The sequence below is a fragment of the Dendropsophus ebraccatus genome, chromosome 13 (genome assembly GCF_027789765.1).
Source record: "Dendropsophus ebraccatus isolate aDenEbr1 chromosome 13, aDenEbr1.pat, whole genome shotgun sequence".
NCBI classification, from domain to species: Eukaryota; Metazoa; Chordata; class Amphibia; order Anura; family Hylidae; genus Dendropsophus; species Dendropsophus ebraccatus.
In genome coordinates, this window is record NC_091466.1 from 36,718,200 (window position 1) to 36,778,786 (window position 60,587).

The following is a 60,587-nucleotide window of genomic DNA, read 5'->3' on the forward strand; positions in this document are numbered from 1 at the left end:
CACCACAAAAAGCATGGCATTTTTCATAAAAGCACTGTATGTAACAAGAAGTCTTACTGATCAGAGCATTATCACAGCTCTGCAACTGTTCTGTGTAAACAGGAAGAATTATTTCTGGAGAGGGTTACAACACAATATGTAAAAAGAAGTTAATATGAATGTGGCTGCTAAAAAAAACAAACTAAAAAACATCTGATTATTCTTCAAAACTGCGAACCTCAGCTGTGCTGGGTGCCGATTCCATGACGTAAGTGACAAGGGCCGTGCCGCTCGTGTTCACATCTCTGTCAGCTTCTTGACATCACCTTATATTGTGGCTAACAATTTCCTGCCACTCAGAATATACCAGCAATGAGCAGGAATGCAGAATGAGCAGTCAGTTGGGCTTTAACCTACTTCATTACTGATTGTCTATACAGAGGCAAGGATGGAATACGACTACCACGAAGGTATGTGCCAATTTTTTTGCAATCTTTCTCTAGACTGTGATGTTTCCATGTGGCAAATTTGTTGCAGAAATTTTTGCAACTTTTCAGTGTATCTGATAAGAGCTGCAGAAAGCTGTGTGCTTGCCACAAACTACTCCGAAGAATAGAAATTATTTTTAGAGACAGAAATGTCAGCAATAAATCTGCCACATATGAAAGTTGAAAAAGTGAAGGCGATATCAGGGAATGACCATCCAATAAAATGCTCCACAAAATTTTTGTAAAGTGCCTTGGATTCCAGAGCACTGTACATATGATAAGGGGTTGATATACAGGGTTATCGTAGGTTGTAGCCTAATCTGAGATGGGTCCTCAAGTTTCAAAAGTGGGATGGTGAGAGTCAGATATGTTGGCTCTCTCTTGTCAGAAATGTATGAAGGGATGGGTTGTGGATGGCCTTGTATGTTATGATTAACAATTTTAAATGAATTAGTTGGGCATTGGGTAGCCAGTGAAGAGACTTTCAGAGGGGAAAGGCAGAGGACAAGCAAGGGGAGAGGTGGATTAGTCGGGCAGCAGATTGAATATGTGCCCTCAAACATCTGCGTATGTACCAGGGTAGCTTACATTGCAGCTGCTATGTGGTCCAACATCTAAGACATTTTCACTCAAACAATAGGTGAGCTAATCAGCTAACAATTTAAAGCAGCATGGGTAATTGAATGGACCCCTTTCAAAATTGAAACACCAGGTTACTCTTTTTATGTCTTCTCTGCCATATCCCTTTTTTTATTCTTTATTTAAAGAACAAAAATGTCATAAAGGATGGGTTTGAACCCATAAAGCAATATTGCATACATTACAGTCAGAGTACTGTAAAATACAAAAAAAAAAAAACACAAAAAACAGCAGGGGCGGCAGTTATGTCCAGGGGTTGGATATAAAAAAGTGAGGGCTTCTTACCTGACGTGGTTGTTTTTCAGACACAGTACCATCAGTTGCTTTTAAATAGACACCAATGCAGTCTCCACCTTGCCGGGTCACCCGTGATAATCTCTTAACGACTGTTGATATGCCTCTGTACGGTGGCCCAGCGGTCAGTGGATATAGTGTGGGCTTGGGAACTGACAATTAACATGCAGCTGACACTTGTCTGCAAATATCAGGAATGGACTTTAATCTGATCTGAGCTCTGACAGGTACCGAACCTGTCAGGGGTCCGATCAGGCAGACAATCAGCAGAGCACCGATCTGACAGATCAATGCTATGCAGAAGCACAGCATTGATCAGTATATGCAATCTAATTATTGCATATTATAGTTCCCTAGGAGACTTAGGCTGCGTTCACACTACGTATATTTCAGTCAGTATTGTAACCAAAACCAGGAATGGATTAAAACACAGACAGGCTCTGTCCACACAATGTTGAAATTGAGTGGATGGCCGCCATATAACAGTAAATAACTGCCATTATTTCAATAAAACAGCTGTTGTTTTAAAATAACAGCAAATATTTGCCATTAAATGGCGGCCATCCACTCAATTTCAACATTGTGTGAACAGATCCTTTCTGTGTTTTTAATCAACTCCTGGTTTTGGTTGCAATACTGACTGAAATATACTGACTGAAATATACATATACTGAGTGAAATATACGTAGTGTGAACGCAGCCTTAATAAGTGTGAAAAAAAAGTTTTTAAAAGTACAAAGAAAAATCTTAATTCTTTCACTCCCTTCCCCCATTTTTTAATAAAAAAAATAAACAAAACAAATAAACAAAACTTTTTTTTATATTGCTGCGTGCTGAATTGTCTGAATTATTAAAATAAACCATAATTTTTCTTGAACAGTGAACGGTGTAAACAAACACCAAGCACCAAAATTACAGATTTTTGCTGATATAATCTATTAGATAAAATGGAATAAAAAGCAGATAAAATGTCCCAAGTACCACTAAAAACTACAGATCATAGCACCAAAAATATGCCCTCATATGTCTTCGTAGACAAAAAAAATGACGAGGTCAGAATATGGCAATTTAAAACCATGTTTTTTTTCTAAAAAGTTTAAATTTTTTAAAGTTGGTAAAATAAGCGCAAGAAGTATTCCAACTGCCTATCCTGTAATCGTACTGCGTTGGTGACAGGGTAAATATAGGTGTTCATAATTTAAAGTAGAATAATCTAAAGATTAGAAAGATGAGAGCGCTTTCACAGTTTGGCTTACTGTGGTGAGTATACTGCGTAAGAAAAACAGTCCTGATGTGTATGTCTCACAGCAATCCTTCCAGAATACCACAAAAAATCCAGTGCTGGCAGATGAGTCCATGTAAAGCTATGCTCACTAGATGATTCTTCCTGTCAGAGCAGGACTTACATAGTTACATATAGTTACTACGTTAATACAGTTGAAAAAAGACACATGTCCATCAAGTTCAACCAAGGAGGGGATGGATAAAGGGAAGGGGGAGGGGGACTTCAGCATGGACTGTCCTTGAGTAGAGTCCATAGTGACACATGAAAAGTTGTTAGGACTCGGGCCGTGCGTTCGGCTCCTGGCGTTGCCGATGCGCGCCGACTGTGGATGGTGTGATACATTGCCTGACGAGACCTTAGAGTTCCTATTGGCTGCTATATCTCAGCTATTTGCATAAGTGCTGTGATTGGCTGTTAGCGGTTAGAGTGTGGCCATTATTTGCAATGGGCCATTATTTTCTATGGGAAATTTGGGGTCTTTAAACGTAAATTTCTTAAAAACGACAAATCTGATCTAAACGAAAAAAGGGTCCCAGGTCGCACTTAAAGGGACCCAGCTCACTCTTAAAGGGACACATTTCGCTCTTAAAGGGACCCAGGTTCCTTTTAAAGGGACCCATTTCGCTCTTAAAGGGACCTATTTTGCTCTTAAAGGGGCCCAGGTCGCTCTTAAAGGGACCCATTTTGCTATTAAAGGGACCCAGGTTGCACATAAAGGGACCCATTTCGCTCTTAAAGGGACCCATTTCAGTCTTACAGGGACGCAGATCGCTCTTAAAGGGACCCAGGTCGCTCTTAAAGGGACCCAGGTTGCTCTTAAATGGACCCATTTTGCTCTTAAAGGGACATATTTCGCTCTTAAAGGGACCAAGGTAGCTCTTAAAGGGACCCAGGTCGCTCTTAAAGGGACCCAGGTCGCTCTTAAAGGGACATATTTCGCTCTTGAAGGGACATATTTCGCTCTTAAAAGGACCCAGGTCGCTCTTAAAGGGACCTAGGTCGCTCATAAAGGGACCCAGGTCGCTCTTAAAGGGACCCGGGTCGCTCTTAAAGGGACCCAGGTCGCTCTAGCGACATGGGTCTCTTTAAGAGCGACATGGGTCCCATACCTTTTGGAGTGACTTGGGTCCCTTTTAAGAGCAACATGCGTCCCGTCCGTTTAAGAGAAACTTGGGTCCCGTCCCTTTAAAGCAACTTGGATCCCTTTAAGAGCTACATAGGACCCTTTAAGAGCGACTTGGGTCCCGTCCCTTTAAGAGCGACTTGAGTCCCGCCCCTTTAAGAGCGACTTGGGTACCTTTAAGAACGACTTGGGTCCATTTAAGAGCGACATGGCTCCCGTCCCTTTAAGAGCGACTGGGGTCCCTTTAAGAGCGACCTGAGTTCGTTTAAGAGCGATCTGGGTACTTATAATGGTAAAGATCATTGCTCGGATACCATGACAATCTCATGTCAGTGAGACAAAATCGTTAAGGACCTTCCATATATTACATCTTCTATTGGCCAATAGTGGACATGTGACTGTGGATGGTGTGATACATTGCCTGACGAGACCGTAGAGTTCCTATTGGCTGCTATATATCAGCTATTTGCATATGTGCTGTGATTGGCTGTCAGCGGTTAGAGTGTGGCCATTATTTGCAATGGGCCATTATTTTCTATGGGAAATTTGGGGTCTTTAAACGTAAATTTCTTAAAAACGACAAATCTGATCTAAACAAAAAAGAGACTCAGGTTGCACTTAAAGGGACCCAGCTCGCTCTTAAAGGGACCTATTTTGCTCTTAAAGGGACCCAGGTGGCTCTTAAATGGACCCAGGTCGCTCTTAAAGGGACCCATTTCGCTATTAGAGGGACCCAGGTTGCACATAAAGGGACCCATTTTGCTCTTAAAGGGACCCATTTAACTCTTACAGGGACGCAGATCGCTCTTAAAGGGACCAAGGTAGCTCTTAAAGGGACCCAGGTCGCTCTTAAAGGGACCCAGGTCGCTATTAAAGGGACCAATTTCACGCTTAAGGGGACCCAGGTCGCTCTTAAAGGGACCCAGGTCGCTCTTAAAGGGACCCATTTTGCTCTTAAAGGGACATATTTCGTTCTTAAAGGGACCCAGGTCGCTCTTAAAGGGACCCAGGTCGCTCTTAAGGGGACCCAGGTAGCTCTTAAAGGGACCCAGGTCGATCTTAAAGGGACCCAGATCGCAGTTAAAGGGACCCAGTTCGCTCTTAAAGGGACCCAGATCGCTCTTAAAAAGAACCCAGATCGCTCTTAAAGGGACTTAGGTCGCTCTTACAGGGACATATTTGGCTCTTAAAGGGACCCATTTCACTCTTAAAGGGACCCAGGTCGCTCTTAAAGGGACCCAGGTCGCTCTTAAAGGGACCCAGGTCGCTCTTAAAGGGACCAATTTCACTCTTAAAGGGACCCATTTCGCTCTTAAAGGGACCCAGGTCGCTCTTAAAAGGACCCATTTTGCTCTTAAAGGGACATATTTCGCTCTTAAAGGGACATATTTTGCTCTTAAAGGGACCCATTTCGCTTTTAAAAGGAACCATTTAGCTCTTAAAGGGACCCATTTCGCTCTTAAAGGGACCCAGTTCGCTCTTAAAGGGAACCATTTCACTCTTAAAGGGACCCATTTCACTCTTAAAGGAACCCAGATCGCTCTTAAAGGGACCAAGGTTGCTATTAAAGGGACCTAGGTCGCTCATAAAGGGACCCAGGTCGCTCTTAAAGGAACCCGGGTCGCTCTTAAAGGGACTCGGGTCACTCTAGTGACATGGGTCTCTTTAAGAGCGACATGGGTCCCATAACTTTTGGAGCTACATGGGACCCTTTAAGAGTGACTTGGGTCCCTTCCCTTTAAGAGCGACTTGGGTCCCGTCCCTTTAAGAGCGACTCGGGTACCTTTAAGAACAACTTGGGTCCATTTAAGAGCGACATGGCTCCCGTCCCTTTAAGAGCGACTTGGGTCCCTTTAGGAGCTACCTGGGTTCCTTTAAGAGCGATCTGGGTACTTATAATGGTAAAGATCATTGCTCGGTTACCATGACAATCTTACTCATGTCAGTGAGACAAAATCGTAAAGGACCTTCCATATATTACATCTTCTATTGGCCAATAGTGGACATGTGACTGTGGATGGTGTGAAACATTGCCTGACGAGATCTTAGAGTTCCTATTCGCTGCTATATCTCAGCTATTTGCATATGTGCTGTGATTGGCTGTTAGCGGTTAGAGTGTGGCCATTATTTGCAATGGGCCATTATTTTCTATGGGAAATTTGGGGTCTTTAAACGTAAATTTCTTAAAAACGACAAATCTGATCTAAACGAAAAAAGGGTCCCAGGTCGCACTTAAAGGGACCCAGCTCACTCTTAAAGGGACCCATTTCGCTCTTAAAGGGACCCAGGTTCCTTTTAAAGGGACCCATTTCGCTCTTAAAGGGACCTATTTTGCTCTTAAAGGGGCCCAGGTCGCTCTTAAAGGGACCCATTTCGCTATTAAAGGGACCCAGGTTGCACATAAAGGGACCCATTTCGCTCTTAAAGGGACCCATTTCACTCTTACAGGGACGCAGATCGCTCTTAAAGGGACCCAGGTCGCTCTTAAAGGGACCCAGGTTGCTCTTAAATGGACCTATTTTGCTCTTAAAGGGACATATTTCAGGAGCCTCTGCACACAGTGATTTATTAAATCAACTCAGAAACTACAACTCCCAGCATACCCTGAGAGCTGTATAAGTGGAGGGTATTCTGAGAGTTTTAGTTCAACTGAAAATGTTATTCCCAAGGGATTTGTCACAGATACAGATAAATCCAGGAAAGGAGATGGTCAGCGTGTTGTGTCTCACTGGTTCTATATAGGTGGGCCCCAAGGATCATTTCCTCTGGTGGGCCCCAGGTATCCCAGTCCGACACTGGACAGAAGTGGTCCCCGAACTAAGACGTCTCGGCCACCTTCCTTCCTCCATCACGTCTGTTTGAGAAGAGCGGGCAACAAGTAGAGCGGCACCCAAGTGCCATGCATGTAACTCGGGGGAAGGGGGGGGGGGGCTCAGCATGCAAAGTGCCTAGGGCAGCATGAACAGGCCTGAGCGTGAATAGAACATGTGCAAAGTAGATCTGAAAACCATTCTTAAGAGATAACTTTTAACAGCTTCAGCAAAGAATCTCATTCTAAAAATAAATCATCTTGGCAAGAAAAACAATTTGCAACCTAAATTCAACATCCTGTCTGTTACTATATAGAGTCAAAGGAAATGCTGTTATGACACCTTATCAACCTAACAGATATGATCTTTTTTCACTAGTTGAAGACCAGATCTTAACCTCTGATAATGATCTTAGGAGGTAGCTAGAGGTACAGCAGACAGACAGCAATACCCCTTCTAGTGTGGAAACAAGCAGGTATCCGATTAACCAAGTGGTTATTTTTCCCTTGAACTACATGACAAAGCTGTCTGTATGTGTCAATATTTCCAGTGAAATGTGTGAAGTGAGCTATCTGGTCAGTGACTGTAACTGGGTGTCTCAGTGATGCCGTTCTCATTCTAATTGTTATGACAGTAAATAGAAGGAAAATCCCGGGGCAGGAGTACTGGATTAGGACTGTGCTGAAAAAGGTAACAGCTTGGCAGCTATCATGCTATGTCATTGTTAAAGGGAATGTGTCATCACAAAATTGCCTATTATTTAAATCAAGTTTTAATGTTAAATATATTTTTGATAATTTTTGTTCATGTTTTTTTCAAAATTTTTTGTTATTGGACTGTCCTAAACTACTTAAATGATCTACTCTTTGTATCCCAGCCACGTTGATGACACTGTTTCCTAAGGGTGCTTTTACAGATATCTGACAGATTTTTGCTGCCTTCAGGGTGCGTTCACACGTACAGGATCTGCAGGAGATTTGATGGCGCAGATTTGAATCTGCAGCAGAGCCGCAGCAGACTTGAAGTTGCAGATTCAATGCTCTGGGCCATCAAATCTGCTGCGAACTGCTGCAGATCCTGTACGTGTGAACGCACCCTCAGCAGTAGCGGATTATAATAGGTCCTTTTCGGGCGGTAGCCTGGGGCCATGAGCTCTTGGGGGCCCATGGCCACCCAAACAGACTTATTGTTTCAGAGGAGTATTGTCCCTGGCTATAGTTCTGCCATGATTTGCAAAAAATAGATGCTTTTTACTGCAATTTTGCTACGCTAGTGCTACCATATATACAGTAGGGTGGAGGGGGGCCCAGACTTGGTGAACAGCCCGGAGCCTATGGTGAAGTTAATCCGCCCCTGACCCTCAGGGTAGCTTCACACGTACCATATCGCAGTGGATTTTCTGCTGCGGATCCGCAGCAGACTTTACTAAATGAATGAACAGAGCATCAAATCCGCACTGTAAAATCCACTGCGATACGGTACGTGTGAAGCTACCTGAAGGGTGCGTTCACACATACAGAATATGCATCAGATCTGCAGTGGATTTGATGGCGCAGATTTGAAGCTGCAGATTCAAAGCAAATCAATTCTGGGCCATTAAATCCGCTGCAGATCGGCAGATTCAGATCTGCGCCATCAAATCTGCTGCAGATCCTGTACGTGTGAACGCACCTTTAGGCCCTACTACACGAAGCGATTATCGGCCGTATTCGTTCGATACCGACCGTTATGGGCGATAATCAGTTCATGTAATAGAAGACAATGATCAGCCGACATGCACAATGCTCATCATGTTGAAAAATACACGATCAGGATAGCAGTGATATGCTGCTGTCGCCCTGAGCAACAGGAGCGGCGGCAGCAGACCGCCGCTATCCTCTATGGGCTGCCCAGACGATCTAGCGATCACCTGGGCAGCCGGCGGAGCATCCCACAGCCCCAACCCCCCCCCTTCCCCGTCCCGTCTCTTACTCACTCTCTGCCGGCGCGTGTAAACCCCCTCGTCCCTATAAACAGAGAACAGGTCATAAAAGACTGAGATTTCTCCTCTTTTCAAATCCATTCCTGGCTTTGGCTTCAAGAATCTGTCAGACATCTGTGTGTGTAAAAGGACCCTTAGTTACATTATAATTGTTTATATATTGTATACTTCCCTTTTCAGTTCTGTCTTGTGCTTATATGGTTGAAATTTCAAAGCATAAAAGAAAAAAGACAAAAAAAAAAATCCAGGTGATACATTCACTTTACATCCTTTGAAAACTTTATATTGTTAATTTTTGTAATATTCTTTTTCATAGATTTCCAATCCATCGCCTTTAGTACTTTTAAACCAATTACACTAAACAAGGATGTACCCTGCATCACCAAATCATGCCACGAAGAGCCCAGTCAGCCCAAAGAGGTGGCTGCAGAGGCCAAGAACAAGGTTAGAACTGAATCTGTATAGAAATGTCACATTCACATCTCTCTTCTTTGCTACTGATTTTCTCCACATGTATTTCAATGTTATACCATTAAGAATTTAAAGGGGTTTTGTTGGCAAAATAGGCTGCTGAATTATGCAGACATTGGGAATCCCTATTCAGTGTTGAGCAGACCTGTAAAACTGTTTAGGTTCGGGAATGGTTTTCAAATCTGAACACTCAAATTTGGAAATATTTAAGTATACGGTCCCTGCATTGCGGATGTGTGTCTAAGCACTATGGCGCACAAGCAGTTTTGTAACTGGTGGGGATGGTCAAGTTCTAAACCATCATTTAATTTTTGTTGCTTAGAATACTGATGGCTCATCTGCTGTCTCTGTGCACAAAAAGACATCAAGAAGCACTGGTGCAAATCTGAAAGACCAAACATACCAATGGTTTGAAAAGACTCAGAGGATGAAGCTACTGAAGAATGGGCGGTTTGCAGACTGGTTCCATGGATTTATTACACGAAAGTGAGTGATGGGGACCAATGCTGCTATGAATGGGATGCTTATATTATCCTTTTTAACTATTAAAGAAAATCTTTTTCCTTCAAATCAACTGATATCATGAAGTTATATAGATTTGTAATTTACTTCTTTTAAAAAATCTCAAGTCCCTATGTGTAGCACGACTTTGTTGTCTCGCTGTTAGGCTACGTTCACACAGAGCAAAAGGGGCGGATTACGCGAGGAAATATTTCCGCCTGAAATCAACTGATGCTGAATTCCGAGCATAATGTAAGCAGAATGTAAGCAGAATCCCTGCGTATTCCGCTAGGAAATTGTTCAGCTCGTAATCAGCTCTTGACAAATTCAGCGCGGAATACTCGAGGAATCCGCGCTGAATCCGCATGCATTCAGCGCTGAAATTCAGCGAGTATTTGGCGAGTAAACTAGACTATACCAGAATATATACTAGAATCCTCCCCCCCCCCTTTTTTCCCCATTTCCGTGCTGATTCAGCGCGTAATTTCCGCTTGTATTCCGCACTGAATACGCTCGTATTCCGCGCTGAAACAGTAAATCAGAGCCCCATTGGTTTGTATAGGCTTCCGCTAGCGGAAAAATGAACATGTTCATTCTTCTGGCGGAAAGCGGATTAGTTCAGTGCGGAAATTCCACCGTGTGAACTGCAGAGCAGAATTTCCATTCAACACAATGGAAATTAGCTCTGCACCTATTTTAACGGCTGAAATTTCAGCGCTGATTCAGCGCAGAAATTCAGCTGCTTTTGCTCTGTGTGAACGAGCCCTTAATGGTTTCCATACTGCCTGATAGTAGTTACTGCTATAGTACTACTGTTCTGTATTGCCAGTCTTACCTTGATTGGAGATTAGTAGTGGTTATTATCCTCATCCCGTGTTTAGGATGAGTTGTGTATGCTCCTGTGGATGCTAATATTTTGTATATACTGTATGTAAGTGATACACTACATGCAGGGCCGATTCTAGCTTTTCTGCTGCCTGAGGCAAAAATTAAAATGGCGCCCCCCCCCCCCCCCCCCAACACACACGCCCAGGCTTCCTGGGTCAGAGTACAGGGCTGTAGACCCCGCTATGCAGACCATGCCCCTCCTCCACTCCTCCTCCCACCCAGTACAGGGAGCTCTTACACAAAAGCAATGCTCTTACACCAAGTTACTATTTTGAAAAACTGTGAGCTCTTACACCAAAACGCTCTTAAACCAAGTTACTCTTAAACCAAGGTACCACTGTATATATATATATATATATATATATATTAGCAGTAAATATACCATATGCATAACCACACCACAGCAGTGAATATACCGCACAGATACATATACACCAGCTATGAATATACTTCTGCACACGTTCGTATATACTATCAGTGAGTATTCCCAATGCATTACCATATACCAGTAGTGTATTCTGTACAGATACATACATAACAGCAGTGAATATACCAAATGTATGCATATAACTATATACTAGCAGTGAATATACAAAAGCATCCATACATATCGGCAATGAATCTACCGCACATATATATATATATATATATATATATATATATATATATATAAATATCAACAGTAAATATACGAAATGCATAACAATATACTAGCAATAATTATACCTAATGCATAACCATATACCGGCAGTGAATATACAAAATGCATAACCATATACAGCAGTGTACACCACACAGATACATATATACCAGCAGTGAATATACCACAAGCATACATATATAACAGCAACAAATGCATTCATATATACCAGTGATGAATATATTGTATGCATTGATATATACCACAGCAGTGAATACAACCATGTGGTACATGGTTATATTCACCAGGTGCGAATTTGTTGCACTGGCTACAGGGCACAGCTCTATGAGGTTTGCTGTACTTCTGCTGAATGCCTCAACCAAAGAGCAGAAGGTGGCACCAGATTTTGACACACAACCTGGATTGTCTGCCAAAATCTACTGGTGTTGCAAATCGTCACATTTGTCCATTTACACAGAAAGATTATCTGACAGATTATCTACCAAAGATTTGAAGCCAAAGCCAGGAATGGATTTGAAAAGAGGAAAAATCTCAGTCTTTCCTTTATGACCTGATCTCTGTTTATAGTCTGTTTCTGGCTTTGGCTTCAAATCTTTGGCAGATAATCTTTCTGTATATATGGACCCTTAGGGACTGAAAAAGGTGGTCCAAGGGCAGGTAAGTATCATTTTATTTTGTTTATATTTTTTTAAACTTTCATTCTGGACTACTTCATATAGAAGATTCTTACTTTTAATAATAGGGTCAACGAGAGTTCTTGGGGTATTTTATTTCAATAAAGAGCTTTGTTAAATTGTTTTTCTTCTTACTTATTTTTGGCTTAGTAGTGGAAGCTGCCTAATAGATGGCATCCATTAGTAAGCTAGGGCTTTGTGTTAGCTATTATAAGTGCTGACACTAACCCCCATGCTTATTACCCCGGTACCTACTGTCACCAGGGGTACTGGGAAGAATCAGATACTGTCTGGCCTGGAACGCCAGAAAATGATGATCCAGGACTAGGCAGCAACAGGCTGGCGTTATCAAGCTGGCAATGACCAAAATAAATGGTGCTTGTCTCTCTGATAGTGTCAGGCTGCTGCTGCTTGGTTTTGTATCTGTCTGGTTATGGAAAATAGGGGAGACCCCATCCATTAGTTTATTAAATAAATAAAATGCTTCGGGTCCCCCTCATTTTCCATAACCAGCCAGATACAGCCAAGCTGCAGCAGCCTGACAGGAAGGCAGGGGCCATTTATTTTTGGACACTGCTACCCTGATAGTGTCAGGATGCTGTTGGCTGGTTCTGTATCTGACTGGTTATGGAAAAGGAAGGGGCGAAAGCATGCATTAGTTTATTAAATAAATAAAAAAAATACATAGGGTCCCCCTCATTTTCCATAACCAGCCAGATAGAAAATCAAGCAGCAGCAACCTGACGCTACCAGGGTGGCAGGGGCCATTTATTTTGGCCATTGTCACCATGATAGTGTCAGGCTACTGTTGCTTGGTTCTGTATCTGACTGGTTATAGAAAATAAGGGGGCCCATGCATTAGTTTATTAAATAAATAAATGAAAAAAAATGTGTGGGGTCCCCCTCATTTTCCATAACCAGCCAGATACAAAACCAAGCAACAGCAGCCTGACGCTACCAGCCGCCCAGTCCAGGAGCGCCATTTTCTGGTGCTCCAGGCCTGACGGTATCTGGCTCTTCCCGGTACCCCTGGTGGTGGTGGGTACCGGGGTAATAAGCGTGGGGAGTTAGTGTTAGCCCTTCTACAGGCTAACACTAAGCCCGGCTTAATAATGGATACCATCTATTAGATGGCTTCCACTACCAAGCCAAAAATAGGTAAGAAAAAAAACACCAATTTTAAAAGATTCTTTATTGAAATAAAACTCCCCCGAGACCCCTCATTGACCCTTTTATTAAATCAAAAATGTAAAAATCTTTTTTCCGAAGTAGTCCTGTCTCTACCTGTAAAAAAAAAAAAAAAGTGAATGAGCTGCAAACAAAGACCCTGGCTGCATTAAGTCTGTTGTCATTATGAGGAGGTCTCTGCAGAGGCCCTGACCCCTGAATGCAGAGACTCCCTAATAATGAAAATAGACTGCCAACCCGGAAAAAAAAACTAACAGGTCCCCCCACCGCCGCAACCCGCACCTCCGCAAGCCGCCCGCCACCCATCCAACCCCCCTACCACCCCAGGAACTTACCACAGCACAGGGAAACCGCTCTTCCTCAGATGAAGACCGGAACTGCACTTCTACTTCCTGGACAGGTGACGTGACCTCAGTGCGTAGCGCCGCGGCGGACGGCCGTGGCGCACGCACGCACGCATGTACGCACCCAACCAATCAGGAAGAAGGCTGGGTGACGTCAGATGCAGGGACGCCGGTGAGCGTGGGTGGCGCGAGCCGCGCAACGAGTGGTGAGGCCGTGGCTGCGGCTGTCATTTTAGCCAAGTTAAACTTAGCTATAATGACAGCGGCGGGGGAAATCTTGCCGCCCCCTGAAGGGGCGCACAATCTGCCGCCTGAGGCGGAATACTCATTCCGCCTCATGGCAGAAGCGGCCCTGACTACATGCTAATAAAACTGAGTTAAAAAAAAATCTCAAGTCTTTCCATACTTATCTGCTGCTGTATGTCTGGCAGCAAATGTTGTTTTATTTTCAGTCTCACATAGTGCTCTCTGCTTACATTTCTGGCCGAGACAGGAACTCAATTTTCTATGAATCCCCATAGAAAACCTCTCCTGCCAGAGATGTCAGCAGAGAACACTGTGTCAGACTGAAAATAAAACATTTCCTGCATGACATATAGCAGCTAATAAGTATGGGAAGACTTGAGATTTTTTAATAGAATTAAATCACAAATCTATATAACTTTCTGACACCAGTTGATATGAAAGAAAAGATTTTCACTGGATAACCCCTTTAAAGTATGGTGAATATAGCAGTAGTGCAATTTAAATTGATATTCCGGCCATGTAAATATTTTAAAATAGTGCTGGGGCTGCATAGAAAATACTAGACATTCTATTGTCACCTAACCACGCTCTCCTGGGGTCCTCCTGTGGTCCACTACTGAATGCTCCAGCCACTAAATCCAAGATGGACTCATCTCAGCAGTGACAGCACATCCAGCTAATCACTGACTGAAGTGCAATCAGTGAGCTGAGCGGGCTGCCACTGCTAAGATTGGTCATAGCTTTGCAGCTTTTTTTTTTTTTTTTTGGGGGGGGGGGGGGGGGGGGGGCAAAGACATGACAGGAGGACTCCAAGGAAGCGTTTTAGGTGAGAATAGGATGTTTATTATTTTTTATGCAGACCTAGCACTATATGTAAAAAGAGTATCATTTTAAAGCGAATCTGTCATTACGAAAACATAAGTCATCAGGATTCTGGACACAATTTTTATATCCATAGTCTTTTCCAGCACTGAGATAAATCTTTTTGTTAATGCATAAATAAAGCTTGAAAGTGGGGAAACGGGAAGAGTGGGGAAAAAAGCAGCTGGGAAAATGGTTCCCATGATAAATATCTCACCATATGGGCCCCCTGGATCACCTTTTATAAGAACTACCTGGCCTCTTCTCATTCCCCCGCCACATAGGCATTGCCATAATCTTACTACTACCAATCATCTAATACTTCGATATATCTCCTCTTTTTATTTATACAGTGCTAGTTCGAACCGTCTCTCCTTTGTTTTGATTCTACCGTTATATTATGGTTTTACTGTCAATAAGTTGTTTTTGGCACAGTTCCTTACTTTCTCTGTGCAATAGGTCTTTTTAGCAGTCTTCTGCATAAAATTTTATAAAAAATGTTTGTTTCTTGAGAGCACTATGTATGAATATACAGTATGTTTTTGCAAGGTCCTGCGTGGTCTTTCATTTATGTATTGACTTGCTGTATATTACTCTGTTTAATAAAAACTTGATTGAAAAATAAAGAAGCTTGAAAGTGCAGGAGGCATTCTCTAACATGGTAAAAGCCCAGTTATGTCTAGCCCATGTCCTCTTATTTACCATCTATGTACCAACTTGCATCTACTTACCCCATTTGACATACAGCAACTAAACAAAGAGGCCATGGGCTGGACTTATCTGGGCTCTTACCATGCTGGAGAATACCCCCAGGGCTTTTAAGCCTCATTTGAATATAATCAACCCTAGAAAGGGCTATGGAGACTAAAAAAAAAGGTAGTCCAGAATCCTAAAGCATTTTCTAGCCCTGTGCTTTAAAATATATTCACTGATGACAAAGTAACACTGCAACCTTCAACTTCTTGTATCCATTGATGCCATATATATATATATATATATATATATATATATATATATATTTTTTAGATACATATATTCATCACTGCCGTGGTCATAAAGCTTCTTCTTTTACACAATTCCCACATTTATGAATAACAAGTTTATCATCACACACCAGTCCATTCTGTACTAAATTGGGAAGTGCTATCCCTTAAAAGGTGGTAAGGGAGCTGCCATGATGTTTCCTTCAGAGTATTTTAAAAAATACAGTATTTGTTGTTGTTATAGAGTTAAAGCAACTCTGTATCACCCAAACACCGACCCCAAAGCCTTTGTACCGTTCATTAGCTCTTCTGAGTCCATGCCTGCTCCAGGGGTCTATCTGTCTCCTGGGGCCTGTGTTAAAAAAGCACAGCACAGCGCCATGTCAAAGGGGCAGGGCTTAGGCCTACAGCACCTCTCTCAGGTCCTTGGCTGGATCTTCATGTTCTGCAGACCTAGGGCATGGATGCTCTAGGCCCCACCCATTTGACACGGCGCTATACCGCCTAAAATAACAAATGTTTTATATATATATATATATATATATATATATATATATATATAAATAAAATATATATTTTTTTCTTAACATAATCACAATGCATGCATTGTACATATTTTTACATAGAGGGCAGGAAAAAGCTGATCACTAGTGTTTCTTACCACATAACTTGACTCATAAAGGCTTTTTGACATAGCTTGGTCTCCATGCTGTTACTAAGGCTTGGAAAGAGTTACATAGTTACATAGTTAATACAGTTGAAAAAAGACACATGTCCATCAAGTTCAACCAAGGAGGGGATGGATACAGGGAAGGGGGAGGGATGATAAGTTCTATACATATGCATTTATATTATTTTGGTCTAAGAACTTGTCTAGGCCGGTTTTGAAGCCCTCTACTGTTTTTGCTGTGACCAGATCCTGTGGTAGACTGTTCCACAGATTCACCGTTCTTATGGTAAAGAAGGCTTGTCGCCTCCGGAGGTTGAACCTTTTTTTCTCCAGGCGGAGTTAAAGTTGACATAGTCAAAGTTGTATTTATTTTTCTCCCCAAATCGAAACTCAGGTAATTTGCATATTTTTGGTCAGTTGTGAGAGGGCAACACCATCATGATACCTATTTTACTCAGAATACAAAGACAAACTTCCTCAGGATGTCAATGTGGCTTTCAGAGAGTTCTAAAAAAAAAATTTGGTGATGAATTCAGCATTTTCAGACACATCTCTGTAGCAATTGTCCACGGTTATGTTCTTCTAACAGCTTCTCAAAAGTTTGTAAAGAAATTCTGCTAAACTCAATATACAGTAGTTTATCATACAAAAGCCTTGTTCAAAAGCTGTGGTTTTAACCTTGAGAATAAGTTTGCCAGTGAATTCCCTTTAGGGTACTTGAGATCACAGCATTAGCTGGTAGACTGAATAGAAGAATACTTTAGGTTTTGTTAAGTCTTTTAGAAGATATTTTGGGTAGACTGAGTTGTAGCTGGGGTAGACTGAGTTGTAGCAGGGGGACTACCTAGAGGGGACCTGTCCAATATGCCAGGCACTCTACTGTAGGAGGTTCTCAAAACCTTGGATCATGTTGCGATTTCTTATATAATCGGGAGGATAAGCCGTAGTTACAGTCTGACGAAATCTGTCAATGCTGGGCGACTACACAGGGTGGCAAGTCCAGAAGCAAGGGTCCCAGGCTTGAAAAACTAGGCTGAGCTCTCAACTTAAGCTGAGAAAGTTGAGCAAAATGCAGTGGGGCACATTGGCGTAAAGCAAGCTTCTCCAACTGCAGTCTTGTCTTTGGTAGTACCTCTGCAGTCTTGCAGGAAAAATGATTGGAAAAAAAACCCCTCAGCATGCTTTAGAAGGTCATAGCCTGACAGACAGGATCTCTGGAACAAAAATAGAACAGCATACACATCCTCACTACTCCATACTCCTTAAGACTGAACTCTGGACTAATCCAAAACTGAGCATATGGCTCTCACCACCCTTTCTTATACACGTCTAGGTGGCTTCCTTATCGCACAACACAGTATTGGACAGGAGAATGAGGAGACTTTAGGCAGGGCTGTGATAGGCCCAGAGGCAGGAAGGTGGCTTGCAAGCCACATACAGTTAACTGCTAAACATCCTGCAGCATGTGCTTGGTTTCACTGAATCACTAAGGGCCCTATTACATGGAGTGATAATCTACCAAATCAGGCCATTTCGGCATATTATCACTCCGTCTTATAAAAACAACGATCAGCTGATGAAACGATCATCAACAGATCCTTGTCGATAATTATAACCTAAAAATCATTGTCCGCTGGTTGCAAATTGCTACGTGTAATAGCGATGTGTGGCTGACAGCTGATGAATGTGTAAAAAAATAATAAAGTTTATACACACCTCTCCAAGCTCCTAGTGTTCTCCTCGCTTCTATCCTCTGCCCGCAGCCACCGGCGGCACTGAAGTTGCAGCGGTGGCTGTGGACGGCAGGCAGGTGAACACTGGGAGCACAGAGAGGTATGTATAAACTTTATTATTTTGCACTTCTAAAGCATGGGCTGCACGGACATGGCTAACAATTATCTAGCCATGTAATAATAGGTTCAGTAAACGAGCACCGATCTAGCAGTTTGGTGATTATTTACATTATTGTACAGTACAGATAAATGCAATCTACATACTCCATCCTCAGATTAACTACAGTGTGTGGTCACATTGTGGTGGGTCAACCATAGAATGGGTGCACTGAAAGGGCCTATCTACAGTGTCATGGCACAAAATAGGTCTAACTTTAGTTTGGGAACGCTATTACTGTGTTGGGCATTACCATCATTTTGGTCACTATGATGAGGAGTTTGTGTAGAAGTGTGGCAAGTGCAGAAAAAGTAGGCCTAAGATCCCTAAAAGAAAGCCTAAGATGGTTTCCAGTACTTTTATTGCCTACAGAGTGTCTGTGTAGAGCTGGTATCTACCACTATATGGTCATTGTAACATAAGGAGTAGTTGGGGCTTATAGTTTAAAAGCAGGTTAAGAAGCCTAGCACTAGCATTGTACATCCAATGTATAAATGGTTTATTTTTAGTTATCATAAAAAGGTTCAAAATAAAAACATAAATAACAAAAATAAATAAATAAATAAATAATAAGGTTATTATTAAAGTTAAATAGTAAGGTTTGGCGAGGCCTTTGCCAGAAATCAAGAGCTACCGCTATCACTATTTCTGAGGTAATATTGCCTCCAAATAGTCATGCTCACTATTTGCCCCAGTGCACACCAAAATATTAATATCCACAGTCAACATTACATTTAAAAGGAAATGTAACCCCCTATAAAATCTGAATGTACTCTCATCTATTAAAAGCACCCTGAGTTTATTGTAAATGACATATGACATCATCAGATTATTAAGCCTGTATAACCCCTGTCACACACAGCCGAGCAGAAGAAATATTACACGATAAACCCCTGGGATGTTTTCTTATCCGATTTTGTGAAAGTCGAGTTGGATTTGTCCTGTCTTACAGGTAAGATGTTCTCTTTGTTTAGCATTTTTCATATTGAGCCACCTAGATTGTGCCATAAAAATTCAGGTTAAACTGACAGAAAACATGTATAGCACACAATTAATAATTTAGGAGCCCAAGCTGGCTATATCCCCAGCATGGCTCCCAAACAGTGGCATAGCTACCATGAAGGCAAACCAAGCAACTGCTAAGGGGCCTGTGCAGTAAAGGGGCCCAGCGAAATGTGGTCTGCATTCATGGTACACCACTGACAGCAGCACCCTCCCCCTTGCTGGACTGCAGCTCACACCAACAGTCCCTCTTTCACCCATGCATAAAGTCTCACAACACTAAGATGAGTGTGAGTGTGTGTGTGTGTGTGGGGGGGGGGGGGGTTACAGTATCCATGGTGCCCCGTACAGTTTTTTTTGCCATGGAGGCCCATGGAGGTCCTAGCTACGCTCCTACTCCTAAACTCAATTTCTGTTCCCTAGCATGGCTTTCACTCTTATTCTTGGTCCCAGTATGACTCCTAGTTCCCATCATGGTTCCCCATCTTAGCTTGATCTCCAGAGTGCATCTTCTCCTATTTTCTTCACTCTCCCTGCTCACCTTTCCACCATTTGAACAGGATGTTCAGTAAAGCATGATGTGGGCTTTGCTTTCTACTATGAAGGTACAGTGACACACCGGGCGGGTGGTTGTGGGTAGGGATAAGATGTCAGCGGTTACGTGGGGTGTGTGTGTGTGTGTAGGGGGCTCTGTTCCAGCACATACAGCTTTTGGGGGTTTGGGTAAGGTTCTATGACACCTAAAGGGGGGGGGGGGGGGGGAGGGCACTGTGATCTCTCTTTTTCACAGATTCCATGGATGTGGCATCCATGAAAAACACGGATCCCACAGAGTGCTGTGGCATCATGATAAAAGCAACTGTATTCTAGGGCAACCTAAATGTTATGAGTTATTAAATGGGCACCGTCGTTATAACTTTCAAAATCTAAATCATGGGGATGTGACATGAAGCAAGTTTTCAAATTACATTATTATTTGTTTGTTTATTTATCATGCTTTAAAACAATACTATACTTACTTGAAGTATCTAGATCCAGTCTCATCAAGGCAGCTTTTTAGTCTTGTGCTGGTTGAAAAAGGGAGACCAAATGCTGGAAGTCCTGGTTATCTGCACACAGAGACGGCATCAATCATTTCAGTGATGGACACATTGAGCTGTGACTCTTTGTACTGTCTGATACTTACTGCGTTTAGTCTCTTCTTTTTTTCAACCAGCACAAGACAAAAAAGCTGCCTTCAGGAGACTGGACCTGAATAAGTAAGTATAGTTTTGTTTTACTGCATGTTAGAAAAAAAAATTATTATAATGTAAATTGCAAGCTTGCTTTACATCACCTCTACTGTTGATTTAGCAGTGGCGCCGCAATGATGAGGCGACCTGAGTCGTCTGCCTCAGGCGGCGCCACCAGCTGTCATCGTGGAGCGGCATTCAGTGGCAGATTATAATATGGGCGGTTCGGGCGGCCGCCCACATTATAATCCGCCACTGATTGTACCATGTACCGGAGTCCCCCGGCGCCCGGACAGCATCTGTAATTAGATGCTGGGAGTGGGGGAGACTGTATTCATAAGCTCCGCGCTGTAATGAATCAGCCGCACGGTGCTATTACTACAGCGCGGAGCTTATGAATACAGTCTCCCCCGCTCCCAGCATCTAATTACAGATGCTGTCCGGGCGCGGGGGTCTTCGGTACCGGCATTCCACGTCCGTGATCCGTCAGGATCACGGAACGTGGGAATGCAGCCCCCCGGGTGATGCGCGGCTGCCGGAGGTGTCCCATCCTGTCCCCGGCAGCGCGCGCATCAGAGAGCTCCCCGTGCGCCGGAAGTCACAGCCACAGGCGCACGGGGAGCTCTCTGATGCGCGTGCTGCCGAGGACAGGACGGGACACCCCGGGCAGCCGCACATCAGCCGGGACCAGACCAGAGAGGTTCGACGGGGGAACGGAGGGTAGGTGAGTTATGTGCTGTTTTTTGTTCTTGTTTTATCTGCTGCGCAGGGAGGGGGGAGAGGGGGACCATCTATAAGGGGGGGGGGGGGGCAGAGGGGGACCATCTATAAGGGAGGGGGGGAGAGGGGGACCATCTATAAGGGGGGGGAGAGGGGGACCATCTATAAGGGGGGGGGAAAGAGGGGGACCATCTATAAGGGGGGGAGAGGGGGACCATCTATAAGGGAGGGGGGCAGAGGGGGACCATCTATAATGGAGGGGGGGGGGAGAGGGGGACCATCTATAAGGGGGGGGCAGAGGGGGACCATCTATAAGGGAGGGGGGCAGAGGGGGACCATCTATAAGGGAGGGGGGGGAGGGGGACCATCTATAAGGGGGGGGGAAAGAGGGGGACCATCTATAAGGGAGGGGGGCAGAGGGGGACCATCTATAAGGGAGGGGGGCAGAGGGGGACCATCTATAAGGGGGGGGAGAGGGGGACCATCTATAAGGGGGGGGAAAGAGGGGGACCATCTATAAGGGCGGGGGGAGAGGGGGACCATCTATAAGGGGGGGGGAGAGAGGGGGACCATCTATAAGGGGGGAGGGGGACCATCTATAAGGGAGGGGGGAGAGGGGGACCATCTATAAGGGGGAAAGAGGGGGACCATCTATAAGGGAGGGGGGAGAGGGGGACCATCTATAAGGGGGAAAGAGGGGGACCATCTATAAGGGAGGGGGGAGAGGGGGACCATCTATAAGGGGGGGGAGAGGGAAGAGGTGGACCATGTATAAGGGGGGGGGAGAGGGGGACCATCTATAGGGGGGGGAGAGGGGGACCATCTATAAGGGAGGGGGGAAAGAGGGGGACCATCTATAAGGGGGGAAGAGGGGGACCATCCATAAGGGAGGGGAAAGAGGGGGACCATCCATAGGGGAGGGGGGAGAGGGGGACCATCTATAAGGGAGGGGGGAGAGGGGGACAATCTATAAGGGAGGGGGGACCATCTATAAGGGGGGAAGAGGGGGACTATCTATAATGGGGGAAGAGGGGGACCATCTCCTAAAAGATCAGCACCCTTCTCTCCTGACATCCTCTGTGCTGCTGGGACTTCTCCTATAGGATTAGCACCCTCCTCTCCTGACATCCTCTGTGCTGCTGGGACCTCTCCTATAGGATTAGCACCCTCCTCTCCTGACCTCCTTTGTTCTGCTGTGACCTCCCCTATAGGATCAGCCCCCTCCTCTCCTGACATCCTCTGTGCTGCTGGGACCTCTCCTATAGGATCAGCCCCCTCCTCTCCTGACATCCTCTGTGCAGCAAGGGACTAAACATTATGTTTATTGAGGACAGCAGTGGGGGGGGGGGGGGGGCAGTAGTGGAAATATAATGTGGGCGGATTGACGGGGGGGGGGGGGGGTTGTCATCCTATAGTTCGCCTCGGGCAGCAGAGAGGCTAGAATCACCCCTGTGATTTAGATTTTGAAGGTCATAAAGACAGTGACACTTTGAATAGACTTTGTCAGCAGGTTTGTGCTGTCCTATCTAAAGGTAGCTAGAGACAAGTGACAGAGAAACTGAATAGGATAATGTATCACTTGCAGCTGATCCAGAGATATCCATATAAATAAGGGTATGTTCACACTGAGCAAATGTGGTGAAATTCCATGGAGGAGAGCTGAGGCACACAAGTCTTCCCATAGAGAAACTGTGTCACACTGAGGCAGGCAGGATTCTGTGGCAGAGAATTCTGACACATTTGCAAAGTGTGAACATACCTTAACTTAAACAATAAGTAGTCCTCTCCATTTTAAGCATGAGCCCAGTAGTACTGATTATTCAAGAGAAGCAGAAAACTCCACCCACCAGCTGCTTATTGGCAGTTATCTATGCATGCTGTGTATAGGTAGTCAACTGTCAATCAGCAGGTGGAGGGCGGGCAGAGGGGGTGTGGCAAGAATCCTATTCTCCTGCATATTAGGAGAACGGCTCAGCAAAATGATTTAAAGTGACACTGTCACCCCCTTTGTGCATTCTGACATCTCTACACAGGTGTAAAGGGTAAATTTTGCGGTTTTCATACCTTATTTCATATCATACGTCATGGTGCTTGTTCAAGTAAAAAGTGTCCTTTTATCAACTACAGATTGTGTTAAGTGGGCGTGACCTCGCGGCATTAGCGCCACTTAGCCCCGCCCCCTTGACACCCATTGGATGGCCGACGTAAAGGGGGTGGGGTCTAGACCTTTCGGCCAGCCTGTTCCAATGGCATGCGAGGGGGTGGGGCCAACTGTGGCATTGTGGGTGGAGCTAAGTGGCACTAATGCAGTGAGGCCCCGCCCACTTAACACAATCTGCAGATGACTTTTTACTTGAACAAGCACCATCACGTATAATATAAAATAAGGTAAGGTATAAAAACCGCTAAATTTACCCTTTGCACCTGTGTAGAGATGTCAGAATGCAAAAAGGAGGTGACAGTGTCACTTTAAGTAATACACCGATGTGTTCAGCATTGTTGCCACTAGTTTATACTGCCCTCATTTAAGGTAGCATAAGCCTAGTGACAGATTTCCTTTCAGCTGCGTTCACACAACGTATATTTCAGTCAGTATATTTCAGTCAGTATTGCAACCAAAACCAGGAGTAGATTAAAAACACAGAAAGGATCTGTTCACACAATGTTGAAATGGAGTGGATGGCCGCCATATAACAGTAAATAACGGCCATTATTTCAATACAACAGCCGTTGTTTTAAAATAACAGCAAATATTTGCCATTAAATGGCAGCCATCCACTCAATTACAACATTATGTGAACAGAGCCTTTCTGTGTTTTTAATCCACTCCTGGTTTTGGTTGCAATACTGACTGAAATATACTGACTGAAATATACGTAGTGTGAACGCAGCCTCAAGGTGTACATAGAAAACTGCCAATTCATTTTGCTGCAACATTTTTACTACTCTCAATTTACAAAGCAGGAAAGTGACACTTCCAACGTATAGCATCAACTTGCCGTGGGTCCACTTAGTGTACAGCTTAGTGATGTTGCCATGGTGGGACAATCTCATTCACATATGCATCTTGTACCTGTGTGTAACTGTTTGTATTTTGGATGTAACACTTGGAATCCAACAGTTCTACTAAACCAGATTTTCAGCACTATAGCCGCCAGTCAGATGGGGTTTATGTTATCCAAAATATGGATAAACGGGGTACAATATGCCTGTCTGAATAAGGCCCAATTGTGGGCGTGTAATAAGGTATAATATCAATAAAAATGTCATCTTATGGCTGGGTAAGCTACACTATTTGCATTACTTCATCCTGCACCCCTATTTGGGATAAACCCATAACAACCATAAATCCCAGCTATAAAGTATAACTTTTATGGTGTCTTTGCAGGGGCACAGAGCGCTGCCGCCACTTTATGCTCAATCACTTTGAAGATGAGCGATATGTGATAGAAGGAGAAAAGAGCACCCATCCAAGTTTGGAAGATCTAGTTAACCACTACTGTAGGTTTCCCATGGAGCCTTACAAAGAGATGCTGACAACGGCCTGTCCTATGGTATACACTGGAAATAATTATAGCTTACAATGATATATTAAAGTGTACCTCACGTGATTTGTTATAGGGCAGCATGGTCGATTTTCTAAGAGACACCAGTTTTGAATTCGGTACCCGTCTATGTTTCCAAGCAGACGTTTTCACTGCTCCCCACTGCATATAACTATGCATTAGAAAACATAACTTCATGATTTGTCTCTATATCTCCCTTCTCAAGCTTGAGAACCAGTGTGTCCATCCCCTTTAAGCTGGAATTACTTTACTTTTACGGATCCTCCACGTACCTTTGTCATTGACGACCATGAACGTTGGCTCTTCATCAGTCTTTACTACAGACCATCCTCTCTGTCCCCGTGATAACTCACCCTCACTACTAGCACTTTTCTGGCCCTGCACTCCTCTTCCCCTCCTTACTGGAGCAGACATCCCCTGGCTGCCCGAGGCAGTGTCTTACTACTGCAGTAGGCCACTTTTCTCTGTGGTAAATGTATGATGCTTAATTTTCCCTGTGGAGGCACTGTAGAGAAATTAAACAGTTGTTGGAGGAAAGGGGCCATATTTTCTAAGCCTGGATAACATGATTTGATTAATAATGATCACTTGTGATAGGAAGTTTGCTCACCTTTTATGGCTCAAAAGCATAGATTTCCTGGGCATTTATACATACAGAATATACTCATTCACATGTTTTCTGATTTACAGAACCCTTATAAACCTGTTTCCAGCCTATCACAACACAACTTGCAAGATGCAGTCACTGAGGCACAAAGTTATGGGAGAATCAATAAACAGAACAAGCTGCCATCAGGTGCCTCCCTTCCATTAGCTACCTCTCCCAAGGAAAGGAACAGAGTATTCTGTGAAGGAAAAATAACGGTAACATTATTTATGTAACAATACTTTATAGACCTACAGTATTTATCCTGGGTTACAGAAAAAGGATGCCCTTTGGCCCTAAAGGGGTATTACCATTACTTAAACTTTTGTTACGTAATAGGAAATGCAAAAAAAAAAAGTATTTTGCATATGCCCCTTCGTGTCCCTGTACAGCTTGTTGCCTTGGTTCCCGACCACCCAGTGGCGTAGCTACCATGAAGGCAGGAAAGGCAATTGCTATGGGGCCACGCTGCAGGGGCCCCGGGCCCCGCCTGGCCTGTCTCCCCTGTCTTCATGGTAGCTACGCCACTGACAGTAAAGCACAGAAGGGAGCCTCTGCAATATCCTCTCAAGCACCTCCGCACCTCCCCCTGACTCAGACCGTCCTGCACCAGTGTCCCCCTCTCCACAAGTGGCAACAGTCCTGGGTAGGTTCCGCTAAGCCCTGCCCCCAGCGCCCACTGGCAGAGTGCAGTGTCATGGCAGAGTGCACAGACCCGAGGAGGAGAGACACAGCAGGAAGGAAGGTAACTATCACTGCCAGCTGGAAGTCACCAGCTTCCCTAGCATCCTGTATAATGGGGTCACTCAGCTTCCCTGGCATCCTGTATAATGGGGTCACCCAGCTTCCCTGGCATCCTGTATAATGTAGTCACTCAGCCTCCCTAGTATCCTGTATAATGGGTTCACTCAGCTTCCCTAGCATCCTGTATAATGGGGTCACCCAGCTTCCCAGGCATCCTGTATAATGGGGTCACTCAGCCTCCCTAGCATCCTGTATAATGGGGTCACTCAGCTTCCCTGGCATCCTGTATAATGGGGTCACTCAGCTTCCCTGGCATCCTGTATAATGGGGTCAACCAGCTTCCCTGACATCTTGTATAATGGGGTCACTCAGCTTCCCTAGCATCCTGTTTAATGGGGTCACTCAGCCTCCCTGGCATCCTGTATATTGGGGTCACTCAGCTTCCCTGTCATCCTGAATAATGGAGTCAATCGGCTTCCCTGGCATCCTGTATAATGGGGTCACTCAGCCTTCCTAGCATCCTGTATAATGAAGTCACCCAGCTTCCCTGGCATCCTGTATAATAGGGTCACTCAGCTTCCCTGTCATCCTGTATAATGGAGTCACTCAGCTTCCCTGGCATCCTGTATAATGGGGTCACTCAGCTTCCCTGGCATCCTGTATAATGGGGTCACTCAGCTTCCCCGGCATCCTGTATAATGGGGTCACTCAGCTTCCCTGGCATCTTGTATAAAGGGGTCACTCAGTCTATCTGGCATCCTGTATAATGGGGTCACTCAACTTTCCTGGCATCCTGTATAATGGGGTCACTCAGCTTCCCTAGCATCCTGTATAATGGGGGACACTCAGCTTCCCTAGCATCCTGTATACTGGGGTCACCCAGCATCCTGTATAATGGGGTCACTCAACCTCCCTTGCATCCTGTACAATGGGGTCACTCAGCTTTCTCAGCGTCCTGTATAATGGGGTCACTCAGCTTCCCTAGCATCTTAAATAATGGGGTCACTGAGCTTCCCTAGCATCTTGTATAGTAGTCAGTATAATGGAGGTCACCCAGCTTTCCCAGCATCTTGTATAATGGGGCCATCCAGCTTCCCTAGCATCTTGTATAATGGGGCCATCCATCTTCCCCAGCATCCTGTATAATGGGGTCACTCAACCTCCCTTGCATCCTGTATAGTGGGGTCACCTAGCTTCCCTGACATCCTGTATAATGGAGTCACCCAGCTTCCCTGGCATCCTGTATAATAGGGTCACCAAGCTTCCCTGGCATCCTGTATATTGGGGTCACTCATCCTCCCTGTCATCCTGTATCATGGGGTCACTCAGCTTCCCTGGCATCCTGTATAATGGTGTCACTCAACTTCCCTAGCATGCTGTATACTGGGGTCACCCAGCTTTCCCAGCATCCTGTATAATGGGGTCACTTAGCCTCCCTGGCATCCTATATAGTGGGGTCACCCAGCTTCCCTAGCATCTTAAATAATGGGGTCACTGAGCTTCCCTAGCATCTTGTATAGTAGTCAGTATAATGGAGGTCACCCAGCTTTCCCAGCATCTTGTATAATGGGGCCATCCAGCTTCCCTAGCATCTTGTATAATGGGGCCATCCATCTTCCCCAGCATCCTGTATAATGGGGTCACTCAACCTCCCTTGCATCCTGTATAGTGGGGTCACCTAGCTTCCCTGACATCCTGGATAATGGAGTCACCCAGCTTCCCTGGCATCCTGTATAATAGGGTCACCAAGCTTCCCTGGCATCCTGTATATTGGGGTCACTCATCCTCCCTAGCATGCTGTATACTGGGGTCACCCAGCTTTCCCAGCATCCTGTATAATGGGGTCACTCAGCCTCCCTGGCATCCTGTATAGTGGGGTCACCCAGCTTCCCTGGCATCCTGTATAATGGGGTCACTAAGCTTTCCCAGCGTCCTGTATAATGGGGTCACTCAGCTTCCCTAGCATCTTAAATAATGGGGTCACTGAGCTTCCCTAGCATCTTGTATAGTAGTCAGTATAATGGAGGTCACCCAGCTTTCCCAGCATCTTGTATAATGGGGCCATCCAGCTTCCCTAGCATCTTGTATAATGGGGCCATCCAGCTTCCCTAGCATTTTGTATAGTAGTCAGTATAATAGAGGTCACTCCCCTACCCACCCCCCTGGACTCAGAGGACCCCCCAGACCTGCAGGGACTCAGAGCGGCCCCTAAACCCCCCCCCCCCCCCAAACACACACACTGTCTTAAAGCAGCCAGCACCCTGCAGGTGACTCTGAGCGGCCTGCTACCCCTCACCCCCCCCCCCCCCACCCCAGGGCAGAGTGTCTCAGAGCTGCCGAAGGCGGGGGGACAGCTCCATATCGCCGGGACAGGTAATATGTTCGGGGGGCCCCATACACTTTTTTGCTATAGGCCCCCATAAATCCCTGCGACCACCGCTCTCCAATATGAGAGTGGTGGCCCGGGCTGTGATGTCACTCAGGTGGCCAGGATCCTTGGGAGCAGCAAGTATAGATTTTTACACCCTCATTCCCTCCCACTGTCTCCTTCTAAGGTCACTTATGTCTCCAGGGCTTGGATTGTCCCTTAAGACGTGTAACCTCAATTTGAGGCACAGAGATGCCGAACTGATTCAGCCCAGCACCACAGCGTTTCATTGTCGCTCCCCAGAAAGTGAGAGAGGACACAGAAGCGTTGAACAAAATGATCGGCAGATGGGGAAACCCCTTTAAAGTGACACTGTCACCCCCTTTCTACACAGGTATAAAGGGTAAATTTTGCGTTTTTCATACCTTAATTCATATCATACGTCATGGTGTTTGTTCAAGTAAAAAGTGTCCTTTTATCAACTGATTGTATTGAGTGGGCGTGGCCTCTCGACATTAGCGCCACTTAGCCCCGCCCACAACTGCACCGTTGGCCGCCGTAAAGGGGGTGGGGTCTAGACCTTTCGGACAGCCTCTTCCAATGGCCGGTGAGGGGGCGAGGTCAACTGTGGTGTTGTGGGCGGGGCTAAGTGGTGCTAAAGCCACTTAACACAATCTGCAGTTGATAAAAGATGACTTTTTACTTGAACAAGCACCATGACGTATGATATAAAATAAGGTATGAAAACCGCTAAATTTACCCTTTATACCTGTGTAAAGATGTCAGAATGCAAAAAAGGAGGTGACAGTGTCACTTTAAGTGGCCTTTTCAACCCTTAATGTCAATGTGTCACCTAAATTTGTTTATACCGCCAGATACTGTTCTTTTTTTCTAATTGGTTTGTTTTTTCTGATAGTAATGTTTTTTTTTATGTATATATATTATGGGGCAAACTATCTTTTCTGAGCTGTACTAACAACATTTAGAGATGTTTATAGTAATCCCCTAGGCAACAATGGAGCTGACCCATTGACATAAATAGGAGATGTTTTGAGGCATGCTCTGTGCCCTCTGAAAAGATCATTCTACAGGGAGAGAATAATGAGCTTTGAAATTAAGATATTGTGAACGATGATAGATCCTGTGCTATCTACACACCATTTACTGTAATCTCATCTGTGATGATAAGAAGGAAACTGATCTGCACAAATCAGGAAGTCTCATTTTTCTTTTAGGCTTCTTTTTCACCAACATAAAGGCATGTTTTTTGTGTGTGGAATAAGCGGTATTTCAAAATGGCACCATTTAATGTACAAAGATTACAAAGTGAGCTACTGTGCCAGATTGTAAGAGTTGCAACATATTTTTTTTCTTTTTATATTAAAAAAAAGTTATTACATTTTTAGTCCCCCTGGGGTACCTGAATATGTGGTTCCTTGATGGAGAGTGCCCCCCCCCCTCCCTTTATCTAACTCTTAAGAAGCTGCTGTGGCTATAGACCACACTATTGTATGACAGGTGCCAAGGGATTAAAGGATATTCTAAGGAAAAAAATGGTTTCAAATCTTATCAACAGGTGCCAGAAAGTTATACAGATTTGTAAATAATTTGTTTAATTTTTTTTAAAGGCTTCCAATATTCATAGCTGCTGTATGTTTTACAGGAAGTGGTTTATTCTTTGCAGTCTGACATGTTTGTTCTTGTTGCCACTGCTGTCCATGACAGGAACTGTCCAGAGCAGTAGCAAATACCCATAGAAAACCTCTCCTGCTCTGGGCAGTTCATGACATGGACAGAGGTGGCAGCAGAGAGCACTGTGTCAGACTGGAGAGAATACACCACTTCCTGCAGGACTTATAGCAGGAAGTACTGGAAGAATTGAGTATTAGAAATAGAAGCAATTTACAAATCTGTAAAACTTCCTGGCACCAGATGATTTTTTCCCTCCGGAGTACCCCTTTAGTGATCTAAAGCCCCACACAGTGATGTCATTATGACTATTTACTTAGCTTTCAATCATTGGTTTTTAACGCAAATGATAATGAACCAAAATTGCTCCTGTAAAAAAAATAAAAATTATTTCACATGTCACAGGAACATGTCAAAAGTTTTGATCAGTCAGATCTTAAAGGAGAAGTTTTTTTTTTTTATTAAAGGAGAAGTCTGGCGAAAAATTTTAAGAAAGTATAGTATTGCCCCCCAAAGGTTATACAAATTACCAATATACACTTATTACAGAAATGCTTATAAAGTGCTCTTTTTCCTGCACTTACTACTGAATCAAGGCTTCACTTCCTGAATAAAATGGTGATGTCACAACCCGACTCCCAGAGCTGTGCGGGCTGTGGCTGCTGGAGAGGATGATGGCAGGGGGATGCTCAGTGTCCCTCCAGTGCCCTGTGTCCCTCAGTGTCCCCCTGCCATCATCCTCCCCAGCAGCCACAGCCTGCACAGCTCAGAGAGTCGGGTCGTGACATCACCATTTTATCCAGGAAGTGAAGCCTAGATGCAGTAGAAAGTGCAGGGAAAAAAACACTTTATGTACCTTTACCATAATAAGTGTATATTGGTGATTTGTATAACTTTTGGGGAGCAGTACAATACTTAAAAAAATTGTTTTGAGACCATCACCAATCAGGAGAATGGGCCAGGTGAAGCATATAGGAGTGTGCTTATTTCCCCAGCTCTCTGTGACCTTTGTCCAGGCTGCTCCATTATAAGTCTGTTGGGCTGGCTGGATGGAGGTGATTGACAGCAGGGACAAGCTGATCATCTCAATGGTCTGCTCAGACCCTATACGATCTAAACATTTGACATGCCTTTGACATTAGGGAAGGAGATCTGGCGGAAATTGTGGAGCCTTTAAGCTGTTATTAAATCATCAAGAGAATAAATGCAGCATTTGGATCTGTGTCGAGCATCTTAGGTGTCATTACGAAAACAAATAAGCAACGTTTTATTCTATATACACACATTATTTAGGTACTGGTGTTTCTTTCTATGGACTTGATGTATGGTCATTTTACAGAATACAATTGTATTCTTCCGGCCCATGTTTTTTTCCACTGCCGGTTGATGATGTCACTTGGTTGTTCTCTATAGGTTTGTACTTTTTGTCACACCATATAAGTATAGTGTATGCACTCTCATTGGTTGAAATAATGCATGTATGCTCTAAATAATTTCAAAAAAGATCGAAGACCGCAAAATAGTTGGATGCTGTTGGATCTCCTTCCATAATGCACCATTAGTGTTGGTCCAACAGTGTTCACCTTAATGTCCTTGAAGACTGTGAGATCTAAAGTGCTGTTGGAAGAAAATGCCATGAATATTTTCCTGCTACATGTAAACCTTTTTTTTTTTTTTTTTTTTTTTTTTTACAGTTAGGCTTTTAGATTAATGTCAATGAGTATACAATGTTTGTTTTGTTTCCCTTTAGGCAGAAAATATTTTTCCCAGGAAAGAATCCATACAAAGTCTACCAAACCCTGAGCCACCTTTCGTCTATGCACCAGTTAAGAAACCTTCAGGAAATCTTAACAGTGATGTGGAAGCATCTTGTTCAGCAACAACACCTGTATACAACCCTTCAGAAGAGATCCATACATACACAGAGCCATCCCTATGGGATGGACCGAGAGCAAAGGGCAGCAATAATGTCAGTGAGCCCATAGCCTTTTATGCTGTAGGCCGTGGATCTTGTAATTTGGAGAATGTTTACAGCGAGGTGGATATAAACTCCATAACATCTAAGCCCAAAGCAGCTACGAAGCGTCACCCTGGACTTTCCACCCTTCCTCATCCTGCATCCAAACCTGTAAAACAAAAGACCAAGGCCACAACTTTCCACTCATCATTCCGCTCTCACCAGCCAGCTTCAGGGACTCAGGAAGATGCCAGAAGGGGACAACTCTCAAGGTCTAATGTAAGTATGTAGAGGGTACAAATCTGACTCCACAACCAGGAGAATTGCTGCAGAATTTCTGTTTCACACATCTAAATGGGGCCTATAGAAATTCATGTGTTTGCTGCCATTCAGATGAACGTCACCTTTAAGGGGTAGTCCAGCAATCTATAAAATAAAAAAGCATATAGGGGCACTCACCAATCCCCCTCCAATAGTTTGATTCCTTTCTCGCTTGTCTACATTGCTCCTAACCCCAGATAAAAACTCTTACAAATGATCCCAGTTTTATATATGGCACCCAGTAAGGAAACTACATCTCCCAGTATGCATTGCACCTCAGAACCAGCTGCCAAGTACCCTCCCCTGTCTTGTAGTATATGCCCACCACTGGCTCACTCTGCTTCTGCTTTGCACAGTAAACACAGTATCTTTCTATCTATTCATCTAGATAACAAAAAATACTAAATGCAGCACTCTCGTATGCAACAAAGTGGTGCTAGGTGTGCCCCTATATGACCACAGGAGACTTCAGCTTGCGTTGCCTGGATGAAATAAACACCACTCTATTCTAAATTATTTTGGAGTGCTGCGTCAATTCTATTTTTACATAGTTATCAAGATAGATAGGTGAGAGAGATAAAACAACAGAGTCTCCTTTTCCCTATACTGAGCAGGAGCGGCTGTTGTGTCCCTGTCCTAGGCCAGATGATTACTGATAGGTGCGAGTCAGTGGTGGGAGGGTTTACAGATGATGTGTTACAGATTGCCTGGCCAACAGAAGAGACTGAGATTATGACCTCTGCTTCAGAAGGGAGGGGGAGGACAGATCAGTGGAGTCAGGCTGCCTGTTGGCAGTGCACATCCCCAAGACTAGAATAAAAGAAAAGTTTCACTGACTGGAGTTAGATGCTAAAACTTTTTTTTAATTCTAATCTCTTTCTATTTTCTGATTGTAATTTATTTGATTTCACTTTTTGAACATTGCCATCTTGCCTGAGCTGTTTTTAACAGCATTTAGTTACATGCTTTACAGCAACAATTATGGAAATAAACGACAATAGACAGGACCTGTCCCCTTGAGATGAATGTATAACATTACTGAGCTTTCTGCAGCCCGGGACCGCAGCTATTAGCAGGCGGGGCCGATCGCCACGGCCGCTAATTTGGACATTTAAATGCCCTGCGGTGCCCCTCCATGGTGGTCTAGTGGGGGATCCTTTCTCCTTACCCAGCCAGGCCTCAGCGTTGGAATGACGCTGATCCCTGCTTGGCAATCGATGTATCTGCCCTGCAGCAGACCAGAGTAATACAGAACTGATCTAATGCATAAGTTCTGTATTAAGTATACTACACTGATCTCTATGAGAGATCAGTGTATTTGTATTGGAAGTCCCTCAGGGGAACTTCTAATTAATGTGTCTGTTAAAAAAAAAAATCCCCTCCCCAAATAAAAGTTTGAATCATCCCCCTTTTCCCATTTAATAAATAAAAATAAATAAAAAATAAACATATTTGGTATTGCCGCGTGCGTAATTGCCCAAACTGTTAAACTATCACATTCCTGATCATGCACGGTAAATGGCGTAAGCGCACAAAAATTCCAAAGTGCAAAATTGTACATTTTGGTCACATGAAATCCAGAAAAATTGATCAAAAGTGATCAAAATGTCGCATACACACAAACAAGGTACCGATGGAAAGAACAGATCATGGCACAAAAAACACCTCACATAGTTCCATAGACCAAAGGATAAAAGGAACATTTAGTTGTTTTTTTTTTTTATAGAAGATTAACATTTTTAAAAGCTGTCAAATAAAAAATGCAAGCTGCCTATCACTGTAATAATACCGACTTGAGAAACAGACAACAGTGTAAACACCCCCCCCCCCATTAAAAAATGCATTTTATTTTTAATTTGACCAAACATATAAATTTTGTCTGGTTTCACAGCATTTTGCATGCAAAAAAAAGTCTGTCATTACAAAGTACAGACAAATTAGTGGCGCAAAAAATAAGGACTCATGTGGGTCTGTAGGTGAAAAGAATACAAGCGCTATGGCCTTTTAAACATGAGGAGGAAAAAACTAAAGCACAAAAATGAAAATTGGCTCTGTCCTTAAGGGGTTAACATAGAACATTATTTAAACAAGTTTTCTATTTTTCAATATAACAATAATTGCATTGGACAGAACTAATAAATCACTGAATACATGTCTTTACACCTCCTCCCCTTCTGGGAGAGATTCTGGCTTAGCATATAACCCTTAATTATGTTTAAAGGGGTATTCCGGGGAAAATTAACTTTCCCCTATCCACAGGATAGGAGAAAAGTAGGATATCGCAGGGGGTTCACCATCTGAACCCCCCGACAATCTCCATATCGGACCCCAGGCGGCTCTGTTATGAATAGAGTCTATTTATTCCTATGGAGTGTTTGAAAGCCCAGTACGACGGAAGAGTGCTGTACTCGGCTCTTTCCGTCGCTCCATAGGAATGAATAGAGTCGCAGGTGATGTGCCGACCTGGGGCTCTATTAATAACAGAGCCGACTGGGGTTCGATATCAATAGTACAAACGATTTTAAGAAACTCTGTAATAAGTTTAAGCAAGAGTTTCATTCTGTACTCAAAAAGTTGTTTACCTACCTACCTCCTCACTTCAGAAGCAGGATTCCTGTGTCCATTATGCTCTAGGGAGAGGGGAGGGGTTGAGTGAGCGCGGAGAGTAAAGCAGGACTGTACAAAACAACATTCTGCAATTTTCTCTCACCAAGCTCCCAGATAAGCACTGACCTTTCAGACCTCTAAATCCATTGGGTTTTATGTGCCCAGTCTGCAAACTGTTCAGCTCTTTGTCTCCTCTTCCTGCTCTCTCATCCTCCTCTGCCCCTCCCACCTCCATAGGTTATAATGGGACTGATTCCCAGACCTTTGCCTGGGAATTAACAGATAAGAAGTGAGGGGGAAAGGCTGGCAAACAGCTTTTTGAGTACAGAAAGAGGTTTTTTTGCCTACTAAAACCTATTACAGAGTTTCTTAAAATCGCTACTGATACTATTGATTTCTGCAATATAAATTTAAATGTTAGTTACACTTTAATGATTTAACATTTGATTTGTAGGGAGGCTACCTTCAATAGGTGTAGAGCAAGTTTTTACTCTTAGAAAAGAGTTGGTTTGCAAACTTTTCTCCCAAGAAGCATAGCACAGCTTGTAAGACTTCATTTGCCAGTTTGGCAATCTCCTCAAACCTTGCTATACATTATCCCAGTTAAGGCTATGTTCACACTACGTATATTTGAGGCTGTATAGCAACCAAAACAAGGAGTGGATTGAAAACACAGAAAGGCTCTGTTCACATAATGTTGTAATTGAGTGGATGGCCGTCATTTAATGGCAAATATGTGCTGTTATTTTAAAACAACGGCTGTTGTATTGAAATAATGGAAGTTATTTACCGTTGTATGGCGGCCATCCACTTAATTACAACATTATGTGAACAGATCCTTTCTGTGTTTTCAATCCACTCCTGGTTTTGGTTGCTATGAGGACCTGACATGAGGACCAAATACAGCCTCAAATATACATAGTGTGAACCCAGCCTTAAGCAGTAAACATACTGGGATTTTAAGGGCACTTAGTGTAGCATGCCAGTGATCAAACTTTTAAATCTCTGTTTAATCAGTGGGGGCTCAGACACCCAGTGATGAGTAGAACAAGCTGGGAGAAGTGGCCACTAAGAGCTTTTACTACTTCTATGTCCATAGGATAGTTATATATATGACAAGTACACTTGTACACAATGTCTAATTCACGTCTGTGATACAAGGTGATTGTCATCATTAGTGATGCAGTAAGATGTGATGAAAATGAAATAAAAAATATGGCAGCAGACTGAAACTAAAACCCACTACCAAAGTTCTAGTTATACAAAACATTCTATTTATCAATCATTCTTTTTACCTTTACAGATGACACCGCACGCTACTATAAAGCTAGATGACCCAATGTATCATTTGCAACATACAGGCTCACCAGATCAAGATGAGGAGAACATCTATGAGAAGATTCCAGAAAATTGTACGGCCACAGTGAAGAACAGTCACCCAGGAAGAAAAGCCAGATGACAAGTGCTGGTGTTTTCATGATAAAGAGCGCTCCATCTGTAGTCAGCAAATGCAAAATCCAGCATCTTTATACTTGTTTTTTTCTTTTTCAGATGCTCATTAGTATAGACTCACACATAGCCAAAATGTCTGCAACCAATTATTTTTCCATTCTGCTGTGTGTAAATCCACCCAAACGCTGCAGTGCAGAGGGTAAAGTATTCAGCAAGCTGCTGTTGCCTGATCTGCTATTCTCCGTAGCTTTCCTTTAGAACTTTGAGTTAAGGTGTTTTGCTATAAATGCACACATCTGCTCATACACATACACAGGACTATTAACATTTATATGTGGTTATGTGCATGTGTCCGACATCAATGGTTTGTACTAGCGAAGCTATGTAACTGATGTGTTTGGATCTACAGAGTGTGTGTGTTATGGGGGGGGGGGGGGGGGGCGGCGGTATGGGTAATTGTTTGTATGTTTTTTAAGTTTAATAAAAAAGCAGTATTTTGTATATAAAGAAAGCATTTCTATGTTAACCCCAGTTAACAAAATGGGCTTTGGGCCTTGGACACAGCAATTTTCATTTTTTCCTCCTTGCCATAACTCTTCATTTAAACTGTCACATTGCCAATTGGGTTAACAGATTACTGGAAGAAGCTGGCAATGCCCCCCGGTCATGGTGCACATTGGCACCAGTGACACTCTGTAGTTAGAGGTAATTTGGGCAGTAAGCTTAGGACAAGGACCTCCAAGGTGACATTTTCTGAAATAGTAGCTGTACCACAAGCCACACCAGGGAGGCATAGGGAGATTTGGGAGGTAAATAAGTGGCTGAAGAGCTGGTGTAGGATAAAGGGGTTTGGGTTAATGAAGAACTGGGCGGATTTCTCTGTCGGTTACAGGCTCTACAGTATGGATGGGCTGCATCTGAACGATCTGGATGATAGCTATGACTGGGTTGTTAATCTGCAGAGTTATAGCCTGTTCAGAAATGACCATGCAAATAAGAAAGGAAGAGGGGTCTGCCTCTATGGTAAATCCTGGTAAGCCTATTCTGCAGGAAGATATACAGTATGTGGTAACTATTAGGGTGGAAATAGAGAGAAAAAATTGACTAGGGTTTGTTATAAGGTTCCAAGTATAATGGACGCCGCAGCTCCAGCAGAGGAAGCAGTTTTTTTTGGAAATAAGACAATTACCTTTACAACCAGTGAAGGAACCACCGGAGAAGGGGGTGGGGTGGGGGTCACCTCTGGACCTAATTTTAACCAATATGCCAGACAGAATATCAAAGGTAGAGGTGGGGGTCAACCAGGTAATAGTGGTAATATTTATCCTTCAATAAAATGCTTAGTAGGAGAGCTACAAAAACACTCAACTTCAGGAAGGCTAAATTTAAAAAAATAAGAGACTTTTGTGCTATAGACTGGGACAATGCCCAGAAATAAAAGTACATTTTTAAGAGCATCTTAAATATATTACAAGTTATAGGCACTAGCTTTCAGGTGATAGGATGTTGGTCCATGGATTTATTCTGATTGCCATTTTGGAGTTGGTAAGGTTTTGCGACTGGTATCTTCCTCCAGAGGGTTTTGGCCTTTCTCTGGATCAACACAGTTGGATATAGGCTGAACTCAATGAACACTTGTCTTTTTTCATGTAATACACAATTTTATTTTACACAATATACTTTGCATTAAAACTCACGTTACCTTTATTTTGTTGGTCAATCCAAATGCAACGATATGCATGTTTACATAACTTTTCCTATAACTTAAAAAAAAAATTATGATTAAGAGGGCCCTTTTGTGGCCCTATAACCTCTTTATTTTTCTACCCACAGGACTGTTTGGCGACTCGAGCTATAGTTTTTATTGGTACCACACTGATGTAGATTGTAACGTCTGATCTCTTTTTATTAATTTTTCTTCTAATATATAATGTGATCAGGAATCTTGAAATTTTTCCATAACATGTGAAGGGGATTACAGAAACTCAATTCCCATTAGATTCAGAAAGACATCTTATCTGACTTCCATTTTTACCACAAAACAGTACTGCCATCTTCTGGTAAATCATAGATATTGCATAGCTGCACTTTTTTGTTCTTCATGTTGCTAGAGATACCTTTAGTGTAAAGAGTAGTAATTATACTTTGCAGACTTCATTTAAATCAGAGTCCTAAATATCAGCACCTTTAAATTATTACTTTATTAGCAGAGAATTCATTCTAACTACATTTTTAATGTTGAAACAATTCATTCCAGACCTTGAACCCTCTTAATAAGACAAAGGCTATAGGGGTCTGAGGGACAGTTTTAAGTTGAAAATATATATATACAGTTTTAAATATTTACAAAAAGTTCACATCACAAAATAGTTTTGAATTCATTGAGTTAGTTTGTGCCCACCCAAGGAGCAGTCCACAAGATCATAAGACCAGCTTGTCAGCAGCATCAGTCCATTTTGGTGGGTTAGTTTATGGCTGGAGAAGCTCATTGAAAAGGGTAGAGGGTCTTCTATAATAAAACCTCATCCGTTGAAAACATCAGCGCAAGTCCACAAAACAAAGAACCATAGTAATTCATTGTAATTCACATTAGTAACAGAATATTGGAAAGGGCACAGCAAACATTTGCAGACCTAGATTGGATCTAATACTAATAGTGCATACCTTGCAGAACCTCAGCATGGCCCACAGGTGGGGCAGGCAGCAGCACAAGGCAACAAATATGAATTTTTCCATATACAAGAGACTTACTCTAATCCCATCCTCAAGAAACCCCAACAGATGTAGAAAGAAAACTCAGATGCCTTTAACCTGTGTAGCATGAGGCCATGTTCACATATTGTAAAACACCGGCCAATCTGTGACCCGGTCGGGTCACAGAATGGCCAGTGTTACTGAAGATCAGCATGCTCCATTGTGTAAACTGGCATGTTCTGTGCAGCCGCTATTCAATAAATAGCCGCCGCCCAAAACTGACATGTCAGTTTTCCGTGGGGCCAGTTACAATCCCAGCCGCTGGGATTCCATTATTACACATACAACGTATGATTTGTATAAATCATGGCTGTTGTTGCAAATTGAAACAACGGCCGTAATTTATACATAACATACGTTTTGTGAACATGGCCTGAACGAAAACCTCAGTGCATGATGAGGTATTACTTCTGTCGTTAACTAAGGACTGGATATGACAAAAAAAATTAAAACATTGGGAAATTTGGGATTTTTTTTTTATTCCTGTATGTCCCTAACCTGGTCATCTTAAGTAGAGATGAGTGAATTTACAGTAGAAAGGAAGTGAATAGCTTTGTTAGCTCGGCATTCTGCTTACCAACCTTCTGCATTTAAAGTCCGTGTTGCTCCGCCCCGGGTGCCTGGTAAAGCAGGATACAGTCCTGGGAGAAGTTTCACAGGACTGGATCCGGCTTTACCAGGCACTCGGGGTGGAAAAGCAGGGGAGCAGTTTGTGCTTGTACTACTATACACATTTGAATCAATCCACAAGTATACCTTTAATTATTTACTTTTATGTGCTCAAGTAGTGGGCAGGGTTGTAGCTGCTATATAATTAGAAGATAGACCCTATCCTATCAGCTAAATATCTCCAAAATGCTCATCTGGCAATGAATCCTGATGGTCACAGACAGGATAGTGCCTGGTGGCTTGCACATAATAAGCTGCAGTCTGACCAGGGCATCATACCCGACTTATGATCACCTGCCATAGAGGTAAAGACACTGTCCACTCTGAAAGAGGATGTTTTGCTACAGTTCTTCACAATTATGGCCAAAATACAGCAAGTTTTACCGTGATGACACATATTGTGGTCCAATTGCCACCTTTTTATAGCAGCTTTTGCACAATTTTGACAAACACACAATGGAACTGCATCATGGTAACACAGGCTCATAAAAAAAATTAGCCATGCAAACTTTAAGGGTGCGTTCACACGTACAGGAGCCGCAGCAGATTTAAAGTCGCAGATTCAAAGCAAACCAAATCTGCGCCATTAAATCTGCTGCAGATCCTGTACGTGTGAACGCACCCTAAGAGGGGCTAGAGCACATTTATAAGTCTAAGAACATGAGGATAAGTCCTTTAAATGGCCAGGCTGTGTCTTGTCATCCACATAATATACAGGTAAACATTTTCAGTGCCAACCATAAGCTAAAAAATATAAGTGTCACTGCAAGCATTAATGTTCATGACATTCAGATGACACAATGGTGAGGAGCAGGCTGAATGTCTGGCTACTTGGCAATAACTGGTAACTGGATTCTTATTTCTGGCAAGTTAAGAGACTCAACCAAACCACTCCAAGTTGAGGGGCATCAAAACCCATATTTTGCTTGTGTCTGCCGTCGACTCATCTTATTCTCAGACCACGTGTTTTTCAGTTCAAGTTCCCTTTCTTTTGCCTGTAAAAAATAATTTGGAAGAGTGCATCCATCATACAATGTTTTTTTTTTTGTATGTATCCTCAAAAATTATTTCTTTTACTTCCATGCCTTTAGTTTTTATTAATACCAATATGGGGTACATTCAAATTTTTCTACTACATAAATATATATTTTTTTAATGTAGTAATACATAATAAAAGCTATACAAACTTTTATAGAGTATCCTAATCATCCTGACTTAAAGCGTAACTATAATTTAAGTAGCCAAAAATAGAAATTTCTTAAATAAAAAGCCCACTCGTTACCCTTTAAAAAAAGCAATAAACTGAGTTGATAGCTTGTACGCTTGCTGAGATATCACCAGTTTGGCTCAGAAGAAGAAATGAATTTTTCTTCTGGCTGAAAGAAAGTGGGCGTGGCCTATCCCTCATCTCCCTGGCTGGGTCCCTCCATTCACTGACCAGCACCTCAGCAGATGTATCACACACAGTGGCATCAGATAGAGCCCCAGCAGATGGTATCACACACAGTGGGATTGGATACAGTACTAGGTATGGATCTCCAGGGAGGGGCGTGTCCAGCAGGAATGCAGAAATAACTCAGAGGCAGAGAGCTTTGAGGGGACTTTATGCTTCATATATTTAAAAAAAACTGTTCATTTTAGGTTATTAATGTATATTGCAAAAATTCTTAGCATGACTTAAGCTAACTAAAACTGAATGGTCAAAATATTTTATAGTTACGCTTAAAGGAATGTCAATCTCAAGTTTGAATGTCAATTTGTGGACATTTCTTTTTACACTTACACTTGACAAATAAATTTCCATTTTTTTGCAGTATACTTCATATTACAATTAAGAGTGACATTACAAAGTACTGCAAAAAACAAGTACCTATACTGTGGCAATGGAAAGCGCACAAAAGCAATATAACACACTAAGAACAAGGGCTATTCACACCCAGGATTAGCAGCATATTTTACACTGTGTTCAGACACGGATATCTGCTGCATATCCTGTACATGTGAATGGACCATATAGGGTTATTCTGGACAAAAATATTTTATATACTACTGGTGCTACAAAGAAAATAATTAGAAACGTATAATCTAACTGTGCCAGCCACTGATTGGCTGAGCGGGACGCCAGAGGAGCAAGCAGGTGTGCGGGTAGGTAATGTATTAAACAAGCAGCGGTGGGTTACATGGGCAGGGGTTACATTCCTGCAGCAGAATGGAAATCCACTGCGAGAATGTAGATTTATAGGAAGTGACAGGACAGAGTATCGCAGTGACATTTACATGACAGTTACCCTTTAAACACCATTATGCACCATGCTGCTGTACTGGCCAGAACTTACCTGGTGGATCAGGTAGGTGATCTGATGCTTCCTCCTTTGCTGTCCTGTTGGTTGTTCTCCTTTTTTCTAAAAGGTCAAACAAAAATATATACATATTAATAGGGATGTGAGCAGACCCTATATGTAATCACATGATTAAAAAAAAGGTGTGTTTAAGTGCTGCTGCGCTCTTTAGAGCATGGCAAATATGCTATCAGCTCACTAACTGTGGCAGTCCAACAATGTCTTTCCTAAAGGTGAAAGGGACCAATGTTCTTAGGGACACCACGCACTAACTCTCCACATACCACCCATATTCACCTTGCTAAAGGATTTCATGTTTTTCTCTTCTGTCAGAGCTTTGGTCAGCCATTGCTGGTTACCGCTAAGCTGGTCATCGCCTTTGATTTCAACAAAATTAATTTCTTCTCTTCCCCGATTCCGCTTTCCCTGAAGTCGCTTAAACTGCAATAATAATAAAGATTACACACTTAGTAGATATAAACATTGCTGAGTGATGACATATAGCTAGGATATGCGTGTCTCTTTGCTGATGCCTGTTTGCAGTGATAAAAGTCCCGTGAAAATAAAAAATAAATAAAAAAATGATAGGGGGGGGGGGGGGGGTGCAGGAACATAATAAACAATGTATACTTACCAGTCCCTGTGCCTCCAAATTGCCACTCCCGGGTCCTGCTGACAAACCCCAGCTGTCATTTTCAGCTAGAGATCAGGTACACCACATATCTGGCTCTTCCAGCTGCATTGTCACAGCCCGGAAGAGTGATTACCTGCTCAGCCAGTCAGTGACTTTTTCACTCATTGGCTGAGTGGGCAGTTGCTGAGCCGTTATGTGATGTTGCAGCTGAACTAGTAGTAGAAGGCTGTCAGCAGGACCCGGGAGCAGCGCTATGGTGAACAAAGATAGGCAAGTTAATGTTTTCATTGCCCCCAGCCTTTGCCTTTTTTTTTTTTTAACAGGACTTCTCCTTAAATCATGTTTTCATGGTAAACACATTTGAGGCAGAGGTGGTGCTGAGCAGCAAAAAGCACAACTGATGCCAAGTGATGTCTTTTCCCATCTATGTGACTCTTGAGCTTTGAAGGAAAACAGGATTTTACAACTTTAGAAACTGACAGATTCCCTTCGAACCCTACATGCCTGAAAGGGGAGAGGAAGTGGAAAACTTACAGCTTCATCATCCATGAAGGAGTCACTGCCCGCGCTCTCTTGCTGTGTGGCAGACGGCTGCTCTTGCTCCTGGTAATACTCACTGCCGTAGTAACCTTGCTGTGGACAATAGGAAAAAGACCATGAGTAAGGAGCTACAACTTTCACACTAGGAGAATGAAGGATACCACTGTCAACATCAACATATTAATGGCTGTGTATGTGTGCACCTACTGGGTAGTAAGCAGCTCCTGATGAGTTTGAGTATTCAGGATACTGGTTATATTGCTGGTTACTGTAATCCTCACCAGATATTGCTGACCATTGCTGGTTGGAGACTTGACCATCTGCAGTTTTGAACTCTAAAGGTGCATTTGCAGCATCGTTCTGCAGCTCTGTAGGATCTACCCCAGGCGGTCCATCATCGCTTACAGAGGGAAGCGAGTACGTAAAGCTTTCTGTGGTGGGAGTAGGAGGAATTTCATTGCTTTCCGACAACGAAAAGAAATTGCCCTGACGGAACTCGTCATCACTGTCATCATCCTCCTCATGGGTGATCTGCTTAGTGACTTGCAGAGCGGCATTCTTCGCTGCTGCTTTGATGGCGGATGGTGATGGAGTGTTGGAGACCTCGGGATTGGCAGTGAGCTTGTGTTTGGACACTGAAGTCAGTTTAGGAATCTTTGCATCACTAGGAGCCTCAGATGCCTTTTTTGTAAAACTGTAGGGCAGAAGCTGACGCTTGAAATCACCTCCAGAGGCATTTTTTGGTTGAGGAAGTAGAGAGGACAAACCAAAGGCTTCCTTAGTACTCTAAAAACACAAGAGATGGGAAAAAACGGTGGTGAGAGTTTAGTATCACTGTAGGCTTAGGGTACTATTACACGGAACGATAATCGGCCGATTATAGCTCCGTGTAATAAATACAATTAACAGCTGATGACAAGGATCATCGGCTGATCGTTGATATAGGTTTTAACCTATAATTGTCGGGCGCAGACCGCGCATCGCTACGTGTAATAGCGGTGCGCGGCCAGCGACTGACGATATACATTACCTGTCCAGGCGGCAGGGCTCCTCTTACTCTGTGCTTCTCCCCGGGTCCCGCGTGCTCCAGCTTCAGAACGGCCTGTCAGCTGAGACAGGCCGCTTTGAAGCTGGAGCGCACGGGACCCGGGGAGAAGCACAGAGCAAGAGGAGCCCTGCAGCCTGAACAGGTAATGTATAAAGTTAAGCAAGGGCTGCAAGGACTTTGGTAACAATGTCCCTGCAGCCCTTGTTAAACGATAATCGGGCCGGGTAATAGGCACAGTAAACGAGCGCAGATCTAGCAGATCGGTGCTCGTTTACAGTTATTATCAGGCCTTTATCGGCCGGTGTAATAACATCCTTAGTTTGGCTTAAGGCCCTTACACACACTTGAGAAAGGGCTGCCAATCCTGATAAAGGATAATTCCTCCGGGTACTCCGGTTTCCTCCCACACCCAAAACATACAGATAGGTGGATTTAGATTGTGAGCCCTAATGGGGACAGGGAGCAATAATAATTGGCTAAACTATGTAAAGTGCTGCAGAATCTGTGTGTGCTATACAAATAAAAGCATTATTATTAATAATATGAAACGTGGATGTGTATGGGGGTTTGGCAGGAACAGCTGTAAGTGACCCAAGAGTGCATGTCTGTGGGATAGAAATAAAGGAGGGGGGCTGGTGGAACCCCTTTATAACTTACCCGGCTGCCCGTTTTCTTCTTGCTCGATTCCTCTTCATCAGAATCTGACTGCAGAGAAAAATGTACCCTATTTTAATCAGAAGGTATACAAAAAAAAACAAAAAAAAACACATCTCTAGCACAGCCACTATGACCTCATAGGTATCCTTTTCACTATGTATAACTGGCCCAGAGGGGGCCCCCCATACTCCAATCAGCACCACTATCTCAGAACCCAGTAAGCGGGTCTAGACACCTGCTAACATGACCCTCCAATCTCTCTTATGGTTGCACAATTCTTCCATATATCTGCACTACTACTGTTACAGTGTATTACGAACTGTTCCCATAGCCATCAGTTTTTTTTATCTATTAGATGTCTGTTTCTCTTTTATGCCAGAATCCTGTAGTACCATTTAATGGATACAAGGGACTTCTATGGACCCTATCTTTTTTTCATTAGAACTCTGACAGGAGTGTCACCTGTTCTCCCAGTGACATCTAGTTGTTTTTTTTCTTAGAATACTTACATCAGCTGCATGCAACTCAGGGACACTGATTTTTACAGGCTCCGGTCTCTTTTTTGGCCGTGCATGCTCATTTTCTGGTGGTGGAAGGTTCATCCCACGCCCAGGAACTTTAGGTGGAGGTAAAGCAATCTGCAGCTCAGCTGCAATAGAAGACAGTGAGCTCTGCTGAGGAGTAATGTTTAGTCCTGCACTACTGGTTGGTGGTGGCAGGTTAAGCCCTCCACTAACCTGGGGAAGGCTCATTGCATGGCCGCCCATTGGAGGAGGCAAGTTAAGTCCATTACCAGACTGTGGTGGAGGGAGGGTCATACCAAGTCCACCTTGAGGGGGAGGCAAGTTCAAGCCAGAATTGTTTTGTGGGGGAGGAAGGGTCAAACCATGTGAGTTCTGGGGTGGGGGCAAACAAAGTCCAGAAACTCCTTGAGGTGGAGGCAAATTCAGTCCTGCACTACTGTGAGAGGGGGGTGGAAGGTTCATGTTGGGGCAACCTTGAGGGAGAGGAAGGTTCAAACCAGGAGCTCCATGTGGAGGAAGGTTCATGCCTGGACCACCCTGAGGGGGTGGAAGGTTCATATTCTGACCCCCTTGAGGTGGTGGTACTTTGATGTTTGGACCATGGGCAGGTGGAAGGTTCATGTTTGGACCCCCCTGTGGAGGTGGATGGTTCAATCCTGGCCCACCATGAGGTGAAAGCAGGGCCATACCATGTCCGCCTTGTGGGGGTGGCAAGTTCATGCCAGGGGGAGGAAAGCTGGTGGCACTGGGCCCTTGAGGGCTGTATCCTAAGTTGGAGAAGCCGGGGGCCCCGTGGTTATTGTGGCCGTATCCTCCATAAGCCGGCGGGCGCGGGCTGCTAGCATATCCCGGAGATCCATACGAGGAGGAGTTAAAATTTGGCGGCGGGGGAACATAGCCAGGCGGGTAGCCGAGTCCGTACACTCCGGGGGGCGCGTAAAATCCCGGGCTGTGCTGCTCCTGCTCTCCCGGTGACTGGTGGGCATACGCCGCGCTGTAGCCCAGGGCATCGGCGTGCCCCGGAGGGACGTCCTTTCGCGGTGGGGGCAGGCTGGAGAGGAGTCCCCCGGAAGACTCCGGCGCCATCTCCGACTCCGAGTCGCTTTCCTCGCTGCTGGCGTAGGCCACTAAAGACATGACTGCAGCCTGGAGGAGAGGAGGGTGCTGTGACGGCCTTCAGGCCCCGGCTCACTTCCCGGGTCAGCTCCCCGCACAACAACGCCACGATCCCGGCCGCGAAGTTGTGACTAGACTGCTCCCAGGCCGCTGAGCATGATGGCGCCTGCCGCGACTACAACTCCCAGTAGCCATTGCGGCCAATAAGCGGGGTATTCAGAGACTGAGGGCGAGGAGCATCATGGGAGTTGTGATGTCTAACGTCTACCTGCACGACGACTCCCGGAGCTGCCACACTCCAGGCTGACTAGTAGATGTTGGAGCAGGAATAAAGATCTAATCATGTAGTCACTATAGCAATGGATAGGGAACTTAATATTGGTTATACTAATAGTAATGAGCATCTATGAGAATCATAATATTCTCATTGTAGAATTGGACGTTTTTTCAGCTTTTGGGATGTACTTAATTTTACAGCAGTAAATGATCATATATGTGAACTTTGAGTCATTGCTGGGCTCCTGGCCACTTCCAATCACCAGAACGCACCTAATAATAATAATAATAATAATACCAAAACTGCATTTTATAGGATGTTTACCCAACGCCCGTTAAAGCGACTGTACCATCTGGTGCATTGCTTTGGGCTTTTTACATAAATGGATCAGCGCAGGGATGCCAGTGGCGGGGTCCTTTTCCCAAACACAGCGCTATTCCCGAGCATTGCTATTCCCGAGCATTGTCCCAGCATGAAGCAATGGGGGCGTGCGCACTGGCCCCCCATTGTGATGTTCTTCCCTCCTTTTGTTTGTTTAACCCCTTAAAGACGTTGAGCAGAAGTATACGCCCCCGCAGGGTGGGCTTTAACGCAAACGGGTGTATACTTACGCCCGATGTTTCCCCGATCGCTGTGTGTTCACACACAGCGATCGGGGAAGATGGCCTGCTATAATGTGTAGCAGGTCATCTCTGCTCGTCGGCACGGGGGGTGATTAACCCCTCCCGTGCTGACGATCGCTGCTATACGCTGATCAATACAGATCAGCATATAGCAGCTGAAAACAGCTTTCAGAGTCATCGGTGACCCGGAAAGCAATGGCGATTGGTGCTGTCCGAGATAGCACCAATCGCCATTAGTGTGCTACAGAAAGATGGCGCCGGTACCACCCCCACGATCGCCGTGATAGGCTGGCCAGTACCGGCCGGCCCATCATGGCGATCAAACTGTAAAAAAAACAGTTTTGCCGGGTTCTGCACCCCTCAGCTAGGTAGCTGAGGGGTGCAGAACAGGTGTGTGTGGTGCAGGTGTACCATACTCACCTGATCTGGGCGTCCGGAGCGACGATCTGCGGTCCGCGCCGTCCTCGCGTCTTCTTCGGGTCACTTCCGGGTTCGGTCGTCCAGCGTCGTAAATCTTCGGAAAAGCTCGGGTCCTCGGGTTCGGCGGGCCTCGGCAATCTCCAGCAGCGTCGCTCTACTGCCCCCTAGCGGCTGATTAGTGAATATCATTCACTGATCAGTTGCTTTGTGTTAAAAAGATTTATTTATTTTTTCCAATTTTTTTTTTTCTTTTTTTGCGCCCTAACGACGCTGAGTGCTGATCAGCATCGCACATAAGTGTGCCGCTGATCAGTAACTCCTCCTATTCCCCCCTATATCCTACCGCCACTGTCTGCTGATAAGTGCCGCACATAAGTGCGGCATTTATCAGCATTTCCTTTCTTGGCGTAGGGATATTTTTTCTTACTGTCAAAAAAACACTACACTACATTACACATTTACATATCCCATATACTAGTCCCCGTATAAAGATGGCCCCCAGGGTGTTTTCGGCGTCAGAGGCATACCTTATTATTGCCTCAGACACCGAAACAGCCAGTGAGGATGAATGGGGGGATCCTTCTTTCCTCCATTCATCCTAATCGTCCTAATCATCCAGTGACGTGTCTGAGTGACACGTCTTTTCCGCCAGTACCTTCCCAATAAGAGATCACGGTATGGCGTGAAATTCTACAAACTCTGTGAGAGTACCTCAGGGTACACTTAATGATTTAGGGTACGTGCACACTGCGGAATGGCGAAGGATAACCCTTTGTGCATTCCGCAGCTGGCACCCACCGGCGGACTGATGGAGGCGCGCGTCTCCGCCCGTGTCATAGACTCCATTCTATGCACGGGCGGATTCCGTTGTCCGTCCAAAGAATGAACACGTTAATTCTTTGGACAGAGGGCAGAATCCGCCTGTACATAGAATGGAGTCTATGACACGGACGGAGACGCGCGCCCGCATCAGTCCGCCGGTGGGTGCCAGCTGCGGAATGCACAAAGGGCTATCCTTCGCCATTCCGCAGTGTGTATGTACCCTTAGAGTGTATGAAGGAAGGGACACCCGAATCCAGCCCCCAGATGTCTCTCCCCATCCTCGGAGTTAGTGGGAAGATCGTTTGGGAACTGATCTTCCCACTGCTGGATAAAGGTACCACCGGTACAGGGATAACTTTTATACCAGCACCCCCTCTTCCGGTCCCTCGCTGCCCGAGCTACTGTAGCTTGCGGCACGATCCGAAAATATCAGAAGCAGTAATAGAGCCCTAATATTTAGCAGCCATGGAGCGGACCCAGCGCATCGCACCAGGGCAACATTTTCCAGGTGGCGTCCCCCACACTGGAAAACAGGAGACCCCAGAAGAAGTGCAGAGTGTGGCGTAACAGGGGGATCAGGAAGGACGCCATTTTCCAGTGTGACACCTGTCCTGATTACCCCGGCCTCTGCATACAGGATCGCTTCAAGGCGTACCACACATCATCAGAGTTCTACATTTTCTAAATTCTGTCCCTTATTCCTACTTCAGGGGTCACGTTGATCCGGGGATTATTCTGATCGCCAATATGGAGTCGGGAAGGAATTTTCCCCTGTGATGAGGCTACTGTCGTCTGCCTCACGAGGGTTTTTTTTGCCTTCCTCTGGATCAACACAGGTTGAATTTGATGGCCACCTGTCATTTTCAACCTTATAAACTAATAATTGGCCTAATACCCCTAAATAAATTAGAATTGTCCCTTTTCCCCAGCTTGCCATGATGCAATTACAAAGCCTCTGTGCTGCCAGGGAAGTAGAAACCACCCAAAAGTGACCCCATTCTGGGAACTACACCCCATAAGGAATCTAACAAGGGGGGCAGCGGGGATATGGCCCCCTGGTGACGGGCACATTTGTGGCGCGAAATGAAAAAATTTTATTTTTTATTTTCACACCACATGTTCCACATAAGTGCCCGTCACCAGTGGGGTCCATATGCTCACTGCACCCCTTGTTGGATTCCTTATGGGATGTAGTTTCCAGAATGGAGTCAGTTGTGGGGGGTTTCTACTGTCCTGGCAGCATAGGAGCTTTTTAATTGCGACATGGCCTCCATCCTCCATTCCAGCCTCTAAATGGCGCTCTGTCCCTTTGGTGGCTTGCCCTGTGCCCATATAGCACATTATGCCCACATGTGGGGTATTTTCGTACTCAGGGGAAATTACCCTACACGTTTTGTGTTCACTTTCTTTTTTAACCCCTTGTGGAAAAGGAATAAATCAAGGCTAGACTAACATATAGTGTAAAAAATGTTTAATTTATACACTAAATCATTGATCTTGTCTTGATTTTTTCATTTTCACAAGGGGTTAAAAGATTAAAAAAAAAAACACTAAATATGTAGAGCAATTTCCCATGAGTATGGAAATACCCCACATGTGGACATAAAGTGCCATGCGGGTGCAGGGTAAGCCTCCAAAAGGAAGGAGGGCCATTTGGCTTTTGGAGGCTGGATTTGGCTGGAATGGATTTTGAGGGCCTTGTTGCATTTGAAAGGCCTCTGTGTTGCCAAGACAATTGAACCCCCCCACAAGTGACCCCATTATGGAAACTACACCCCTCAGGGAATGTAACAAGAGGTGTAGTGAGCATATAGACCCCACTGGTGACGGGCACAAATGTGGAACAATATGGCGTGAAAATGAAATATTAAATTTTTTACACTATAATGTTGGTCTAGCCTTACATTTTTCATTTTCACAAGAGGTTAAAAGAGAAAAAAAAACACACAAAATGTGTAGAGCAATTTCCCCCGAGTCCGTAAATACCCCACATGTGGACATAAAGCGCCATGTGGGCGCTGGGCAAGCCTCCGAAGGGAAGGAGCGCCATTTGGATTTTGGAGGTTGGATTTGGCCAGAATGGATGATGAACGCCGTGTCGCATTTACAGAGCCCTCGTGCTGCCAAAACACTGGAAACCCCCCACAAGTGACCCCATTCTGAAAACTACACCCCTCAAGGAATTTAACAAGGGGTGCAGTGAGGATATGGACCCCTTGATGACGGGCACATTTGTGCCGTGAAAGTGAAAAAATGAAAATTTTCAATTTCACGTCACATTGTTCTGCATTTGTGCCCGTCACCAGTGGGGTCCATATCCTCATTGCACCCCTTGTTAGATTCCTTGAGGGGTGTAGTTTCAAGAATGGGGTCACTTGTAGGGGGTTTCCAGTGTTTTGGCAGCAGGAGGGCTCTGTAAATGCGACATGACCCTTGAAATCCATTCCAGTAAAATCCAGCTTCCAAAAGCCAATTGGCGCTCCTTCCCTTTGGAGGATCGTCCTGCGCCCGCTTGGCCCTTTATGTCCACATGTGGGGTATTTCTGTACTCGGGAGAAACTGTGCTACACATTTGGTGTTTTTTTCTTTCTTTTATCCCCTTGTAAAATTGAAAAATAAAGGCTAGAACAACATTTTAGTGTAAAAAATAGAATTTTTCCTTTTTTACACCACATTGTTCTGAAAATCTGTGAAGCACCTGTGGGGTCCAGATGCTCACCGCACCCCTTGTTACATTCCTTGAGGGGTGTAGTTTTCTAAATGTTGTCCCTTTAGAGGTGTTTTTTAGGTTTTGGCACCCCAGAGCCTCTGCCAACCTGAAGTGGTACAGTCAAAAATGACCAAATATAACGGAGGCGTTGAAATTCACTAGGCGCTCCCTTATATCTGAGGCTTGTGGTTGCGTCAAATAGGGCCACATATGGGGTATTTCTATAAACTGCAGAAACGGGGCAATCAATATTGGGGTGCATTTTTCTGCTAATAGGTTTATCATTATGAAAGATATTGGATTACAATAAAATCTCTGCACAGAAAATAAAAATTTTCTAATTTCTTACACACAGCTTTTATTTCTGTGACACCCCTAAAGGGTTAAAAAACTTTCTGGATGTGCTTTTGCAGAGTTTGGGGGGTGCAGTTTCTAAAATAGGGTGCTTTGTGGGGCTTTCTAACATACAGTCCCCTCAAATACACTTTTGGGCTGGGTTCACACTACGTACATTTCAGGCAGTATTTGGTCCTCTTGTCAGGTCCTCATAGCAACCAAAACCAGGAATGGATTGAAAACACAGAAAGGATCTGTTCACACAATGTTCAAACTGAGTGGATGGCCGTCATATAATGGTAAATAACTGCAATTATTTCAATATAACAGCCGTTGTTTTAAAATAACAGCAAATATTTGCCATTATATGGCGGCCATCCACTCAATTACAACATTATGTGAACAGATCCTTTCTGTGTTTTCAATCCACTCCTGGTTTTGGTTGCTATACAGCCTCAAATATACGTAGTGTGAACCCAGCCTAAGGCTGGGTTCACACACAGTATATTTCAGGCAGTATTTGGTCCTCATGTCAGGTCCTCATGGCAACCAAAACCAGGAGTGGATTGAAAACACAGAAAGGCTATGTCTACATAATGTTGTAATTAAGTGGATGGTCGTCATTTAATAGCAAATATTTGCTGCTATTTTTAAACAACGGCTGTTGTATTGAAATAATGGCAGTTATTTACCGTTATATGGGGGCCATCCACTCAATTTCAACATTCTGTGAACAGAGCCTTTGGGTATATTCACACGAACGGGCTCGCAGCGAGATTCTCGCTGCGAGCCCGGCAGGTCCTGGCAATTCCCATACACTACATACTTGCTGCGGTCTAAACGACCGCAGCGAGTATGTAATTCTGCCGCCCTTAACCCCTTCTGCTCCCGGCCAGCTCCCCCGCTGTAAGCATACTTTACCTGTCCTTGCTGCAGGGGTCCGGCGTCCTGCTCTCCCGCCCGGCCAATCAGTGGCTGCGGCTGGGCAACACACTAATTGGCCGGACGGGAGAGCAGGACGCCGGACCCGTGCAGCAAGGACAGGTAAAGTATGCTTACAGCGGGGGAGCCGGCCGGGAGCAGAAGGGGTTAAGGGCGGCAGAATTACATACTCGCTGCGGTCGTTTAGACCGCAGCAAGTATGTAGTGTATGGGAACTGCCAGGACCTGCCGGGCTTGCAGCGAGAATCTCGCTGCGAGCCCGTTCATGTGAATATACCCTTTCTGTGTTTTTAATCCACTCCTGGTTTTGGTTGCTATGAGGACCTGACATAAGGACCAAATACTGCCTGAAATATACCGTGTGTGAACATAGCCTTGCAAACCTGAACAGGTCCCTAAAAATATCTGACTTTGAAATTTTACTGAAAATTTGGAAAATTGCTGCTAATGTTTTAAGCTTTCTATTGTCTAAAAAAAATGAAATATAGTTTAATAAAAGCTACCAACATAAAGTAGATATGTTGCTAATGCTATTTAATATATAATTTTTGTGGCATAACCATTTTTTGTATAAGCAGAAAGGTTTCAAAGTTGGAAAAATGCTTTTTTTCACAATTTTTCACGTTATTTTGGTGTTTTTCATAAAGATTTGTTATGAGTATCGACTCCATTTTACCAGAAATGTGAAGTACAATATGTCACGAGAAAACAGTCTCAGAATCGGCTGGATAGGTAAAAGCATCCCGAAGTTATTAATGAATAAAGTGACACTGGTCATATTCATAAAATTTGTCTGTGTCCTTAAGGCCATTTCAGGCTCTGTCCTTAAAGGGAACCGGTCACCCCCCGTGCCGGGGTGACAGGCTCCCGAACCCCCGTTAGAGCCCCCTATACTCACCTAATCTCGCCGGGTCCCGCTTCTGGAGGTGGTCGGGTGACGGAGATCTCAGCCGCTGCAGCCTGGCGCGCGCACTGAGAGAGGAGTCCAACGCTCATAGAGAATGACGGAGCACTGGACTCTCCTGTCATTCTCTATGGGTGTTGGACTCATCTCTCAGCACGCGCGCCAGGCTGCAGCAGCTGAGATCTCCTTCACCCGACCACCTCCAGAAGCGGGACCCGGCGGGATTAGGTGAGTATAGGGGTCTCTAACGGGGGTCGGGAGCCTGTCACCCCGGCACGGGGGGGTGACAGGTTCCCTTTAAGGGGTTAAGAAAAGGACTGCACCACTGGCATGCGTGCGCTGGTGCTGTTCCATTCATGCAAAAAACCCAACTCAATCTACTTGATGGTACATTCACTTTAAGGGCCATTTCACACAGAGTAAAAGAGGAGGAATTCCGCGACGGAACTCTCCACCGCAGAATCCCGCCAGACTCTGTGTCATACAGGCTGTCTATCCGCTCGTAAATATTGACATGTCAATTTTTATGAAAGGAGGTGCGCGAGCCCTCCCATAGACAGCCTGTATGATACTGAGTCTGGCGGGATTCTGCAGCAGAGAGTTCCGTCACGGAATTCCGCCAGTTGCGGAGACCCGGACCGATCAAAAATTTTGATGTGCCTCTTTTGTAAAAGTGGCCATGAAGGTGATGTTACTTTGGAAAAACATTGCGAAAATTGTGTTTTACTTAATTTTGGATACTAGATATCTCAAATAGGTGTACATGTTTAGGTGGGGGATATTATTGATACAAAAGGTGTTACATAAAAAAGAAAATAAACTAGGAGGGCCGGAGCCTCCTGCAGCAGGGGGATTCAATGGGTTTTTCCCATCTTGTAAAGTTATCCCTCATCCACAGGAAGGGGGATAACCATCTGATCTTGACAGGAGGGACAGAGTCTCCCATTAAAGACCTTTAAACGGCCCAATTATCGTCCAGGAACGCTGCTAGAAATGGTCCTGAGGCTGATAATCAGCCTGTGTAAATGTGAGATCAGTTGAGGACAGGGAAATGCCTGATCCTTGGCTGATTGGGTCTTTAGAGCAGGCTTTAAAATTAATCCTTATCGGCCGCACATCATCCTGTGTCAACAGGATTATGTGTGGACGATAACGATTAAAGAAAACTGACAGCACAGATATGTATATATCTGTGCAGTCAGTTTAAAGGGGTTATCCAGCGCTACAAAAACATGGCCACTTTCCCCCTACTGTTGTCTCCAGTTTGGGTGGGGTTTTGAAACTCAGTTCCATTGAAGTAAATGGAGTTTAATTGCAAACCACACCTGAACTGGAGACAACAGTAGGGGGGAAAGTGGCCATCTTTTTGTAGCGCTGGATAACCCCTTTAAAGATCAGCAGCTGTCTATACTTCCATCCATGTGCTTGTGAACCTGCATCCAGGTCTCCAGGAGGCGGGGCCTGAAGATACAGACGGGAGACCTGGATGCCATATCACAAGAAGCGTGGCCGGTAAGTATCGACTGCTGTTAGTGATCTTTAGACTAACAGCACAGATATATACATAGGTGTGCTGTCGATTTCCTGGGCTGCACAAACGATACAAGTATCATTTGTGCAGCCCGGGCCCCTTGATTTGTTGTGCGTGTAAAGGTACTGGAAATCTTGCTGATCGGCGCTCGTTTGCAGCAGGGCTGTGGAGTCGAAGTCTGAGCTAGTTTTGGCTGGAGTTGGAGCTAGTTTTGGCTGGAGTTGGAGTCGAAAAAATGTACTGACTCCGACTCCAGCTTAAAAAAAAAGGAACATTCTAATAGGACACTGGCCCTATTACAAAAAGGTGGTCATGGAAAAGTTGTCGGTCACTATTTGGCAGTTTGTTTCTGAGCTGGAAGAGTCCATTGTGTGGGGGAGATCTGTGCTGTTCTCTTCCTGGATGCTGGATGACTGTATATGAGCAGCAATGTAATATGGAGATATCCTGTGTAATATAGAGGAGGAGGAGAAAACATAAGTAGTGTAGCAGTAACCTCTGTCCTAAGTGTGGTGTTTTCTCTCTGGGAGAAGTGTGTGTTTTTTTCTTCAGTGTTCTATGGCTGCAGGTGTGTGTGTGTGTGTGTGTGTGTGTGTGTGTGTGTGTGTGCGCAATCTATGGCTGCAGTAGGTTGTGTGTGTATGCTATGGCTGCAGCCGGCTGTGTGTGTGTGTGTGCGCGCGCTATTGCTGCAGCAGGCTGTGTGTATGTGTGCTATGGCCGCAGCAAGCCGAGAGTGTGTGTGTGTGTGTGGTGTGCGCTATGGCTGCAGCAAACTGTGTGTGTGTGTCTGCAATGGCTGCAGCAGGCTGTGTGGGTGTGTGTGTGTGCGTGCTATTGCGTCAACCCACAGTGACCTTCTATATCACTATGTGTGACCCCTCTCTATATCACTATGTGTGACCCCCATTATATCACTATGGCTGACCTCTATATTACAGGTATCTGGCATTGTTAGCAGTGTTTCTTTAAGTCAGCAGAAAAAGACCACCTGCTCTATCTATCTAGTCTAGTTGTGAGTGGTTCAGGACATGGAGGCTGGAGACTGGCTTCATCCACTGCACACACAGGAGAATCTGCTTTATATACAGTATTCCTTTATTCACTCAGAAGTCGCCCCAGGATCATGTAGGTCGGTCCTGATAAAATTCAGGAGTCTGAGTCGGAGTTGGAGTCGGAGCTGCGGCTTACCCACTCCACAGCCCTGGTTTGTGGCCCCTGCAGCAGACAAATCTTTTGGTCTAAAAAAACTATTAGAAAGAAGTGATGGATCATGCACGCACATTGCTGCTCCATTTACTCTCTATGGGAGGCGTGGAAATAGCCGTGTACAGTGTTCAGCTGTTTCTGCAGCTCCCACAGAGAATAAATTGCAACCTGCAAACATGACCTGCTCCTTCCATCTAAAGAGAGAATCTGGTCTCTTATCTATAGATCACAGGGGAATCCAGTGGTCAAAACCATATGGTCACATATCTTGCAAGAAAACCAATTTTTTACATAACATATACCAGAAACTGGGGTAAATCCTCAAGGTTCCCACTGGAATGTAATGGCCCCCCTGAGGCTACATATATGTTTATTTTTTGGCATTTGTATTTTTTTTTATCAAATGGGAAAAAAAGGATGATTTGTATTATGTGGATAGTTTTTATAGATCATTTTTTCTTCCACAGTTTTTTAGTCTCTATAGGTCTCGGCCCTGGTTCAATAGAACGCAATAGATTTTCACCAGCTTCTTTGAAAAGTAATAATTAGGTTTTTTAGATTGTTTATGGCCCAATAATGAGCAAATGTACATTGGGGGAAATTTATCAAACACTGTGAAGGCGAACATTGAAGCAGTTGCTTATAGCTACCAAATTCCACCCTTAAAGGGAACCTGTCACCCCCCGTGCCGGGGTGACAGGCTCCCGACCCCCGATAGAGCCCCATATACTCACCTAATCCCACTGGGTCCCGCTTCTGGATCCGGTCGGGTGACGGAGATCTCAGCCGCTGCAGCCCGGCGCGCGCGCTGAGAGATGAGTCCAACGCTCATAGAGAATGACGGAGCGCTGGACTCTCCTGTCATTCTCTATGGGTGTTGGACTCATCTCTCAGCGTGCGCGCCGGGCTGCAGCGGCTGAGATCTCCGTCACCCGACCGGATCCAGAGGCGGGACCCGGCGGGATTAGGTGAGTATATGGGGCTCTAACGGGGGGTCAGGAGCCTGTCACCCCGGCACGGGGGGTGACAGGTTCCCTTTAATTATTAAAGAATTTAAGATGCATCCTGCAGTTTTGTCTCCGATTGATAAATGTGGGCCCTTGTATTATTGCTGTGGTATATAGGGCTCATACACATCACTGTTGTTTAGATCTAAAATACAAAGCCTATATATTGCACCAACTGTATCTACAGAAGGTATATGAAATGAGAAAAAAGTTTCCATAAGTGCCATTACAGTATGGCTCCTAATAGTATGGCCTTGACGGGAGATTAAGGTGCCTCATGAAGAGATTATGGGCCCATAACTATATTGAAACCTCAACCTACACATTTACTACAATGTCTGTCTAGTGCTACTTATTGTAATAAATGATTTTTGGCTATTAATTGTGTGAATAGTAAATGTGTCACATATAGTAACACTTGCACCATTTTTACATATAGTAAGCAGCTAACAAGGTGTTGCTTTCTACATGAGCTCCATGGAGTCTCTGCAAATTCTTTAGAAAGAATCTACATCCATTTCCATACATTTAGCTGCACCTCAGTGCAAACAAAAAATACAGTGCTGCGTATTTAAATGTAAAATATGTAAATGAGATCTATTGTTATTGCTCTTTGAGTTCTACTGTTTACAGGCTCTGTTGACAATACATTGTGCAAATGTAATGCATATACATATGAGAGGAGTAGAAACAATCGCAGCAGAAATGTTAAATGTGTATATGAATGCCATATAGTGACAGAAAATGTATCTTGTCCCTTGCCAAGCTGCAGACAATATAACCAGAAATCCATTTCTAGCTGGTAATGTAGATCATGGGATAACGTAGATCCGATGCTGAGGTCAATAGTGACTGGGGCATCTATTAGCGCTCTGGAATTAAGGATGCTTTATAAATAAATAATAATAATACAGTTAGACAGACAGAATGAAAAAAAAAAAATGTATAAAAAGTACCCCAAACTGGTATTGCCACATTTACCTGTTATATACAACAAATATGTTATTCATCTAGCAAAGTGAACCATGTAAAAAAAAAAATTCTGTAAATCCTTCCAAAGAGTGGATTAAAAGTGTTTAAAAATATAAACTAACAATAGTATAGATAGTAAATCTGGATTGCTCGGTAAGGGTACATTCACAGGTTTCTCCCAGTGGAAATCTTGGGGCCTACGGAGAGTGGGACAGTTGTATAACAATGGGCAGTTGAAGAGTTTTCAGCGGTTGGGAGAGGAATACCCTATACCGAGAACCCAGTTTTACAAATACTTACAGTTACGCCACGCTTGCGAGGGGGAGGGGGAAGTTCTCACACGAGAACAGGTTCATGTTCCACCCATACCTCATGTTGTTGGTACCTCTACATCAGCTTCTGGTTTCATATCTATCCTATACCTTCACATTCACGAGAAATTCTTAGAACAACATCCATTAACTATAAAAGAAAAATGGGAGGCTGATTTAGGCCCGTTGGAGGATGATCTCTGGAAGGAGGTTTTGGATATGACTCCTCAGCTGTCTGTAGGTGAACAGCACCGTTTGTCGCAGATATACTTACTGCACTGTGTATATAGGACTCCTGCCTTCCTGTTTAAGGTGGGGATTCGCCTGGACGCGCTGTGTCCTAGATGTCGGAGGGATGAAGGGGGGCTCCTGCATATGTTTTGGCGATGTCCTAAATTGACTAGATACTGGCGAGAAGTTGCCTCTACCATTCAGAAAGTATTCACTATTCAGATAGAGCAATCCCCCTTAGTCTGCATCTTGGGCTATGTTGAGGACATCGCCCTTCCCGCTCCTGAGAAGCTGGCCGTGGCCCGTATACTTTATATGGCCAGGAAATTGATAGCGCAGTCCTGGCTGGATCAAACTCCCCCAACTTTATCCTCATTTATAGCTAAGGTAAACTGGCTCATAGCCAATGAGAAATATGCATATGAAAAAAGAGAGGCTCTGAAGAAATTCGATAGAATCTGGGCACGGTGGCTTGACGAGCCAGGACTGGCGCCCGCATCGCTTACTAGGGGCAGGACCCCCCCTTCGCCCTCGCCCCCGGATGGAGTATCATCGGGCAGGTGAATTGTCTTTGCTGATCGCTGGATAGCTGAGCATTAACCTAATTTGTATCTACAGTTATGGAACCCAATCCCAATCATTTTCTCTCATTGTGACGCTTTATCTTTATATTCCTCAGGATGGACTCTATGATACGTTGTCTGGGACTTTGCCAATATATTCTTTATTTTTGTTTCTTTGGGTATGTTGTCTTTTCCAGGGGTGGACTCTGTGTCTGTTCTCCACCCCTGCTACTGTTGTCTGACCTAAAAAATGACAAAACATTTAATAAAATTATTTTGATTTAAAAAAAAAAGGGTACATTCACACTGAGGAAACAGGCGGAAATTCAGAGCAGAGGGAACTCTTTGAGCGGAGAGCGGAGGCGCACTATACATCACACTGAAACACTGACGCAGGCAGAATTCCGAGCAGAGTCTGTGGCAGGGGTTCCGCTTGGAATTTCCACCTGTTTTCCTCAGTGTGAACGTATCCAAATATAATCGTAATCACAAGTATTAAAAATACATAATCGCAGTCTCTGCAGGCGGCCTGCTTGATACCGCACTATATCAGCGAATTTGATGCAGCTTTCGAGTTCCAGTTGGACTTTTCACCTTCTTTTCTATTGGTAATATTGCACCAGGAAGCCCCCCCCCCCCCCCATTCCTCTTCCTCAGTCATTACTGCAGCACTCCACCAACCCTGACTTTGTAAAACACACATGACACCTGGAGTTTACTAAAAGCACCTAAAGGAGTGTCAGACTAAGAAACAAAATTCTTTGGACTGATGAAACCCAAGAATTAACTTTTGGCCTCAATTCTAATCATTATAACTGGAGGATACAGGCACTCCTCGCCCCCCCTAATACCATCCCTACAGTAAAGCAGGATGGTGTGGGGCAGCATCATACTGTTAGGTTGCAGTGACTGGTCAGGGTTGAGGAAAAGCTAAAGGAAGTAAAAGTAGAGAGAGATTCTTAATAAAATCTGGCTCTGGACCTCATACTGGGCAGAAGGTTCTACTTCCAAAAAGACAATTCTATATACACCGCCACGAAAACACAGAAAGTGTTTAGGGAGAACTCTGGGAATGTCCTTTAGAGTCAACCCAATCAAACATCTCTGAAGAGACCTGAATATAGCTGTCCACCCAAGGCCCCCATCAAACTCAACAGAGTTTGAGAGG

The 60,587-nt window shown here is 44.2% G+C and overlaps 2 protein-coding genes across 2 annotated transcripts; one reads left to right on the plus strand and one right to left on the minus strand.

Annotated features, from left to right (window-relative positions):
• Positions 1 to 352: 352 nt before the first annotated feature.
• On the plus strand, positions 353 to 36,573 carry SH2D2A (SH2 domain containing 2A). Its single transcript, XM_069950421.1, has 8 exons — positions 353 to 449; positions 8,916 to 9,043; positions 9,393 to 9,556; positions 18,839 to 18,928; positions 24,319 to 24,484; positions 25,187 to 25,360; positions 31,694 to 32,179; positions 36,132 to 36,573. The coding sequence occupies exons 1-8, from the start codon at positions 428 to 430 to the stop codon at positions 36,285 to 36,287; spliced, it is 1,386 nt and encodes a 461-aa protein (XP_069806522.1). The 5' UTR covers positions 353 to 427; the 3' UTR covers positions 36,288 to 36,573.
• Positions 36,574 to 38,458: 1,885 nt separating this feature from the next.
• Positions 38,459 to 46,794, minus strand: PRCC (proline rich mitotic checkpoint control factor). The gene is made up of 7 exons (XM_069950157.1): positions 45,431 to 46,794; positions 44,922 to 44,969; positions 43,424 to 44,002; positions 43,211 to 43,309; positions 42,340 to 42,483; positions 42,040 to 42,105; positions 38,459 to 40,698 (listed from the first exon to the last, which is right to left on the minus strand). Exons 1-7 carry the CDS (start codon positions 46,580 to 46,582, stop codon positions 40,612 to 40,614), a joined length of 2,175 nt encoding a protein of 724 aa, XP_069806258.1. The 5' UTR covers positions 46,583 to 46,794; the 3' UTR covers positions 38,459 to 40,611.
• Positions 46,795 to 60,587: the final 13,793 nt, after the last annotated feature.

What these genes read in the sequence shown, in the direction of transcription:
- SH2D2A (XM_069950421.1), top strand. Translation starts at nt 428, where the DNA reads ATGGAATACGACTACCACGAAG. An exon ending in CTGCAGAGGCCAAGAACAAG is followed by an intron (nt 9,044 to 9,392) that starts GTTAGAACTGAA and finishes TTTGTTGCTTAG; the next exon opens with AATACTGATGGCTCATCTGC. An exon ending in CATGGATTTATTACACGAAA is followed by an intron (nt 9,557 to 18,838) that starts GTGAGTGATGGG and finishes TGTCACACACAG; the next exon opens with CCGAGCAGAAGAAATATTAC.
- PRCC (XM_069950157.1), bottom strand. Translation starts at nt 46,582, where the DNA reads ATGTCTTTAGTGGCCTACGCCAGCAGCGAGGAAAGCGACTCGGAGTCG. An exon ending in CCTTCATGGATGATGAAGCT is followed by an intron (nt 42,484 to 43,210) that starts GTAAGTTTTCCA and finishes TTATTATTGCAG; the next exon opens with TTTAAGCGACTTCAGGGAAA. An exon ending in TCACCTACCTGATCCACCAG is followed by an intron (nt 40,699 to 42,039) that starts GTAAGTTCTGGC and finishes TATTTTTTACAG; the next exon opens with GCAAAAGAAAGGGAACTTGA.